The sequence below is a fragment of the Rosa rugosa genome, chromosome 4 (assembly GCF_958449725.1).
Source record: "Rosa rugosa chromosome 4, drRosRugo1.1, whole genome shotgun sequence".
Lineage (NCBI taxonomy): Eukaryota > Viridiplantae > Streptophyta > Magnoliopsida > Rosales > Rosaceae > Rosa > Rosa rugosa.
Window position 1 is genome coordinate 7,297,669 of NC_084823.1, and position 55,359 is coordinate 7,353,027.

At 41.0% G+C, this 55,359-nt stretch overlaps 2 protein-coding genes across 2 annotated transcripts; both read left to right on the forward strand.

The window, feature by feature from the left end:
- The first annotated feature begins 13,296 nt into the window (after nucleotides 1–13,296).
- On the forward strand, nucleotides 13,297–19,166 carry LOC133744246 (uncharacterized). The gene is made up of 3 exons (XM_062172383.1): nucleotides 13,297–15,109; nucleotides 15,172–17,606; nucleotides 17,829–19,166. Exons 1-3 carry the CDS (start codon nucleotides 13,297–13,299, stop codon nucleotides 18,777–18,779), a joined length of 5,199 nt encoding a protein of 1,732 aa, XP_062028367.1. The 3' UTR covers nucleotides 18,780–19,166.
- A 17,593-nt stretch (nucleotides 19,167–36,759) lies between these two features.
- Nucleotides 36,760–38,340, forward strand: LOC133744247 (extensin-like). Its single transcript, XM_062172384.1, has one exon. It carries the CDS (start codon nucleotides 36,760–36,762, stop codon nucleotides 38,338–38,340), a length of 1,581 nt encoding a protein of 526 aa, XP_062028368.1.
- Nucleotides 38,341–55,359: the final 17,019 nt, after the last annotated feature.

Sequence of the window (55,359 nt, forward strand, 5' to 3'; positions counted from 1 at the left end):
AGATTAGATTTTATCTGAAGTTAGACTATAGTGGGTAGTTTTAAAGCTTGAAATCCCTTGAATTGGTTCATTTGAAACTTTGAGTTGCTTGCTTTTACTAAAACTTGGGGCATTACAAATAAGTGGCTCATTTGAAGAAATTTTTGCAGGGCTGTACCAATGCAGGGCTGCTGGCAGATTCTAACTGTGAGCCTCAATGTCGTCAATGATACCAAGTCTGAATGGAAGACAATATGCCTAATTAGATAAACTCATAGAAATTGTATTAATAATTTGCTTTCGTTCTAAGTTGTAAATTGGGACATTTTGTATTCTTTCTTTTTATTTCAGTACATTAAAACGGGCGTGGGGATGAGCCTCCTAGTTCGGCTAGGTTCCAAACCCCTTAAAACTTTAAAAGGAAAAAAATAGCATCCTTAATATGACCTGTGAGATGATCTAGATTCTAGAAGCAAGATATAGGATATCCATTTTAGCCCAAGACCTTATCAATTAGTTGTTGTGGATGATGCTAAATATTGCACAATAAAACTCGCATTATAGAAAAGCCCGGCCCGGCCCGTAAAAAGGTGGGCTACCCGGCCCGGCCCGTAAAAGCCCGCAAAGCCCGCCTTATATGGACGGGCTTGGATCCGTTGATTTACAATGAAGCCCGGCCCGGCCCGGCCCGGCCCGCCACTATTTAAAAATTTGATTAGGCCCGGCCCGGGCCCGCTATGAATAGGCAACCACCCTCTCTTTCTGCGGAGCAGGAGCAGCGGACCCCTTCTTCCCGCCCTCCACAGTGGCACCAGCCTGAACAACTGGCAGGCCGTCTGCGCCAAGGTGGGAGTGGTGCGGCATGGGCAACACCACCGGAACCTCGGATGGGCTCAGCTCCAATGTCTCCGGGTTTACAGTCGTCTCCTGGGCCGCCTGCCCTGAGGCGTACATGGCCTCCAAGAAATTGTTAATCTCAGCACGGTCCATGGCCTTCTCGAAAGCGTCGCGGCTAGCTTTGTTCCCTGGCGGAGTCTCTACAACAAAAACAAAATGCGAACACGTCAGCCTCGAACAACCTAGCAAAAGGTACTGTCTGGCGGAGGTGTCTTACCAACGGCGCGAGTCAGTTGTTGATCGACCAACAACTCCCAACCGGTCAGCAGGCGGAAGTCCAGCAAATTGCGATTCCGCCAACAGCCTCTGATGCGCGCCACGCGGCACTCTTCCTCACGAGTCAGGGTATACCGCAAGCCCGCTACAAAACAAGAATAATGGTTAGCATACGGTACAAAGGCTGTACATAACGTAAAACCAGACGTGTTCAGCGGAGACCGCCAGACAACCTCGGATAGGCTGAAACTCCGACTTAATCCTAAACGTCGGCTCCCCCTTGTTGGACTCCGCTTGGTACTCCCAACCCGCCGTGGCAACGCAGAAGGTCCCCCGCCAGTAGGACATCGAATCCCTCAAGTTCTCAATCAGCTTGGGCGCTCCCTGGCGGCGACTCAAATTCACCTGCCCTCTGCAACCTTGGCGCTTCACGTACACCAGTTCGTAGAAATGAAGTACCTCCGCCACAGTTGGCCCCTCGCAGCCGGACAGCCGCCACAGTGAGTTCATCGCCAACATCAACCGCCACATGTTGGGGCAGATTTGCCCAAAAGCAAGGCCGAACTCGCACACCAAGATCTGTAGATTGGGCACGAGCGGGAAGGTCACCCCTTGACGAAATATTGCCTCATGCACAGCGGCAAACCCCGCTGGAAGAATGGAAGCCTTCTCATCCACCGTCGGCGGACGCAGTTTCACCACGCCAGGCAACCGGTACACCCGCTTCAACCGATTGACGGGGACGGCATTCATCCTCCCTCCAGCCTCATCAACGGGGGTCCCATCCTGGAGAACCCATGCCGACTCGGTATCCTCACCCATCACATCTCCCCCTTCAGCGGAACCACTGGCGGCGCTGTTACTTGCCAGCCGCTCCTCACGTCTATTCTGCGCAGCGGCAGCCTCCCCCGCCCTAAAACTCTCCGGAGGCGAACCACGACCCATGGCTACTTCCCAAGGAATGGTTTGTAGCGGCTCAACCTCTAGCGGTTCTGGCAGTGAGGTTCCTGCACGGGCAGACGGACGCAACGAGTCAATAAAAATTCTATCCGCCGCGCTGAACGACACATCAGACCCGGAGTCCTCACTGCTCGAAATCTCTACGACGTTAACCATCCCAAACCCTAAAACCCAAATCAGATAGCTCAAAAACGGATCTAACCCATCCCCACACCAGTTATAGCCAAGAACACCAAGAACAGCTACCCAGAAAAATACCAAAACACGAACACACACTCAACCCAGATTCGACCATCTAGTAAAACCCTATATACCAACTCTCTGTCAAACACCATAACCCACCCCCAAATCACACTCTACACCCTCCCAGAACAGCAAAGAAGACACCAATCCCAGAAATAGCAAATAACCCAGAAATCGACAAAACAAATGAAACAGGACAGAGAACCAGAATGCTAACCTCAGCGCTTCACTTTGTGAGGTCGTGGTGCGCGTTGGTCTCCGACGACAGAAGCTTTCGTCTTTCCGAGCACGAGAACTCCACAAAAACACAGCAGCCTCTTTCTTGAATCTCAGACGCGAAGAGCTTGAAGACGAGTAGGGTTTGAAGTTTTGCCAAACTGACAAAATTTCGCTACGTTCCCCCCCTTTTATGTCCCCTTCAGGGGATTCTGGACCGTCGAGTAAAAAACGACATCACCTACCGACCGTACACGTGTCCCACGTCTGCAGTAAACTCTCCGGATTAACCGAAGCGACGCCTCGGTTCCGCAATCCATCATTACTCGCATTAATGGCGAGAAGACGGCCGGACTGAAGAGACCAAGCCTCCGGACGCTAACCCTCTCGCAGTTTGCCACGTGTCAGCCACCATCAGACGAAGCGTCTAATGGAAGCAACCACTTGGGCCAACTTCAACAAGTAACGAAGTCTCCGCTGAGCGAAACTCCGCCAGCGGAACTTCTCATTTTTCATCTCGTGACGAAGTCTCCGCTGCGCGAAACTCCGCCAGCGGAACTTCTCACTTTTCATCTCGTGACGAAGTCTCCGCTGAGCGAAACTCCGCCAGCGGAACTTCTTACTTTTCATCTCGTGACGAAGTCTTCGCTGAGCGAAACTCCGCCAGCGGAACTTCTCACTTTTCATCTCGTGACGAAGTCTCCGCTGAGCGAAACTCCGCCAGCGGAACTTCTCACTTTTCATCTCGTGACGAAGTCTCTGCTGAGCGAAACTCCGCCAGCGGAACTTCTCATTTTTCATCTCGTGACGAAGTCTCCGCTGAGCGAAACTCCGCCAGCGGAACTTCTCACTTTTCATCTCTTGACGAAGTCTCCGATGAGCGAAACTCCGCCAGCGGAACTTCTCATTTTTCATCTCGTGACGAAGTCTCCGCTGAGCGAAACTCAGCCAGTGGAACTTCTCATTTTTCATCCCTTGACGAACTCTCCGCTGGGCGAAGCCCCGCCAGTCTCGTCACCATCAAAGTCTCCAACAGTGGAGCTTCTCCCTTGTCAGCCTGCAAACGAGGCATCTTCCGCTACACCACACACCGCTAGCGGAACCCTCTTTCATCTGGCATGTCGCGTACTTTATTCAGCGCGGTACCGCTCAATAAAATACCGCCAAGCACGTCTACTGGACGCTGTTTCCTGCTTCAACCAGCGGGGGGATATCCGCCAGCGGCGGATCCCGAGGCCACGCCTCATTCTGCCAAAACGTCCGCCACGCGGCGTTACGATCAGATTGTCCCTACGGGACACGGGGACTAGTCAACAGTCTACGACGGCCCTGATCAGGTACGTTGACCCCCGTCACTTGGGTACTAAGATTGGGCTCGCTACCCAACACCCTCTGCTCCGTGCAGCTCCCCCTCAACAAACAATTTACCGACCTTCCGGAGGTCCATCTTAGCCGGGGAGTGGGGGACTCCCTGGGGGGCCTTGCAGGGGCCCACCCGAAAGGGTATAAAGCATTTGCTCAATAAATCCATGGTTGACAACGCATTGACGCTAATTATGCTTTTGCAAAGTCTAGCGGAAGAAACGCTTCAAACCGCCGATCAACTCCCCAACCAAGATTGCCCTCCTTGACTGGGGACTTGGGGGACTTGTACCTACATGTACATTTGCAAGCATAATTAGCTATAATGAGCTACGCTCATTGTACCGCCAGAAGTACCAACTCCCACCAAAGTAATGTCCTACGGATAGACAGCCAGGCGGGCTACGGCCTAAGCACAGGATCGTCCCCAGATCACCGCCGACGCGCCGCCACGCGCTGCGCCAAGACAGCGTCAGAAGCTACTGAAACTAAGAACTGAAGCATATCAGTCCCACATCGAAAACAGAGAGAAGATCAGACCTCTCCTCACCTATACATAGGTCCTCTCTTCTCTCTTCATTATTACGCATTTACTACTCATTTATTGTTATGCTGCCTATATGTATTGACTGACTTAGGCATCGGAGAAGTGAAGACCGCCCAACGCGGTCTCCCTCTGACGCCCTGTCTTTCATTTGGCAGCCAGCGAAGATCACCGAGTATACAGAGTAGCGGTCCGCCCACCAGACCTGCGTTAAACGAAGGTTTGGCTACCGCCAGACTTTGAGCATTAACAGAGATACTTGATTATATGAGTATTTTAACAAGAGTTTTGAGACAGTTTTCGAGATGATTTACAACTTGAGTTAATTTACTGTTTATTTTGAGATTTCAGCACAAAGGAGGATTAAGAGTAATTTCAAGAGTCTTGCACTATTTTTGAGATGCTCATTTCCGTAGTATTTAAAAGTATTTTCTCGAATCATTATTACATACTTGGGTCTTTAGAGAATAAATTTGGGAAAGCATTAAATATTCGTTCTTCTTCATTTACAATTACTTATTTTCGTCCACTCACTCTAACGATTTTTAAATGCTTTTCCCTAGGCTTTTAGGTTTTACATGCCCAGTCTACAGACTAGTTAAGGTCGAGCGTTTCGTAGGCGTCGAGGCATAGGGCTCGTCACCTTCATCATCACTGTAGGTTATTGTTTAACCTACGCATGTTGTATATCAGTTTTATACTCGTAGAATTGCTCTGATTACCAAATTGTTTAAGTCTGTTTTTAAGTGGTGTACTTGGAATGTATATATTTGGAATGTAGAAGTAGTTGGTGGTATGTTGATTTAAGGCTTTATGTCCAGGTTTTTGTTATTTTTGGTTGTTTACTTTTAGGGGAAGTTCTATTATCGAATTTTTGGTAAAACTTTACCTAAGGGTGGGCTCTTCAGGCCCGGTTCAAGTTTCAGGGTGAAATCCAGTTCGGATTCTGTTACTGAATCGTGTGATTTTAGGATCTCCTGAACTAATTTCTATGCAGGGATTACTGATTTTACTTTGTTTAAATTGTGAGCACTTTGATACTTTGAGATTTGCATTGCTTCGCAAAATTGTTATTGTGTTTTAAAATGATTTAAAATGTCACGAGGGCAACAAATGTTTTGTTTTCTGAGAATGGGTCATGATTTAGGTGACGTTATATTGTGATTTCATCTTTAATGTTAAATGATGTGAACTTGAAGTTGGTTGTATTATATGTTATTGATTTTGTTAGGTTGTGATAATCTAAGCATGTGTTCCTGTTTTGTTAGTTGATTTCACTCATACGAGCTTCAAAAGCTTACCGGGTTTGTTTGTTACAACTCGGTAAACTATTCGATGGTGTAGGGTTAATCTTGCAGCTCAGGGTATTCATGGCTGAAGTCGAAGTCTCGCGATCGTAGCGGTTGGCGTCTAAAACTAATTTTGTTACTTTGCTTTTATTAAACATCCATTATGTAGTAAGCTCTGAGGGAGTGTTAACTTATTGAATGGTTAACGCAACTTAATTCGTAAACTTTATGTAATGTAATATATGACTCTATAGAACGAGTCTATATTGACATTGTGAGTTTCAGAAACTCGCCATATGTTTGTTTTAAAAGAAAAAACTTCCTAACATTGTGTAATTTGTCATTCTTATTTGTTTGTTAATTGTGTTCGAAAATCGTGGCGTTACACATTACACAAGTTTATATCAGAGATCAAGGACTGGCATCATGCAAGTACAACATGTGATTGAAACACATACTTGATACCTTTGGTAAGGAAAATACTTGGCTGCCCAGCTATGGGCAGCGCTTCCTAACCAAGTGCCGCGTGGCCCACTCTGGGTCCAACACCTGTTTTTTGTTTTCGTTTTTTGGGCCCCTCCTTCAGTTCTTCCTCTCCTTCTTTGTCTTCTCCAGTCCCATGGCTGCCCATCGACTCCTGCAGTTAACCATTTCCCCAATAACACAAATCAAATCCATTTTCCATAGCAAAAACTACAAAGAAACAGAACTTCAATCCAATTAACAACGAAGAGTTCAATCTTAATAGCATATGCAGAGGGACCTTGGGCTCTTCGGCGACGGTGGAGATGAGATCGAAGCAGAGGTGTGGCTCCGGTGGCTTCTGGGCGGCGGAGGCGACTATGGACTCCATTGCGCTACCAAGACGCCGAACTGAGAGAGCGGCAAGGGGTTATCTTTGACGTGCTTCTTCGCCATTAGAGTGTGATTTTGAAGCACAAGGCGCCACCGACGGGCACCGTGATCGAGCGCGTGAGAAGAAGGCGTTTAGGAGGACACATGTCATCCAATCAATGGATATGGTCAGCTTTGGCTGACCATACCTGGTCAGCGAAGTATAGTCCCTTTGGTAATATTTCAAGCTTCATGCAGCATTCATTTGGGCCCATGTGTAGAAGAGCCCTCCCTTCAACGGGAGCCACCTCAACCACAGCACTATTCCCTGAGCCATAGAAGGCAGTCTCTTCTCCAACTAATATGCCTTCATCTTCAAGATCAACACTTTCATCAATATGCCTCCCAAATCACTAACCAACCTTGTAGAATCTGATATTTGGGTTTAAGCCAACAGCAACCTCCCTTCCAATTTTGATGTCAGAAAACAATTTACTGAGCCCAGAATTCCATATTGAGTCAGCAAGAACAGAATCATTCACAGAGATTCTATCATAGTCTTTATAAGCTTCGCCTTTGAATCTGCTACCTTAACGAAAGCCTTTGATTCTACAAATGTGAAGAAATCATCCCCAAATGTCTTCGTGTTTTACCCCAACATCTGCTATACCAAAATCCTCGCAAATCCACCTAACCCCATGACTCATTCCTCGACCCATTTTCTGAATTGCTCCTCCGTTTCATTGTCCTTCAATCCAAGAAAAGCCCAATTCTCTATTCAAGCCGAAAGAGATAAATTCCCCGATGAATTTCGACTCCAATCCCAACTCCTCCATGAGCTACTTAACACCTACCAAGATGACTTCGACGCGGAAAGACCTCGAACAAGTATGTGGTGACATATCCCTGGCGACTGGATGCTAACTTAATCGGAGCCATGAACAAAGATCAATGTACTACATTCCAGGTGCTTGATCAAGGGCCATCACAGAATCGACCTTTGAAGCAAAAAATAAGGGGTGGGGGAGTGAGTGATTCAAATTGAGGAAAACGGATAGGGTTAAAGGACAAGAAATGAAAGTTCAAAAGAACCCTTTAAGTTCTTTAAATTAACTAACGTCGTTACGTAGTTAACGACTCCAGTACTTATGTTAGTGTTTGAACCCAAAATGAGCATTTTGGCCTGACAAGGCGTGTCTTGGAGAAATTGAGCCAATATCAGTGGCTCAAGCTATATATTGTCGACAAGTTCGAGATATATTATTTAGAGGCTAAATAAAGCCTACCTGCATAATTATGGAAGATTATGTGAGCTGCAAGAAAAGGAAATGATGGAAGCATGGAAATGAAAAGTCAACTTTAGCACATTTTCCTACTTCGGCTAGGAGAAACCGAGCTAAACAAGGAAGGAGGGGCGGAAGACTAACCAAACGAAATCCAAATTAGCTAAAACTTTCCAGATTCATTCTAGACATCCCAATGATCATTTCTTATGAAGAGTTCCAGAGCTAGTTTTGAGTGGAAAGCCTTCAAACAATCAGTCCAATTTTCTGCAGAAGCAAAACTGGAAAACTGGACCTGTAAGGAGTCCAGCAGCGTTTCCGGTCCAACCACATGGAAGTAAGCTCTGAAATTTTGCCAGAATGATCTACACTCATGGTGGATCATTTGATATGAAGAAGTCGAAGGCCCATTCTGAGTTCTTGGTGGAGATATAATTGAAGGAATAAAGGAGCAGAAAGTGACTCAAACCTAACAATTCCATTAGTGTTTAAGTGCTTAAACCTAACAATTCCATTAGTGTTTAAGTGCTTAACCCATCATAATTTGTTTAAGGCCAACCAGTATGGCTTGGTAGCCTATATATAGAGGCTACAACAAGTAACAAGAGTCAATTCGTCTCTACGACTACTCAAGTCTCTCCGGAGAACCCCTCTCTTGCTTTTACCGGTGATCACACTCCAGTCCTAGTCTTCTCAGGAGCCGACTGTCAGTGCCACCAAACCCTCTGTCAACGTGCTTCGGTCCTAGTCTCCTCGGGAGCCGACTGTAGTACCGCGACCACAACGGTTACGGAACCAGCCAAGCAAGGGTAACGCCCTCGCAAACCAGCCAATTAAGCTAAAGTCACGCTTTAGCAAGTTCTCCCCACTTCCCAGTGATTTTCGCTCTGCTCGATCTACGACGTCGAGTATCGATTGTGTGATTTTAAAGAAGATTAGCAAAAGTCCTCACCACGAGGCACAGAGAATCCCGCGACGAGGTTGGTGCTCTCCTCGTCCACAATAACTCAAAAGAAGTCAGGTCAAGGGACACCCCCGACGACCGCACCCGAACGGTGCTGGCACGCCCACGCAAGAAAAGAGATTGTTGACCAGCTCAAGAAAAACTGGAGCCAAACAGTTAGGTTAGAGTGAGTGATTCCAATTGGGGAAAACGGATAGGGTTAAAAACAAGAAAGGAAAGTTCAAAAGTACCCTTCAAGTTATTTCAATTGGCTAACGCCGTTATGTAGTTTTTTTTTTTTTTTTTGAATGAGAGAGGAAAATTCCCCCCAAATTTATTAATAAAAGAAGAAAGAAAAAAAGACTAACTAGATATGGGGGGGACATGAACCTAACCCCTCCAGTAAGAAAGTTGAAAGACATCTGACCAAACAACCAAGCAAAAAACTACCGAAAGCTAAAATTAGGAAGCCCCATAAAATCTCTATTGCAAAAAGAAGCAACAAAATCCGGGAGCGAGTCCCACCAAACCATAGTATCTGAAGAGAGACCAAAGTTTGCAAGAGTATCTGCAACTTGATTCCCTTCCCGAAATATATGAGAGCACCGGAATTGCATCTGAGAGATGCGGTGTAAGCAATTACCCCATTACACTCGAATTTGCCAAGGCACCAAATTGGGTGATTTAAGAAAATGAAGAACTAGAGTTGAGTCAACCTCCAACCACACATGTTTCCAATCTCGAATCCAAGCTAGCTCAATTGCTTTAATAACCGTTGTTACGTAGTTAACAACTCCAGTATTTATGTTAGGTTAGAGTGAGTGATTCAAATTGGGAAAACGAATAGGGTTAAAGACAAGAAAGGAAAGTTCAAAAGTACGTACCCTTCAAGTTATTTCAATTGGCTAACGGCGTTACGTAGTTAACAACTCCAGTACTTATGTTAGGTCGGGGCAAAATCTCAGGTATCAATGTGATATTTTTAAAACTTAACGTACCAAAGTTTATACCGGGCTGAAGGTCAGGTACTATTTCCACGATGTTTTTTTTCTTAGTTTTGGTATTATAATAAATTTACCCATTAGAGATTTTGGCGGGGAATAGATTGGTGCATGCACCTGACTGAAATTTGATTATTGTAAACAAAATAGCTAGTTGCATGATGATCAGAAACCTTTGTACGTTTTACTTGTTTCTTAATTGTACTAAATAATAAATATTGTTGTTGGTTTCGAGTTGTAATAACAGAATCTCTATTTCTAATTAGCCGTGGGACCTTCAATTTTTAATCAAGACCACTAAGCAGCAAAGTCCAAATAATAACAGATTTTAGGTTTTATTCTATATAAGGGAAGTAGTGTACATTTATTGTTTGTACGTGGTTCATGGTAGAATTTAACACTACTGTTTCCCAATATATCAACAGACATTTACAACAATAGTAATAGTTATATAAGAATTTAGTTTAAGATAGTGACCAATTATTCTAGATACTCTTGATACACTACATGCAACGGCGCTACTAAATTTGGTTGTATATATATACTGGATTGTAGCGCCATAGTCATAACGGAAGGCACTGACTAGTAATTTTTATTTTTATTTTTTAAAATTTTAATTATTTTTTGTGTGTTTTTGTTTTTTTTTTTTTTAAAAGGGTTTGGAACCCAGCCTAGCTGGGAGGCTCAGCCCCACGCCCGGTTCCATTTATTATATTAATAGTAAAATTTATTTATTTATTGCAAATTAGCTCTCATGTTATGAACTAAATCCACCCCCTACCAAATTCATATCTCAAGATAAGTAATATGAATTCTTATAGCTAATCATACAACAGTTTGTTGGATATAAGCCCAGAATTCAAAATGAAAACTGGAACGATAGCGACTAATAGCCGAAGGTTTGGTCTTTAATTAATAATTACCAAGAGTACGTCGATCATCTCCATCATTCCAAGTTCCTGGAACTTCCTAGTGGTGATAAGTGATAACAGAATGATCTTATTTGCTTTTGGAGTGTGAATCTTACTTGGTCATGGTTGTTGCATGTACGTGTTAAAGTCTGGTTGACAAAGACTTTTTATGTCGTCTCCTAGCACGTCCTCATTTTCAAAACATTGAGTTGCTTGCTTTAATAAAGCAGAGAATGATTGTAGTAAATAAACATATCCCTTGCTATCTTTCTGCTAAAGAGAATGAAGTAGGTGTTACTAAAATACTAGGGAGCACTATTCTGACCCCAGCGAATAGCTGGGCTTCCAATGGTCTAAAGCTTAAACGTGAAACACGCCTGATGCTGGGGTCCTTTTATCAAGAATATTATCATCATTGCATAATTGTGATACGTCAGATAAGCTACGCTGATAAAATGATTAGAAAAACGTCATATTTCGAATTTTGTTAGAATTTAATCATTTACAAATCCTTTGTTGGGCGAGTGAAAGTGACACCTATTTTGTTACAAATTTATACCCTCTTCTATCCTTTTTCATGTGTATTTATACAATATATTAGTGCATAACATAAAAAATAAAAAAAGAAGGTGAGGTTTGTAAAAAAAAAGGTGAAATTCAGAGTGCCAGTTTCACCTCATTGTTTGACAATATGAAAGTAGTAAATAAAACCAGTCATGGAGATTCTCATCTAGTTAGAGTGTATTACTAATTTTCTGTTTGCTCCTGTGCGAATGAGATTTTTAACGACACCACTTATAATCTCTACTGTATTTTTATTTTAACTCAATCATGAACGAAATTGGAAAGCAAAATATCAAAATTTATGATTTTGTGCTTCAAAATTACAACGTAGATCTTAATTAGATTACAACGTACATAAGTTAATTGGAAAGACTTATAGAGTGCAAAATTCTATTCGTAATATATACACAATACACAAAAGTAGACAAATACTTACAACTGAAATATATAAATATATGTATATATGTTATATAATTATCTAATATTATTATCTTATCCACGTTGAATTATTGTGCTTGGGAATAATCTATGGATGATCACACAGCCAAAGAAGAAAGAACGACTGCTTTGATCAATTCCTATCATTTTCACTTTTTCTTTTTAGAAAGGGAAAACAAAAACTTATGGGTCTGCATCAAACCTCAGCCGCCGGTCCAATAAGTTAAACAAGCTTTGTTTTTTTTTTTTTTTTTTTAATCCCCACCCCAACCCACCCATAGTGGGGCTCGAACTCCTGACCTCCCAAATGAGAGTTCAGAGCCTTACCACCCCACCAACACACACACAGTTAAACAAGCTTTGTGACTTCTGAGAAACTCATTTACCTCCTTTATTGTTTTCTTTTCCTGATCGAAAGAGACCCCATCGACATTACATAATGTTTTTCTTCTTGGACTGATCGATTATACACTGATACCCCTTCATTCCTGGAACCCCATCCGCTCCGTTGGCACATGCATTAAGCTGTTTTTGTTGACTCGTGTCTACTATTGGCTAAGCATACGTACTCATTGTGGGGACATGTTTTTAAGGCATAAATTGACTTGAAATAGTCTCTGTTATATTGAATATTTGAAAATATAGTTTGTTTTTCATTCGTTTAAGTCTGATTCTGAAAATAATGAAACCAAATCCTTTTGTTATGCTCTGCTCGTAAATCTCATGTATAACTCCTGTTGACTCACGAGACAACTGACTTCAGGAGTAATCTAATAAAACTTAACTCATTTGCTTTAGCTGGTTCATATATTAGAGGCTTAGACTCACCGGGCTGTTCTCAATAGAATCTCTCTCTCTCTCTCGCTCCCCCCCCGGGCGCTTAATTAACACAATGCATTCCACTGTCCACTGTTTGTTGGAAAAAAGTGAGAATAGGATGCGTTTGTTGAGGACTCGATGAGGATGATGTGTTTTAGTGCAAGTTCACCCGTAGTCAAGAAATGTCAAGGTCGAGAAGTCAAGAATTCGACCAGTCAAGATACTGTTCACTGCCACTGGACATGGGTTTACACCCGTTTTTTTTCTTGACCGGTCAAGATTGTTCATCTTTCACTGTTCATCAGATCTTTAATTGAAATGGAAGGCTAGGATTGCATGACCGTTACCCAGCTTTTTACTGTTCATCTGACGCCTCCTACTGTGCAGCCACGTTCTGCTTTCTTCTCCATTCCTTCTTTCTGGCAGCATCTCTACCCGGTCAAGAATTTAGTCAGCAGCTTGCCTTTTTTTCTGCCCTCTGTCATCAAAAGCCAACTTATGGCTGGGCAAACTTTCACCCGTGGAAGTTATTTTTTCTCCATGGCTGGTCACCAGCTCACATATCCTTCATTTACCCCGGTCAAGCAATGACCGCTGCACTTGCTCTTATGATCAAAGTTAAGGGATTTTTTCTATGGTTTTTGGCTGATTGGTGTGGCCCATCAAAAGATATCCTTGGGTCATTGGGTGTGTAGGTCAGGCTCGCAATCATGCATGCATTAGATTATTTAAATAGAACCTGCCACTACCAAATTATCTCATCACTAGCAATTGCTAGCTAGTAGCTGGTACGCACGATGGCCGGTTATCCATACCATTCCCCACCACCACCGCCTTCACCACCTTGTAATAGCACAACTTCTCCAATACTTCCCCCTCCACCTCCACCTCCACCGCCTTCACCACCGTGTAATACTACTACTACTCCAAAGCTCCAACCTCCACCACCACCAGCATGCACATGTAACAATCTCCCACCCCCAACTTTGCCATCACCACCGCCACCATCTCACTACTATCCACCAATACATTCACCGCCGCCCCCATCCCCATCACATCCGTCACCCCTATCACCACCACCACCACCCTTTAATTATTCCCCACCAGTACTTCCACCGCCTTCATCACCATCACCACCACCAGCATCACCCCCTTCATCTTACTTTCCCTCACCACAACCTACACCATCACCTCCTTCGCCTGACTACTCACCACCACCACCATCACAATCACCATCTCCTTGGGCAATCCCTCCTAATCATTATAATTCAATTTCTCCGAATTATTATGATTCAATTGCACCAGGACCCCAGTTTTCGTCACCTAGCAATGGCCAACGCACAGCTATTGTTACCACCTTTGTCTCCCTAGGTGGTGTATTTTTTGTTGCTTTCATTGTAATTGGGCTCCTTTCCATGGCCATGAAGAAGAGAATGTCGAGAAATGGGACGGGTCAACTTGGTTCTAGTGAAGACAGACACAATCTGGAGAGCAACCCTGCAGGCAAACCCACTGACTACAGTGATATTGAAAACGGTCCTGATCCAGACACGAACCTGGTTGAAAGTTCAAAGGTACAAACGGCTCCTCCAGATCAACGTATTGTGCAACAAGCACAAGATTTACAAACCAGTATCTCAAGTGGGGCCAACAATACAAGTGCTGATCCAAACGTGGGCCAAGATTCTTTTAATGATAATCAAGGAAAAGTAGATGGCTCGGATACAATCGAGTCGAGCAAGCCTTCCGGTGAACAAAGTGTTCCTGATGAAGATGCAGGTGAAGGAAAATTAGACGAGGGCAACAGCAAACCTCATGATGACCACACAGATGCATCTCCAGATGTGGAGAAAGAATCCAACGCAGTTGAAGAAGAATCAAATGAGTCCAAAAAGAAACCGCGCCTACCAAAGAACAAAAAATCTCAGCGTAAGAGCGGTGCGAAGAAGGGAAAAGAAAACCCTTCTGGAATCCTGCAATTTGCAAAAGCTGCAGATATTATTGGTGCAGAAGAATTAGAAGATGGTGACAACGATGAAGACGAAGTGCCTGAATCGAATCCGGAGGATGACGGCGATGAAAAAGTAGAACATTCTAATGCAGACGAACAAGAACCAGACGAGCGCCATGGCGAGCCTCTCAGTCACCAAAGTGAGACAAAAAACAATGATTCTGCTCAACATGTGGAGGAAGAATCCAACGCAGCTGAACAAGAATCAAAGGACTCCAAAAGTAAATTGAGTCTACCTAAGAAGGAAAGATCTCCGAGTACCAACGGTGTGAACAAGGGAAAAGAAAAGCCTTCATCGAGTAGTGGTGCGAAGAAGGGAAAAGAAAACCCTTCTGGAATCCTGCAATTTGCAAAAGCTGCAGATATTATTGGTGCAGAAGAATTAGAAGATGGTGACAACGATGGAGACCAAGTGCCTGAATCGAATCCTGAGGATGACGGCGATGAAAAAGTAGAACATTCTAATGCAGACGAACAAGAACCAGACGAGCACCGTGGCGAGCCTCTCAGTCACCAAATTGAGACAAAAAACACTGATTCTGCTCAACATGTGGATGAAGATCCCAACGCAGCTGAACAAGAATCAAAGGACTCCAAAAGTAAATTGAGCCTACCGAAGAAGGAAAGATCTCCAAGTAGCAGTGGTGTGAAGAATGGAAAGAAAAACCTTCTTTGAGTAGTGGTGCGAAGAAGGGAAAAGAAAATCCTTCTGGAATCCTGCAATTTGCAAAAGCTGCAGATATTATTGGTGCAGAAGAATTAGAAGATGGTGACAACGATGAAGACCAAGTGCCTGAATTGAATCCTAAGCATGACGGCGAAGAATTGATTTCGGGTGGTTCAAATAATGCAGATGAAAAAGTAGAACATTCTAATGCAGATGAACAAGAACCAGACGAGCGCCATGGCGAGCCTCTCAGTCACCAAATTGAGACAAAAAACACAGATTCTGCTCAACATGTGGAGGAAGAATCCAACGCAGCTGAACAAGAATCAAAGGACTCCAAAAGTAAATTGAGCTTACCTAAGAAGGAAAGATCTCCGAGTACCAGCGGTGTGAACAAGGGAAAAGAAAAGCCCTCTTCAAATAGTGGTGCGAAGAGGGGAAAAGAAAACCTTACTGGAATCCTGCAATTTGCGAAAGCTGCAGATATTATTGGTGCAGAAGAATTAGAAGATGGTGACAATGATGAAGACCATGTGCTTGAATCGAATCCTGAGGTTCGATTGATTTCGGGTGGTTCAAATAATGCTGATGAAAAAGTAGAACATTCTAATGCAAATGAACAAGAACCAAACGAGAGCCTTGGCGAGCCTCTGTTCAATCACCAAAGTGAGACAAAAAACACAGATTCTGCTCAATATGTGAAGGAAGAATCCAACGCAGCTGAACAAGAACCAAAGGACTCCAAAAGTAAATTGAGCATGCCTAAGAAGGAAAGATCTCCGAGTACCAGTGGTGTGAAGAAGAGAAAAGAAAAGCCTTCTTGGAATAGTGGTACGAAGATGGGAAAAGAAAACCCTTCTGGAATCCTGCAATTTGCAAAAGCTACAGATATTTTTAGTCTAGACGAGGCAGAAGAATTAAAAGATGGTGACAACGATGAAGAGCAAGCGCCTGAATCGAATCCTGAGGACAACGGAGAAGAATTGATTTCAAGTGGTTTAAATCATGCAGATGAAAACGTAGAACATTCTATTGCAGATGAAAAAGAACCAGACGACTGCCACGGCGAGCCTCTCTGTCACCAAAGTGAGACAAAAAACACAGATTCTGCTCAACATGTGGAGGAAGAATCTAACGCAGTTGAAGAAGAATCAAATGAGTGCAGCCACAAGCCTCTCAGTAACCAAAGTGAGACTAAGAATACAGATGTTACTCAAGACGTGGACAAAGTACATGCAGCTGAAAAGGATTCAAATGATTCCAAAAGAAACTTGCGCCCCCCTAAGAAGGACAAAGCTTCGAGTAGTCGTCGTCATCCGCAAGGAAAATTACAACATTCCAGATTTGATCAAGTCTTGAATGCCACAGATAATATTTGTCAACATGGGGGAGTACAATCTCAAGAAGATGACAACGACGAAGCAGAAGTGCATGAGTTGGGATCTCACAATGATGGTGAAGAATTTGATTTAAGTGGTTCAAATAATGTAGATGAAGGAGTAGAGCGTCAATCTAATGAACATGAAGAAGAATCAGATGAGCGTCATTGCAAGCCTCTCATTAATCAAAGCGAGTCTGATAACATAGAAGCTACTCAGTATCAGGAGAAAGAACCATATGAAGGTGAAAAAAAACCATATGGTTTAGAAGAAAAATCATATGAATCGGAAAAAAGATCGTTGCAGATGAAAAATCCTTCTGGTCATCGGAGTGGAAAACAGAAGCCTTTCAAATTCGGTGAAGCTTTGAATATCACAAGTAATGTTGATCTAGATGGAGCTATAAAATCTCAAGAGGATGACGACCGCAAAGCAGAAGTACAAGAATCAAAACCACAAGAAGATGGCGGAGATTTGAATTTGGGTGGTCCAAACAATGCAAATGAAGATGTCGAGCTTCCATCTAAGGTTGATGAAGAAATATCAAATGAGCCCCTTTGTAACAAAATTGAGACTGGCGACATAGAGGTTACTCAAGATGTGGAGCAACAATCTGATGAAAAACAAAAATTAATCAATTCGAAAGAGACATTCTTCCAGAAGAAAAAGCATTCTAGTCACCTTACTAGAAAACAAAAGGCTTCCATAGTTGGTCAAGTTTCGGATGTCGTAAGTAATTTTGATCTAGATGGGGCAATGCAATCTCAAGACATTGATGCGGATGAAGTGGAGGTGCATGAATCAGAATCCCAAAACCATTTTGAAAAATTGGAAGTAGCTAGTTCAAAAAAGGACCAGCGTGGGCAACAAGCTCATACCCGAGCAAGAAGTAGAGAAGAGCCTTTGAATCTTGAGCGACTTATAAGTACCGCTAGTGGTACTGATTCAAGCAGGGCAATGGTTTCTTTGGTCGATGAAGAAGGCAAAGTTGAAGAACTAAATCCATTTGCCAGTGCTCGAGGAGGTAAACAGGCTCTGAGTAAAGCTACGGTATGTTAACATTTTTTTATACATGTTCTATTTCATGTAAAATTTATTATCTTTTATGACTCATATTACAACTCATATAACTCAAGTAGTAACTAAAAGAAAGTTGTCTTTTAGGTAAATAAAATCCTCGCTAGAGTAAATTAGGTTATTATTTAAGTAAATAAGTTCTGAAATTAATTTTATGTATGTCATATGTTAACATATTGTAGAAATTTTTAACAGGTTCCTCCGGATCTTATCCAAATCACTGCCACAAATGTTGATGATTCAAGTGAGGAATTAAAGTCTGTTGGTGCTGACAATTATAAAGATAACAAAGCAAAGGCACATGAAGTGAAATTTGGCGGTTCGAAGAAAGATTTGCGAGGGCGCCAACATCATACTCAAGAACAAGAGGAACTAAAGCTTTTCAATCTTGAAAAAGTCGTGACTACCGCAAGCAGTAGTGATTCGGGCAAGGCACTGGTTTCTTTTGACGATGAAGATGAGAAAATACAAGAGTCAGAACTAATTGCCTCAAATGTAGATTCATACTTCCAGCAACCGCTTTCTAGTGCTCAAGGAATTGATCAGAATGTGGAATTGACGTCTCTTGGAGATGGCGATTACAAAGACAGAAAAGCAGAAGTATATCAGTTAAGCAAAGACTCGCGCAAAATCAAAGGTCATACTATGGGTGCTCGAACAAGAATAGAGCCTCCTAATCTCGACCAAATTGTTACAGCCAGAATTGGTGGTGATCTAGGCGACGGATTGGAGTCTCTAGGAGGTAACCATGAAGGAGAATCAGACAAAGATGGCTCAAATAAAGATTTGCCCGGCTCCGGTCAGACTAGTAGAGGAACACAACAGCTTCCCAATCTGGTCCAAATTCTGACTGCCACAAATGAAGGTGATCCAAATCCAGAACTGAAATTTTGTGAAGATGACAAAGAATTGGAATTAGAATACTCAATGAGAGATTTGAGCCTCCAAGAACCTTCTCCAGATGAAATAGAGCCTTCAACAGATGATCAAAGCGTGTTTGCGACTGTTGATGATGATCCAGACGTGGTACAATTTCATTACAATGAGTATGACGAAGAACCAGCTGAATCAAATAAAGATGGTCGCACTGGAAAGCCTCTTTCTCGTCCTCCTACCACTAGTCTCAGAGGAAAAAGAAGAGCCTGATTCAAGTCTCTGCTAAATGCTGTTGTCGCTGCCCAATCTTTCATCAAGTGGTTCACAAGCTCAAAAGGCATCATTTCGTGTGATTCAGGTTCGTCTTTAACCTCGTTTTACTTCTATTTCAACTCCTTTAATATATCAATAATGTTGTTCTCACTGGTAGATGGTCTGCAATAGCCTCTTGCCTAATCTCTCAGTTCTCTTTGTTGGGTTGTCGGCTTGGGGCCTTGTTCAAGTTAGTGTTCTGTATTTGTTGGGCTTGGTCTGTGTAATTAATTTCATGACTTGATTTTCAGTCGAGTGTTATCCTAAATCATGATATGTGTACTTAATTTCATAACTTGATTTTCAATGTGTTACCCTAAATCATGATATGCGTACTTAATTTCATAACTTGATTTTCAATATGTGTTACCCTAAATCTTGATATGCGTACTTAATTTCATAACTTGATTTTCAATATGAGTGATAAAAACAAAAAATCACAAATTTACAAGTGTGATAGTGTACTCCACGGGAAGGGCTAATTACTTTACTACGAACTTCTTTTCAAATTGAGGCTTAAGCAGCTACTTGCTTGAGTATTAGGAGTTACTAGTAAATCTCACTAGTCTTGTGTTCTTCGCATCATTAGCAAAATAAGCAACACACACAGATTTTAAACATATTAACTTTCATATTAATAAAAATCAATGAGTTTTAATTTGTAGATACAGACATCCGTGTGAATTAAATGATTGGGTCCTACATAAGAACATGCTCATACTATTAATCACTGAAATCAGTATGGCAAGATTTTCTCTTAGATTTTCATGTGTCAGCATTTAGTCTATATTGATATCTGTGTAAATTATTTATACACAGATATCCGTCAGTGATAACTAAATTATAATTACAAAGTAGTTTTATTCACACAGCCACTTGTAACAATAAATTTTCACATGTCCTTCTTTTGAATGTGGAAATAGCACTGATATCTGTATGAATTATGAAGTTTTACACAGTTATTTGTAGCAATTGCTACTTTCCAACAAACAATCATGACAATTTTTGATTGATAGATAGGCGTGACAATTGATACTGGCCAGCATAGCAAATTTAGATGAGTGAAATTGACAATCGATCTCCATTTTACAATCTCCACTCTGTGTTTCTTTTCTTAGCAACTTAAATATTGTTTTTAGTGACTTGAACTTTGTGCTTTTATAAGAATTTCAACACAAAGAAAATTGTAGATGGAATTCACTCCTCCAGATTTAAGAGCCCTAATTAGTCCTATAAACTACCCCAGGAATTAGTCCTGATATGATAATAAATTTACCAGTTAATGATTTTGGCGGCAAATAGATTGATGCATTCACCCTTAAATTTGATTAGAGTAACCAAAATATTATTCACAACAATAATTCACAACTGCATTTGAAGAATCACTAGCAAGAAAAAAGTAAAAAGAAAAAAAAAACCAAAAAAAAAAAGACAATACTGTTATAAAATGAGATAACTTGCTTGCTAGAAAGTAAAGTATGAAGAGAGAATAATGGATGGGGGGGGGGGGGGAGAGGTGTGTCTTCTCATTCTCATTAGTTCCCTTTAAATAGGGTAGAGTTACTTGATGATCACTCATATGGTAACTTGATGATCACTTATGAGATGACTTGATGATCACTCCCAAGGCTACTTGGTGACCACTCTTATGGTTTCTTGGTGATCAATCTCAAGTTTCCACAATTTACATAATGGACTCTAACTAATGAGTATTACATGTTGTCCCGAAATAATTACGTGGACAGCCACATAATTGTAGTATTTACAACACTCCCCCTTGGATGTCCACCAATTAATTTTGGTGTTGGACGCGCTTAATGTTGCCTCGTTAAAACCTTGCCAGGTAACAAAAACTCAGTGGAAAAAAATAACCCTAGTTGAAGGAAAAAGAGTACAACGCGCATATGTCATATTGAGAATGATTTTGGGTGCTCCCCCTGATTGGAATCTCCCCCTCATGGTTGCAAACTTCAATGATATTGTTGATGAAGCACATTGATATTATAGACCATCTTCCAAAAGTGTAGACTTTGACTTGATATGGATGATGAGCGTTTTCTCCTTGAACTTCAACCTCAGAGGATGCAAAACCTTCATGCATGGCGGTTTTGATGTTTCCCACTGAAGGGTGACTTGTATGCTATGTATAAGTGATTATCACTTATTTTTGTACCTGTAAGGTTAGAGCAACACCGGAGGAAACTAGGCTATATCTAAAGCCTTTTACCACATATTAGTAATAAATCTATATGCTCTTGATTGTGAGAAATAATCATAACATGCATATAGATAAATTTTCACGTTTACCTTTTGTGAATACGCATGAAGCATAAATGGATTTATAAGTTAGTAGACTCTCCAGGAGCTCTAACTACGCCCATAACTTTTTCTAGAGTATGTTGCAAAAAATTTCGAGTTCGAAAGCTTTCGTTTATTGAAGTACTCAATAAGGCAACTTAGGGCACATTTTGCAGTGATTGAATTGAGTACTCACTATGAGCATGAGGCTCTTTAACACTTTACTATGAGCGTGAGGCTCTTTAACACCATAATTGAGATTATGAATCTCTGATTTCTTTATGGACTACTTTTTGGGCAATCTAAGTCCTTCAGAGATTAGCATTAATAAATATGTTTTATGGCACTATAACTTTAGAGATAGTGATACGCCCTTAAATCCATGAGTAATCTCCTTTGGCGATACACTTCAAGCATTCCTCTGCTTGGATGGATTTTTACACAAAAAGCGTTAGGGTATATGAAACCTCCATAACACCAACTTGCCATAACAACTATATATGGCATTGTACTGATACAAAGGTAATTGTATATATAAAAGGAGATTATATTGATAACCATAACCCTTATCTCAATTGAGAAACCTTGTGCCATAACTAGCGATCTAATTTCTCATTATCTCAAACACCGATCTTTAACCTTCCAGGTTAAGAAAATATTTGGTTTGGTGTTTGAACTATAGGTTCAACTATTTCACGTTCATCGTTATACAGGAAATGCCCTTTTCCTGTTTGGCCAATAATCATGTCAACTTTTGTATGAGAACGTGATTCAATGTCATCATAGCCCTTGATAATTTTGGTAGCTACCATAGATAATATCAATCATCGATGATCATCAATTTTGTGATCCCACTATTCTCATATGCATGCATTAGCTATCCATATAGCTTATTAATATTGGGTACTCATGCCTCTTCTGGGGCTTTCATCCTTTCTCGATAGACTTGTATCTCTTACAAGACAGTCATATCGCATGGATGAACTTATTTAGAGAATGTGGATCGTTTACTCATAACCTCATCTAGAGCGTTAGAGCGATATAGGGCTTTATGACCTCTACTTCACAGTAGTCAAAACTTTGGAACCTATAGATATGTCACGCTTCAGGCAATTGACATATTTGATGAAATGTCCAACCATGACATTATTTATAATAGCTTTTGCAAGCTTTATTTGTGCAGCCTCGTTAGGAGCGCTAACATTTTAGTATGGCAGTCTTATCAGGAGAATCATGCCATTTGGACCAACACGTTTTCTATAATTCAAGTGTGGTCTAGACTGCTTGTACAATCTTTTCATGCATTAGGGAATTTTTTATCCCTACTATGAGGATTGTATGTAGCACATGATTTTGTCACTTGTAAACCAATTCACTTCAGAACTAGTGATTAATAAATCCTTCGTACTTTAGGTATGAGGCTCAATTTGAGACATGATGAATTTACTGATTCATGCTCAGGCGTGAATGATAAATTTTCTCAGTATGAATTAACCGTCGTACTTCAGGTACGAGGCCCAATATGAGACATGATTAATTCATGCCGTTCATCAAAGACACTCTTTTCTCCCCCTAACGGCAGGAATATTGTCTCATTGAAGTGACAAATCATATGTGCAATACTGCTCCTTGACAAAATTCCGCAAGAGCAAATTTTGCAATCACTATTGTTTAACACAACAATATTTGAACTCGACAATGAATCTCATTGGAGCTTGTTGGTAATCTTACACAACATGAATGACCAATTTGGTCATGCCAAATTAATGTATTTGGCTTGGTGAACTTCTGGTTCATAACCATATATGCCTCGTATTGTTGTGTAATATGATCCAAATGAGAGAGCGGATGTTTTTTTCTAACATACACCACGCACTTTAAGTACTGAAGGTACCAAACACAAAGATATCTCTCATTTTGGTAACATAAATGTGGGCTCTAGTATTGTTGGTAGGACTCGATGTTGCATCTGTCTTGTAATCTTTATCGAGTCCAGTTACTGTTCATCCTTTTATTTGTTTATTGAATTTGAACGAGTATTGCCACCCAAAGCTCCTCCACAGTGCACAGACCGCGACAAAGATTACGTGGGCCCAGTATGAGGTAAAAGTAACAAGGAAAAGGTACGTGAACGACAAACTTTGAGTCCCCATAAGAAAAGTTGTTGTTTGGACATGGAAATTGTCTTATGAAATTTTAGGGTTGTAAAATCTGAAAGCATGGATTCGGCGAGTGGTACCATATAAGGCGTTGCTCTGGGGTAGCTGAGGAAACTACGCGATTAGCAAACTTATAGGTTTGACTAAGGTCACCCTATGATATACCTGGTAGCGTTTAGACCTCCTCGGGAATGGTTCAGCAAGGTAATGCGTATTCAGCATGGGCCAGAAGCGTATCATAAGAGAAGAAGGAAAAGAGGTGTGTGTCCACGGTGCGACCTCTATGGCGACTCCTCGAATTATGTTTCTTCGACTCACTCATGTGTGAGGTGAAAACACCGAGTCAATTATGGCTACAGTTGACTCGAGTTTTGGACGTCAAGTTTCGCGTGCGTACGAGGGAACAAGGCTACTTTGTTCCGTGGACCAAGTGGTTCGACTCTAGGTATCGACAAATTTGGTAGACATCGACGTGTTTTGACTCTTGCATGGTTGAGCTCGTTCGACGCTCGACCATTTTCCGAAGTGAATAACGAAAGGTCATCGAGTAATACGTCTATCAAGGAAGGGCAGGCGACTCTCTGGGATTCTGGCCGTCTACAACAATACGTATTACCGGTAAGACATCCCTTGAGGACTGCAAGTATTCCTTCCTTGCTAATAGTTCCGTTGGCTTTTATTTCCCTTGTTTGGTGGATGTTGTCCTACCGCTTTCTTACATTATTGAGGTTTAGGTTGTGATTGAGATCATGCTAGTTCAACATTGAAACTTCTCCATTTGTGTTGTTTCCAAGGTTTAGAAAAATATTGTGCTCTAAGGACACTTTTCAAGTCGTAGAGGTATTTATATTAAAGTGATTTCAAAATGATTTTCGAAATTGTTTTCAGTTCCAACAAATTTCACCCAAAAGTGATCGAGAACATTTTAACCCTCGAATTCAGTCTAAAAGCTGAGATTTTTAATCTCAATGTTATGATGATTTCCCGTTGCAACAACTTTGGAATCAATTTCTAATGACTTCCAGAGCTCCGAAACTTTGAAATTTTAACATAACAATGTTCAGCCTTTTGGCTAGTGATCTAGAAAATTTTACATCGTTTCGACTGAAATTGAAGCAGTGGTGAGTTTTCTAAATCTGCCTTGCAAGGATGGAAATTTGAAAACTTTTGCTGCAAATTGTTTGGGCAAAATTTTCAGTTCTTTTCTCTTCCTTTTTCCGAGAGTTTACATCCAGTGTTGAAAAATCATTTGACGTTCCCTAGAGCTTAATTTCCTTCCCTTGGGAATTTCCAAAGAAGTTTTGTTATTACTTTGGTTGCCTATTCATAAAAGTCAAGTTCAACGTACACTATAGTAAGAGAAGAATACTCTCTACACTATATTAATGTGTAAACCAACTAGGAAATTCGTATTCTAAATTTTGGTGGTTTGAACTTGGGGTTCAAACACTTAGCACTCGAAACTTCGGGTTCGAGATAGACCAATTAGAAATTTCCGGTTATAAATTTTGGTGGTTTGAACTTGAGGTTCAAACTCTTAGCACTCGAAACTTCGGGTTCGAGATAGAACAACCGGTTCCGTTAAATGAATAAGGATATGAATATAGATTACACAACGATGGTAATAAATCAAGATGATAATGAATGTGTACTTACCTTATTGATATGTGTGTCTAGCAAGATGCCTAGAACAACTTGAATATTGATGCCCACTCGCACAATGAATGTTGTAGATGCGATTGCATTATTCGATTGTGCATATCCTCGTGAATTGGCATAAGAAACAATGGAGAATACCATATGAACAAAGAACAAGCAAGTTAAACTCTAGATTAAGAGTATTACCCGGAATGAAGTTGCACCATATGACTCTTGAAACTCCGGGAGCTTATACGAGAGACTATCGTGCTGATAACGTGTTATAAAATGAGATAACTTGCTTGCTAGAAAGTAAAGTATGAAGAGAGAATAATGGATGGGGGGGGAAGAGGTGTGTCTTCTCATTCTCATTAGTTCCCTTTAAATAGGGTAGAGTTACTTGATGATCACACTAACTTGGTGATCACTCATATGGTAACTTGATGATGACTTATGAGATGACTTGATGATCACTCCCAAGGCTACTTGGTGACCACTCTTATGGTTCTTGGTGATCAATCTCAAGTTTCCACAATTTACATAATTGACTCTAACTAATGAGTATTACATGTTGTCCCGAAATAATTACGTGGACAGCCACATAATTGTAGTATTTACAACAAATACGTCTGAAGAATCTGAGTTTTAGGCTTTTAGCCCAACCCAAGAAAAAAGTTTCTTTAATTCTACCTTTACAAAATCCACCCTGGATTAAGCCAACAACACTACATTGAAGAAAAGGAGTTTAATTAATCAACTATTAACTAGGAGATCTGTTTAATTAAGTTTAACTTTAGTCCCTGCCTTGTGATTCACATTCTTGGCGAAACCCTAGTTTTGGGGAAATGAGAATGCATGGATGCCAAGGACAACCTAGGCTTACCCAGAGGCCAAAACTACATGCATCCCATGACACAGGAGAAGTCTCGTCCGCAGATGGAGTCCCAGTGTAAACCAGATGGCATTTCATACATGAGAGTTGAGTTTGCGTATAAATGTTTAGAGTTTGTGGAATGTCTCTTTTTTATTTTTGTATCGTAACTATATGTGAACAATGCGTCCTTTACGTTAATTTAACTGGAGGATTCTACGAGAGCCTCTTCGATCTCCTCTGACATTTCAAGTTGTGGCAGTGCGGCGCAACTCCGGCCTAATCTCTCCTGACTGCCTAGCTAATTCTTTTGTAACTACTGTGTGAACAAAGCATCCTTTGTGTTAATTTAATTATTTAGAGGATTCTACGAGAGAATCACATACCCAAACTTTGCGCGCGGCATACAATCTGTTACACAAGAAGTGATGCACAGAAGAAAGGACGCCGGCTACTCTCTCCATTAATTCCAGAACATTGAATTCCCCCTCTTGCCAGGCTACTAGGGCATGAATGTATAATATTTTTGAACAATAGCGATCGGGGATAAAAGAAAAGACGCTCGGGATGTCTGTAGCTACTTAGGCATGAAAGTAGTTATATATCAGCCAGCCTCTCCCTATTCTTTCCCAAAGGAAAACCAACAATAGATGCTAAGACAAGGATTCTTCTTTCATGATATATTGACAGTAATTGCTTTCTTTGTGTGGATCAATATAGAATTTGAAATCCGGTGTTCTATGCATGATCTAGGTGTACCTAATAGTCAATTGATACCTACTTAATCTGGGAGTGTAAAATTTTGGAATAAGAAATGATGGGTTCGTAATTAAGAAATGGGCTGCAGGAGAAGCAGCCGACGGGAGTAGGGCTGGGATTGGGCCCGACTCGTGTAAAATTTATATAGCCCAGACCCGGACCGGAATTTCGGGAAGGGCCTAAATAATTTTTTTTCAGTTTTAGGACCGAGTTGGGCCCGGACCATTTTTTTGGGGCCGGATTTTTGGGCTTTACGGGCTCAAAAGGCTAAAAAAGAAAAAAAAAACAACAGATCTGTTCTCAGATCTTTCTCCAAACCCATTCCTGTGCCCTCCAAAGCAACTCAGATTCGTCCTCCAATCGGCATAGCTACAGAAAAAGTGAAAAACTAGAGAGAGACCGAGAGAGAGAAATTTTGGGGATGAGTAAAGACAAAGGAGAATTAGGAATTCTCTCATTAATTCATTATCTACAATTGATCTGATGGGGAAGGAGGACTAGGGAGAGAAGGGAAAAGAAAAGAAAAAAAGACAATAGAGGCGTTTGGGGAGAAGAATAAGAAGATAAGAAGAGAGAAGAAAAAAAAAATAGAGGGGAGGGAGAAACCAGAAGAGACGGGAAAAGAAAGAAGAAAGAAGAAAGAAGAGAGAGTGTCCGGAAAAAGAGGAAAAAGAGAAGAATAAAAAACTAAACAACTCAGAAGAGAGAGAAGAAGAGAGTCCAGAAAAAGAGGAAGCGAGAAGAATAAAAAACTAAACAAATGTATAGTTACTCATATCAGTTCGGGCCTTCGGGCTATTTTTTTGTTTTACTTTTAAGGACCGAGCCCGGTCCGTTATATTATGTTTTCGGGCCGGGTCTTATAAAACTGTCAAATTTTGTTAAAGGGATTGGATCGTTCGGGCGGTCTCGGGCCGGGTTTCAGGTTTTTGGGCTAAATGCCTAGCCCTATCTGGGAGAGTCCTCGAGGCAAAATTCCCTCAAGACGGATCTAGATGAAATCCCCATTTCATGGTCTAGGCCAGTGAGGTGAAATCCTCTCAAGGCAGATCTAGGAGAAATAAAATCATATTCTAATCAGGAGACTCGGCCGAAAGAGACGGCTCAATCTATTTGGGGAACTCTGAGAATGTCGGATCCCCTCGAGGTGAAATCATTTCGAGGTGGATCTGAATAAGGGGGAACCGATCAACATAATAGTTAGCTTGGTCGAATCTGTAGCAAGCGAGAAGCACTTCCCCCACATTGTCTTGAGAGTGACATAATGGATCAAATAACGCATGATTTGCGAAGTTTACACACCACTACACGCACTATTCGAGATATTCGCTCAAACTTACCTATAAATACCTAGTTAGGTGAACATTCGGGGTAAGCAAACACTTACTATAACTTAAACACTCAATGACCTAAGCATCAGAGTATTTTTTGCATGTACCCCCTCCAATTTGACTTGCCTAAACCGAAAGGCATGAAGACATTGACCGTGAAACTTTCACTCTCACTCCCATCAGAAAAGTAGAGGAGGAGATTTTCTTTTAAGGACTAATTTTAGTTTACCCCCCTGAACTTTGGGGTCGACATCATATTAGTCCCTGCAGTTTCAATTTAATCAGTAACACCCTCATACTTTTCAATTTCATCAACCGTGTCCAATTACTTGAGTTCCGTCTAAATTGGACATTATGTTGGGGGCCCACTATAAGGGCAAACGTGGTCATTTCAAGACAAAAAAAATATCATAACAAAAAAACCCACTTTAGGGGCTAATCCGACGTCGTTTGGCCTCTTGGCCTCTGCTCCACCATCTCCATCATTCTCTTCACAGCCCAACTCCTTTTCCTCATCCTTCAGTATTCCTCCATTCATGTTTTCAGTTCTATTAACCCAAAAAAAGCATGGCTCTATATATCTTCCGAATTTGAACCGGAGAAGACAAAAGAGAAATCACACATCTAATGAATCCCCTGAAAACACAGGAAGACCTCTTCCAGCACCATCACCACCTCCATAACCATGATCTGAACCCACCGTAGCCACCCCCGATCGTCCAATCTCCTCCCGGAAAAATACGTCGTCTTCGTCGACCCCTTGTTCACTCCTCAAGGCTGATATATTCGATCTCTCTCTTCCCCCTCCTCCTCCTCCTCCTCCTCCTTCATCTTCCTTTTCTATAGCTTCAGATAACCACATGCCTAAATCAACACATTAAATTCCACCCCCTACACTCCGTCACCATCATCCACCACCAACCCTAATCCATCTCCATCTCTGCGACGAACAAGAAGACGAGACAGAGTGCAGAAGCATGAAACAGCTACACAAGCAATCGAGCCTCCTCTTCATCCTCGTCGGCATTCTCATCGGCTCCACCTTCTTCATCCTCCAGCCCACTCTCTCCTGCCTCTCCCCTTCTGAGCCCAATCCCTCCATCCCCTGATCCTTCTCCTCCTTCCACAACCGAATCATCACCGCCTCCTTCTCCATTGAACTCCGCAACAACACCGGCAAGGTTCCCGCCAACCTCAGCAAGGCATGTGATTATCTGAATAAGAAGAAGAAAAAGAACCGGGTCAAGTTCTGGAAGACTTGGGTCGAGGCATCGAAGAGGCTTGAAGGGAGGCTGAGGGCGGTCGGGTAGGTGAATTTGGACCACAGCTGGTGTGCTGCCATGGTCGATTGGCCGACTTCCTTGAACCGGGTCACGATTCCGATAGACATTGTGAAATGGGTGATTCCAAATATTTGATTTTGGGGGTGAGGAATGTGAAAATTGAGAACAAATCAGAGATGGGTCTTTGGTTTCTATGTTACTGCTATGAGAAGAAGAAGAAGATCAGAAAAAGAAGAAGGAGATGAAGAAGAAGAGAGAGAGGAACGGAGGGGGAGGTTTTGTGTTTTCTTTCTTCTTCTTCTTCTTTTTTTTGTAATTTTTTTTATGAAATGACTATTTTAGCCTCTAAAGTATCAGAGTTAACGTCCAAATTGGACGGAGAATGAGACATTGGACACGGTTGATGAAATTGAAAAGTATGAGGGTGTTACTGATTAAATTGAAACTGCAGGGACTAATATGATGTCGACCTCAAACTTCAGGGGGGTAAACTGAAATTAGTCATTCTTTTAAATTTTTCCGCACCAATACCTAATCAACGATGGATTCAGGATGTCGAATTCCCATGCACCTGAGGACCGAAGTTAAGTGATTAATTTCCAAGCATATATATGTTGCTAGCTTGCATTAGCCAAGTACTTTTCAATTCGTTTTCAATGTTATCTTGCCATTGATAGGACACTACCTAAATCAGCCATTATTAGTTTGGTAGTTCTATTCAGGGGAAACATAAAATGGTCTTGTTCAGGTCCTATCAATGATTTGTCTGAGATAGAGGCCAATATGGTATTAATTTTTTCTGTATTTGAAGATCTTTTAATTTTTTTTTCCTTTAATATTTTAAGTTGAGTCAACGGCTATGGCTATGATTGGTTGTTAACTTGTTACTATATGAACATGATAGTCATACAAAATAAAGAATGGAAAAAAAAAAAAACATGTAAAATTATGAGACTAAGTTCATTTTGCACATGAATTCTCGAAGTGGTATCATGATTTCGGGGGCCAATATTGGTTGTTAACTTGTTACTGAGGACATTTATCTTAACGATGACTTTTTATCACATGAATTCTTGAAGTGGTATCATGAATCCTCAGAGTGGTAAATATTTCATAAAATATGACATGTATGAGAAATATTATCATACCATGAGTTGTCGAAGTGGTAACATGATTCCTTAAAATAATAAATATTATATGAAATAAAAAATGTACAAGAAATATTACCAAACCATGTAGGCTATGTCCTTTAAATGTTCTTTACCTTTTCTTTTGTAGAGGATATAATTGCACTTAAGAAATAAAAAAATTACTCAGGCAGGATAACTTATACTCCATTGCATTACTCTTACATTCCGGAAGTAGGCTCCTAGCACCCCAAATAAACAAGCCTGCAAATGAGCTAAACGGGGACATGTATATTGATACAGTAACCGTAACTGAACTTTAAAGGCCGATCAAATTAACGTGAAGGACCAAAGATTCATTCTATATTCTGTCCATATATATGATGGGTGTGTGTAGAGTCTTTCTACTAAGAGATCTCTTTTTTTGGTCATTTTAAGGGATTTATTATGGGATCCATTTTCGATCGCATTTTGGTATCTCGACCGCTCAGTTTTTAAGTCCTAATATATAGATCACTTTTGTTAATTTTCAGCAAAATTGATGACAGTTAAAATATCGAACTAGATTAAGCCAATAGACGAACCGAATCTGTCCAACCTGAACAGTTCATGCTTATAATTATAAATCACAATTATAAATGCCTTAACGATTATCAATTTGGCTTAATGGTCTATAATTTTCAGAAGTAATCCACTCATTTAAACCTAAAAACTGAACGGTCGAGATCCTAATATGTAATCGAAAAGTGGGTAAGTGATCCCTTAAAATGACTAAAAAAAAGGGAAATTTTATTCTCACATCCCTAAATACTTAATACACACCTCTTGCTTAATACAACACCCTTTTGATTTCTTATTCTATCATTTTATTAAATACACCACTCAAACTACCTGAATTATCCTCAAATCTCAAAATTCTATATGAAATCACTATATATAAATTCATATGAAAATCATCATGCCAATCTTTATCATAATCACAACATTCTATATATATCATAAAGAATTTAAATGCGTTTAATTATCAAAATCATCATAATAATTTTAATTTTCTTTCAATTATTATCATGATAACTGTACAATCTTAACAATTTTGTTATTCAAAATTGCTGGTAGTCAAGATTGTTGAAAATAATCAAGAACACATGATGAGGATCCAAACTAGGTTTATAACTACATTGTTGTTATTTTCTGTCCATTAGTTATCATGAAACCCTATACACACAGTCTTTCTATGCTAAGGACCTCCTTAGATTTTAAAATCTAAGAATTTCCTTTAACAGACTCACTTTTTTAATCGCATATCCACATCTTAACCGTTCAGTTTTTAGGTATATATGAGTAGATCATCTTTGCAATTTTTCAGCCAAATTGATAATCATTAAGGCATTCAAAACTGCGATTTACAATTATGAACGCGAACGGTTCAGGTTGGACAGATTCGGTTCGCTCATTGATTTAATCTAGTTCAAAACCTTAACGATCATCATCAAATTGGCTGAAAATTTGCATAAGTGATCTATACGTTAGGACCTAAAAACTGAACGGTCGAGATGTGGATATGCGATCGAAAAGTGAGTCTATTCAAGGAAATCCTTAGATTTTAAAATCTAAGGAGGTCCTTATAATTAGCATATAAAGACTGTCTGTGTGTGTGTGTCTATATATATATATATATGCCCTTCCACTAAGGGCTCCATTTTTTTTGTCTTTTCTAGGGATAGGGCATTAGACCAACTTTTCGATTACATTTCGGTATCTCAACCATTTAGTTTTAGTCCTGATGTGTAAATCATTTCTCCAAATTTTCAGCCAAATCGGTGATCATTAAGGTATCAAATTAGATTAAATCAATGTACGAACCAAATCTGTCAAACTTGAACCGTTCATACTTATAATCTTAAATTGCCATTTTAAATTCCTTAACGATAATCAATTTAGCTGAAAATTTGCAGAAGTGATCTACACGTTAGAACCTAAAAACTGAATAGTTGAGATGCCAAAATATGATTGAAAAGTTAGTCTAAGCCCTATCCCAAGAAAAGACAAAAAAAGGGATCCCTCTCTAGAAGGGCCTTATATATATACACATACACGGGCCCTTCTAGTGAGGGATCCTTTTTTTTCTTGACCATTTTAAGGGATCCCTCATTATACCAACTTTTCGATCATATATTCACATCTTAATCGTTTAGTTTTTAGGTATATATGAGTAGATCATCTCTGCAAATTCAGCAAAATTGATAATTATTAAGGTATTCATAACTGTGATTTATAATTATGAACACGAACGGTTCAGATTGGACAGATTCGGTTCGTCCATTGATTTAATCTAGTTCGATACCTTAACGATTATCAATTTAATTGGCTGAAAATTTACATAAATGATCTATTTATTAAGACCTAAAAACTGCACGGTCGAAATGTCGAAATATGATAAAAAAAAAGTGTGGGATCCATTAAAATTGTCAAAAAAAAATGATCCTATAGTGCAAGGGCCCTATATATATATATATAAGTTTGCTTAGGTGCGGATATCTGCACCGAAGAAAAAGGTGCGGATTTCCAGTTTTGACCCACTTTCCGATCACATTTTTACATCTTAGCCGTTCAGTTTTTAGATCCTAATGTAGAGATCATCTCTGCAAAATTTTAGCCAATTTGATGATCGTTAAGGCATCCAAAATTGCAATTTAAACAAACGAACCGAATCTGTCGAACCGGAACCGTTCGTGTTAATTGTTGTAAATTGCAGTTTTGAATGCCTTAACGATCATCAATTTGGCTGAAATTTTGAAGAGATGATCTATACATTATGACCTAAAAACTGAACGGCTAAGATGTGAAAATGTGATCGGAAAGTGGGTCAAAACCAGAAATCCGCACCTAAGCAAAAAGTGCGGACGTCCACACCGAAGAAGCGCTGATATATAAGTTTGCTCAGGTGCGGTGCGGACGTCCGCACCGGAGAAGCGCTGTGTGTGTGTATATATATATATATATACATATTTTATCCAGAGCGGAGCTCCGCTTTGAATTTAACGTGTGAAGTTCGAGTTTTTGGTCACTTTTCGGTCGCATATCCACATCTCGACCGTTCAGTTTTTAGGTGCTAGTGTATAGATCATCTCTGCAAATTTTCAGCCAAATTGATGATCGTTAAGGTATCCAACTCGCTTAAACCAATGGACGGACTGAATCTGTCAACCTGAACCGTACTAGCTTTAAGGCAGTTATCAATGCCTTAACGATCATCATTTTGGCTGAAAATTTGCAGAGACGATCTATACACTAGTACCTAAAAACTGAACGGTCGAGATGTGGATGTGCGACCGAAAAGTGACCCAAAACTCGAACTTCACACGTTAATTTTCAAAGCGGAGCTCCGCTCTGGATAGGATCTGTATATATATATTTTATCCAGAGCGGAGCTCCGCTTTGAAATTAACTTGTGAAGTTCGAGTTTTGGGTCACTTTTCTGTCGCATATCCACATCTTGACCGTTCAGTTTTTAGGTACTAGTGTATAGATCATCTCTGCAAATTTTCAGCCAAATTGATGATTGTTAAGGTATCTAACTCGCTTAAACTAATGGATTGACTGAATCTGTCAACTTGAACCGTACTAGCTTTAAGGCAGTTATCAAAGCCTTAACGATCATCATTTTGGCTGAAAATTTGCAGAGATGATCTATACACTAGTACCTAAAAACTGAACGGTCGAGATGTAGATATGCGACCGAAAACTGACCCAAAACTCGAACTTCACAAGTTAATTTCAAAGCGGAGCTCCGCTCTAGATAGGAACTGTATATATATATATATATATAGTCCTTCTCAGGTAAGGATATCCTTACCTTAGCTAAGGAACCGATTTTCATATTTTGGCCACTTTTCGATCACATATTCACATCTTAACCGTTCAGTTTTTAGGTCCTAATGTATAGATCACTTATGCAAATTTTCAGCTAAATTGATGATCGTTAAGATATCGAACTCGATTAAATCAATGAACGAACCGAATCTGTTCAACCGGAATCGTTCGTGTTCATAATTGTAAATTGCAGTTTTGAATGCCTTAACGATCATCAATTTAGCTGAAAATTTGCAGATGTTATCTATACATTAGGACCTAAAAACTGAACGGTTAAGATGTGAATATGTGATCGAAAAGTTGTCAAAATATGAAAATCTATTCTATATGCTAAGATAAGGATATCCTTAACAAAGAAGGCCTATATATATATATATATATATATATATATATATATATATATATTGAGTCAATTGGCGTGTTGAGGGATATAGAGTGCATTCAAAGCCATCGTCTAAAGAGGGCCTCAATATTCATGAACAGCAAACCGTAGAAGGAAAATTCAAATATCAAGTAGATAATTATATGTAATTTATTTGAAGCAGGTCCCAAAAGTCGCTGTTGAGTAGCATAACTTGGTTATTCCCGTACATACATAATGTCCAAAACCTCCTACTTGGAGTTATATATTAGTGGTATAAGTATATGTCTCTGTCATTCCCTGGAAAAGTAAACTCCAATGATGATGATGGTAATGTGATCGATGATAAATATGTACACACTTTCCATATGCAGCCACGTTGATCGAGCAATTAACTAGCATATCATCTATGAACACAGCATTATGCTTGGATTGGGATCAAGAAACATTGCGTTAAGTATTAGGGTTTCGGGGTCCAATGATGCATATACTTGTTGACTCATTGAAGCTTAGCTGCTTAATCTTTTGAGTAAGTATGGAGCTAAGAACTTCTAATTATATATAGAAGGGACTATTTTAATATAATTATAGGTGGAATGCGTGAATTAGGGTTTATATATATTAAGTTTACTCCAAAGGTAGTATAAGCTTAAATATATACGGTCTATTATTTTTTTTTCTAATTTTCAAGTTACATATATAGGCTAGAGACTATGTAAGTTTTTAAGAGGTTGCACTATTAATTTTGAGGTTTAACAAAAATATAGTGAAGATGTTTCTAGCATGTTGTTCAACACGGGTGATGAGCGCATCTCTAACTATTCTATTTTGCATCAATCTACACGGTTGACTCTCAATCTTATAAATGTACGTAAATATGTTCAAAACTCAAGATATGGTATCAAAAACTTATAATTTCGTCTTTTTCTTACATTTAGTATGTCTTCAACTCAAGAAGCAAGTTGAAAATAAAACGAAAGAGTAGTAAAAACCAATTCGGGTTCGATTTTCTTCATCTCCTTAAATTAAAAATGATCTACAAGACTATACTCCTAATAAAATATTTGGAAACCATAGTAGAAATAAGATGAGGACAAACCTTGTCATTACAATATATAGATACCTAACACAGCCGATTGCTCCGATCCTTTGTCCTCTTTACCTTCCCTTCAATGTTGATCAGCAGTTGACTTTACTACTTGTAAGGAATATCTACAAGACTACATCGCACCACACAGTATGCCTAAATCTAGCTAAGATTTAGTAGCAACTTTGGTGAGTGATCTTCATTTTTATCATCCCAAATTTATGACACAATAGGAAACCACATCGATGTTTTGGGTTTCCAATATAAACTCTTCATGAAGTTAATTACACAAGTGTGTATGATGAAGAATTTGGAATGTAAGAATTACATGATGAGGATCAACACCTCCTTAAACCTCACATGGGGTTGTTAAGTAAGATGAATGTGTATGCCAAGATATGATGCGATAGCGTCAAAAGATGACAAATGTTGTCGAAACAATCCAATTTTTTTTATATTATAGAAAAGTATAAAGGACGGTTTGCTAGCCACTACTTGTTATTACATATATATTCAATTCAATTTTTCAACAATTTGACTTTTTTTTTTTTTGCATGTGTTATTCATCAAAAAGTATGTGTGCTCGCGTCTCTATATATATATATATATATATATAGAGAGAGAGAGAGAGAGAGAGAGAGAGAGAACAGCAGTAGAGCACTAAAAATGAAAATTAAATCCCGATTATGAGCTTGCAAAAGTGGATAATGCAGCTCATTTTCACCACGTGAGTATTTTAAAAAGTTGCTAACGGCTTGGCTGCCCAAATATATAAAAGAATGAATTACCAACCCAATGATGGTCCTTGGAGTTGAGCATTCCAGTGTGGACTAAACCCTAAAGAAATAGAGAAACAAAGAACAAAGACTTTGCATGCTTCGGTGTCTGCGGCCTTTGCATTCGAAAAGTCACTTCTCAATATCAAATCTCGATTAAGTATTAATGACAACTCAATCTTGCTTAATCTCAATTATTATGTCACTGCCAAAAAAAAACTTGATAAAAATATGTGGGTAAGTACGACTCGGAAGCTTTCTCTAGCTTCTCCAGTTCATTCACCTAAATTTCTAGTACTACAAATATAGAGTCTGTCCATTCATTCTATCCATCTTTCTAAGTTTGAGCAACATTGAGGAGAGGGAGATTGGTTCATGGCCAAGGGTAAATTTCAACCTAAAGAACTCCCTGTAGCAACCATGAGCTATCCCTACTACTCTCCTCCACCACCTTCACCACCTCTCCCTTGTGCTCCGCCACCCCCGTCTCCACCGCCCCCATGTAACCCTGTAACTGCATCACCACCTCCACCTCCACCACCTCATCGCCATGGCCATCATCACCATCATCATCCAAAATCACCCCCGAAACAGTACAATGCGCAACCACCTCCTCCTCCATCACCATCACCACCACCTCCCCATCACCATGACTATCCCAAGCCACCGCCTCTGTCATCTCCTCCTCCACCACCTCATCACCATGACTATCCTAAGCCACCATCTCCATCACCTCCACCGCCACCACATCATCATCATCATCATCATCACTACCCTAAACCATCACCACCTCCTCCATCACCATCTCCTCCGCCACCGCATCACCATGACTATCCTAAACCTCCGCCACCTTCTCCTTCACCACCTCACCACCATGATTACCCTAAACCTCCGCCACCCACTGCTTCACCACCACACCACCACGACTACCCTAAACCTCCACCACCCACTGCTTCACCACCACACCACCATGACTACCCAAAGCCTCCACCACCTACTGCATCACCACCACATCACCATGACTGTCCACCGCCAACCTGGGCTACTCCTCCAGCTTCACCACCATCAGTTCCAGCACTGCCACCACCTCACGGCTCGGCTCCACCACCACATGGTTATCATCACACCCCACCTACTGCCCTCCCACCACCACATTACCCTCCAAAATCATCACCACCAAAACCCAGCTATGAGGCGCCGCCTCCAAAGTCCGTATACCCACCAAAACCCAGTGAAGGTGCTCCACCACCCAAACCAGTATATCCACCAAAGCCAAGTAAGGGCGCACCACCCCCCAAGTCGTACCCACCAAAGCCAAGTAAGGGCGCGCCGCCACCAAAGTCCGTATACCCACCAAAACCCAGTGAAGGTGCACCACCACCCAAGTCCGTTTACCCACCAAAGCCCAGTAAGGGAGCTCCACCACCGAAATCTTCATATCCACCAAAGCCAAGCAAGGGAGCTCCTCCACCGAAGTCAGTAATATATCCACCAAAGCCAAGTAAGGGTGCGCCACCTCCAGGGTACAATGGACATTTTCCTCCACCTCCCACATACTACGGTGCTCCTCCTCCACCTTTCGGAGGCATCCCACCGTCCTCCAATGAACTGGCCCCACCTCCCGGCGGGAAAAATCACACCACTGTCATCGCCGTGTGTGTCTCACTAGGCGGTGCATTCTTCCTCGCATTCCTTCTGGTCGGTCTCTTTTGCTTCGCCAAGAAGAAGAAGAAGAGAGTGATGGTTCCCGCAGCCGTTCCTTGCGAACCCGAAGAAGAAGTCCATGAAACAGTCATAGCAACAGGTGTTTACGGCGGCGGCGAAGCAAGTGCTGCTGCAGCCGGAGGAGGAGCAGGTTACGGGGGAGAAGGAGGGGGCCCACCACCTCATGAACCCGAGATAGTCGGGGCTGGTGGTGCCGGTGGTGCTGGTTATGGTCATCATCCAAGTTATTAATTGATTGATCAATGCATGCATTTTTCATAAACGTGTGATCGAGTTCGTTGCATTCATTAGGTTTGTAATAAAGGTTGGTCGACATTAAGGTTTCAATGTCTTGATTTATTCTTTGAATTTTATTTATTCATGTGTAATTGTGTGGATCAAAGAGAAGAGAAATGATGCATGGAAAATGGCCAGCTAATAAAGAAGGTTGTACTATATATGAATCAAAGACCAAATTTGTGCATTGTGTATGTAAAGTACTCTTGTGAATTATAATAAGATGTATCAAATTATTACAGTGGCTCTGCCAAGAGTGGATGTTCTATGAGTTCAAAAATGTTTAGTGTCACATATTATATGATTTCAATCCGTGATTATCTGCATTGCGGATACCCAATTTGCTAGATTCACGTCATATACATGTTGAAGCAGTTTTAAGTTGTTAGTCTAGTTGAGTTGTGATCCAGAAATTAGGGTTCAGCTACTTTCAAATCTAACAAAAAATTTTAACATGTAATAGAAACAAGTTGTATTGCAATTAAAATGCAAAACTGAATTAAAATTGAATGTTAAATTTTTGTCGATAAAATATGTGCTATAATTGTGACTCGAGCCTTTGACTGTACTCAAATTTTGAGCCTTTAAATCTTTTCTAGTTATATTTGCAATTCACACAATCTCTTCATTAGAGATAACTATTCAGTTTGAGCGTCTGCCTCAGTTTGGTAGCTTTACCCGGTGCAGTTAACCACTCGATAATTGAAAATTCAACTTAAGGGTACACATCATACATTCGATCAAAAAGAAAAACAGGGTTACAATCACACTTTACACACAATTTATATATGTGACATTTAATTAGGATTAAATAAGATTAAAAGTAACTACATAGAAGAAGCCTACTAACTAAACAAACTCAGGCTGGAGGTTTATGTTTTCTGTACTTAGAGATATAGACAAGAGCAGTTTCAATGATAAATTGACCTACTTTATCGCTGTAATTCATTAGGGTAGAGACAAATTAGTGGTTCAAAAGAGCATGTAGGTACTAGACCCGAGAGAAAAAAAATTATATTCAACGGATCACACCGATATTGACACTGGTTTGCGTGGAAGATTATATGGAGTTTTATATGTAAATTGTGTTGCAATTATGTCATTTAGGGTTAAAAAAACCAATGTGGTGGGGCAGTTAGGCGGGGTTAATTGCGATCAGCTAAATAAAAATAGGATCGATGATGCTAACAAGTTCTGCAACAGCTAGATGGACATGTATAAGTATAATATGTAAAAAGGATAGATTAGGTAGATGTGATGAGAGATCTTGCATGTTATAATCTCTTTGTAATATTGATTTTTCAACTCTCTCATCACATTAATTTGACGTCCTACATACGTGCATTGACTTTCTTCTCAGGGAAGGAAAAAAGATCGAAGAAGATGAAGTAGAGAAAATTGATTAATCAACCTCTGATTCTAAACTCAAATAGTGTGCTCCCTGAAATATTTTGCACGCAACAAATACTGGACCCTATTTCTTAAAGGTGCGTATATATTTGTTATGTCCCCAGTCTCCATGAATGTATCTAATCGTCAACAACTAATATGGCAGCTTTAGAAAGAGGATCATATAGGGAGAAAATCCGGAGGCTCATCATTCCACATAACAGAACTACTAGTAAGAATGATAAAACACGTCAGACTATGGACAGTACATTGACGTACGTCTGAAAAATCAAACTATTTGAGATATCGTCATGCACATGTCCCAAATTTGAGGTATGTGAAACGACAGAGGTGAACCCAAAAGCATGCATGGAGTCAGTCTCGCCCGGTGACATCTGACAAGCGACAAGGCTTCCGTAACAAGGTCACAAACAAAACCTCGGCAAGGAATTCAAATATGTTCCGGGCTAGTAACATGACGGAAAAGCTTACATACAAATTTGATTTAGGTTGCTAGTGTCATCCGCAGGGACGTAGCCAGGAATCCTCGGAGAGTTGGGCTAATTTTAGCCATACAAAAATTTTGCGCAGAACTCTTTTCATAGTGCTCTCATCCAAAGGGCCTTTGGCAAAGGCTGATGAGTTTTGACGGTTTCTGGCTCGGCATTGCCTCCTTGGTGATGCTGAGACTGGTGTGTAGTAGAAGAATCTTCGAGAGCTTCAATGGCGGCCTTGGCCTTGTGAATGAGCTAGTCAATGGCCTTGCTTGGTCTATCAAAGCCAAGACGGTCTTGAACATCATAGAACTCTATGGCAGACTGAGCTGAAAGCCGGACCTCCTGTCTCTTGGGCCCTTGGACGTGTAGATCTTGTTGTGCCTGTCTTTTCTCGCAATTGATCTAATAACGTGGCCTCTGTTTGGACCCAAAATGAGCATTTTTGGTTTGACAAAGCGTGTCTTGGAGAAATTGAGCCAATATCAGTGGCTCACATATATATTTTCGAACTTGTCGACAATATATAGCTTGAGCCACTGACTTTGGCTCAATTTCTCCAAGACGTGCCTTGTCAGGCAAAAATGCTCATTTTGGGTCCAAACATTGCCCCCCAGACCTCGAAGTCAAAGGTCTTCATCTTGACTGAAGAGGTCTTGAATTAGCACTGCTCTTATAACATCGTTGCTCCAAAGCCACTTTTATTGGCTTGATTGAAATTACTTGAACAGTGGCCTCTCTCCCTCTTAATTATATATATATGAATAGTGAGCATACATATATTAATCGCCAGTCTTCCTTCGCGAGGCCATGTAATTAAAGCCACTTCGCTGCCAACAATTAGCAACCCAGCTTTCGCCATAATTATTGGCAAAAATATTGATTTGACCTCCTCCACTGCTAATACCATACTAGGCATATTAAATGCCTCTTGTATATGTGCCCAGACCAAAACCAATGGCCTCTTAAGTATATTAGCAAGTTCAAGCCACTGTTAGGCAAGAATACAATTTTTTGCATCCTCCGCGACGCACAAATTTGAAACTCTTTTTGTATTTTATTTTATTATTATTTTTTTTTTTTGATAAGTAGCTGAATTCAATAAGACAATGTGAATCAAGGTTTAGACATGCGGCCCAAGTATAGTCGCCTAGACACAAATTTTCTTTCAAATCCTTTGGGCAACCTTACTGAAATGGCCAGGAGGGGGAGGGCGAACAAGAGAGGCAGAATCCATTTTGGCATGAGCTACTCCCACATAGTGGTTTAGGCCCATTTGCACGCACTTCTAGATTCAAGAACCTGTCATGAACGTTGTCCCCTTTCTAGACACCATTTCACATAGGCTATACTTACTAAGATGAGAAATGTCATAAGTGTGAAGACAGTTCAACAAGTGTTAATAAAAGCCTCCCTTAACCTTAAGGGACCTGAATTAGGCACCAATAAGGAGTTTAGGCCAATATTAACAAAAGAGACTTTACCTATTCCGTTATGATTCACAAATGACGAAAATAAAAGTGAAAACTGAAAATTGACAGGAAATTTAAAACAAAGAAAGAAGTTAGCAATACTATGTTTGGCTAACCTCCAGAAGGCCACGGGGGAGGCCATCTATGCTTCACTCCAAGCTCAGATGCGTAAAAATTTATAGCATGAAAACCCCCCTTGTGAGAGCTTGAAGGAAAGCAACAAAGATACTTCGCGTGCCAAAATTGGAAGAAATTTAGCTTGTAGGAGGAGTAATCTTGCCCCCCAAGTATCTTTGTTGGTTGGCGAAACATGATCTTCAATTGCACTTTTGGAGATGAAGATTGTTAATGCTTTGATCCGTTGGGGATCTAATTAACGATAAGTAAAGAGAGAGAGAGAGAGAAACACAAGAAGTATAGTGGTTCGCCTCCGCATGAGCGGGAGACTACGTCCACTTGAAAGCTATACTAGTGTGTCGAGCCTTGCGGCCTAACAAGATTACAAAGTATGTAATGGAATGTCCTAATTGTGGGAGGGGGGCATTCCTCTTATAGATGAAGGAATGCCCTTCCTATACTTATTCTTCGATGTGGGATAAGTTTTCACATAATTCTTAGTATAGAAAGCTTAGAAGCATGTAGAAAGCTATTTTGTGGTGACATCTTGGCAAGGGCGGGAAGGTGGCTTCCCGGTGGCGGATTTGTGACTTCCGGATACCGTCGCGTAGCCTGAACATAGGGCTACATGATGCATGTCTCGGTTGGGCCTTGTCATGCCTTGTGGATGTCCCAAAGTGGGTGTTACTTATGCTTGGTGATGTAGTAAATACTCCATATTGTTGGAGGTATGTACAAGTCCCCGAAGTCCCCAAGTAAGAGTAGCTTCTTGGTTGGGGAGTTATAACCACGAAGTCGTCAAGCATAAGTAACCGGGCGGCACGGGGCCCCTACAAGTCCCCGAACTCCGTAAGCAAGAAGGGACTCGTTAACCTGCACAAAAAAAAAAAAAAAAAAAAAAACAAAAAAGCAGGCATACGTAGAATGCGCGTTGCATGGAGCAACAAATGTGAATTGTATGGATATGCGTTGGCATATATAAACGTATGAGGTGCGTGATACATGTTGATGTATACACGCGAATGGCGTCGAGGACGATCGATTATGACGTACAAGCCCGAGAGCGCGGATGGTCGTGTGAGCATATGGATTGCATATGAGAAATGCACGTTGTATGAGCGCTGCGAAGGTAAGCGTTTGTTTGGTTGTCGCTTGTATTAATGGAACGCGAAAAGAATTCAATTTGTCGGGAGCGACAAATGGTAGAAGAATTCCATGTTCCATTAACGTGTGGTGTGTCGAGTAGAATGCCGGGAAGGCGTGAGCGGGAAGCTCAAGGGGGATGAGCGGAAGCTCAATGGGATGCCGGGAAGGCATGAGCGGGAAGCTCGTGAGCGGAAGCTCAAGGGGTGCCGGGAAGGCATGAGCGGGAAGCTCGTGAGCGGAAGCTCAAGGGGGTGCCGGGAAGGCATGAGCGGGAAGCTCGTGAGCGGAAGCTCAAGGGGGTGCCGGGAAGGCATGAGCGGGAAGCTCGTGAGCGGAAGCTCAAGGGTTGGGCCCCTGCTAGGCCCGCTAGAGAGTCCCCGACTCCCCAGCCATGTTTGTTGAGGGGGAGCTGCACGGAGCAGAGGGTGTTGGGAAGCGATCCCAATCTTTGGTACCCAAGCGTCGGGGTTAACTGCCGGATCAATGGCTGCCGTAGGCTGTGTTAACTAGTCCCTTGCTGCCGGATCAATGGCTATTATGAGGCGTTGCCTGACCGCATGGCGGTTTTGGTCGTAGACCGTGGATGTGTACAGTATGTATTTGCATGAAAAAATGACAAACACATAGAGCAAGCATGTACAAGTAGTAAAGTGGCCAAGAACATGTCGTAGACATGCTTAAGGGTCATGGAGACATGTATAGACATGGCAATAGCTCTAATTGAAAGAGCGTAAGAGATAAGATGTAGTTTACTTATCGTATGCCGATTTGGAGGCGAGCGGAGTTGGCCGAGCATGACGGTCCAATGCTCCGGCGAAGCATCTTAATAGGGGGTTGATGATTTCGTCACTTGAGGTGGTGATCGGTGATTACGCCCCTTTAACATAAGATGAAATAAATAATTAGTAATTAATATATATTGTAAGATGCCAAGTGTGGTCACACCATGCATAAAATGCGTTCACTTACTTTGTACACATGCCCCAGTTAAATATGTACGAATTTGCAACATATTTAGCTAACCGAGCCGGATGGGCCGGTTTGCTCCAGGCAGTTTGAAAAGTGCACACATGTATATGTTTTAGAACGTCACTAAGCAGAAGGTATTGCGGCATGACATGTGCTAGTCAAAGAGTATGTTATCTCAGCATTAATGGATGATGAGAGCATATATACCATGAAGTTTTAAACATGCTTTTGAGATAAGGGACGTTGTGTAGACATAAGTACAGATGCCTATGAATATAGTTACAAGTACTAGAAAGGCATGTGCAGCAAAGTTACTATAGTTGGGACATAATTGTTTGCATAGCACCTAGGCGGCACCTCAAGATAAGCCAAGCGAGCTACACATGCATTAAGGACATCCATGTATGTTTGTGTGTCAATGAGCTAATTAATTTGCCACAAAGTAGCTACCGACATATAATTAGATGAACTAAGATGATTATGTATGGAGATATACATGGTATTGAATATAATATATAACTTTGTTCGATAAAGCAGCATATATATATATATTATTACCATGAGTCATTTTAAACTCTGTGGCGCATCATATCAATGTATAAAGAGTGTGTAGTGATGTGCATAGCAGACAAGGATAGGCGTGAGATTGAATTTTAGGTGTCTCTGCTGGCTTCTACTGCAATTATATGCAAGTAGTAGGCACGTGTCGTGCATATTGAATAACACAAGACTTATCTTATTTCGCTGGTTTCTGCTGCAAGTGGAATCGACGAAGAACCCAGCACTCAGAGCGAGAGCTGCAAGTGATTTCTCCTTGTTCTTATAAATACAGAATGACCAGAAGAAGTGAGCGTTGGGTGCGACAGGTGACCAGAGGCGGGAGGATGGGCGGTCAGTTGGGGGTCCAAATCAAATTTGGATGTTGCTTTACGCCGGTGACAGCTGCAACTGCAGATTGCAGATTGGCGGAGGGTGAGGGTGCTACTCAGCGGAGCTGTGGCCGTCGATGGCGGGTAGCGGAGGATGCTAGCGGTGGAAGCTCGGCGGAGGCCTGGCCAGCGGTGTAGGGCGCTCGACCGAGAGCAGAGCAGTCCACTGGTTGCAGGTTGGCGGAGCAATCTCCAGCGGAGCGGGTTTCATCAGCGGAGCGGAGCTTTTGGCCGGCGGATGCTTTTCCGGCGGATGAGGACTCGGTCAGCGGAGAATCCTTGTGGCTAGCTGTGGAGGTAGCCTCTGCTGGTGCCTAGCGGAGGTTGGAGCTAGTGGTGGCTGGCGGAGCGGTTGCCGGTGAGCTGGGCGGTGGTGTGCCGCCGGTGATTCCCAGCGGGGGAGTGCGGCGGAGCATGGTGGAGAGCTAGCTCAGCGGAGCGAAGTGCAGCGGAGATCGCAGTCCGGCGGAAGATCTCAGTCCGGCGGAAACAGCAATGTTGTGTGCTAGCGGCGGAGGCTCAGTGCCGGCGGAGATGGGTAGCGGCGGTCCTGGAACTCAACGAAGGCCGGCGGAGCCTAGCCTAGCGGTTTCTCCTTGTGGGGCTGCAGCAGGGCGGAGCGGAGCTGTGGTGCGCCTGCGAAGTGCGCGCTGCGAAGTCTGCGTTGCGGAGTGCGCGTGTGCAGCGGAGTGCATCAAGCATGGCAGGCCAGCGGAGCTGCAGTTGCAGCGGAGGAGAAGCCTTTGGCGCGCATGACATGGGTGCCCAGAGAAGATTTCTGGGTGTCCAAAGAAAATTTTGGCCGCCCAGATTTTTTTTGTAGCCAGCGTTGACTTTTATGGGTTGGGCGTTGACCGACCTTGACTGGCGTTGACCAGACGTTGACCGGACCCTGACGGGCGTTTGACCGACTCCGCCGGGCGTTGACCGACCCCGTCGGGCGTTGACCAAGCATTGACCGCCCCACATGCTGGTGTTTTGAGCAGTTTCTGCAAGTTGACCACTTCTTGGGCGTTGACTAACGCCGCTGGGCGTTGACCACGTGTTGACCAGCCTGCAAGGTGCAAATTTCTGCACACTCTGCTCTAGTTGCCGCCAAGAAACATTAATTCAAACATAAACTCAAAGAAGGAAGGAATTTCTTCAAGCTCCGCTAAGCAGACTTAGCTCATGGAAGGTGACGAAGCCAATTGTTGGCTTCCCACAGACGGCGCCAATGTTAATGCTTTGATCCGTTGGGGATCTAATTAACGATAAGTAAAGAGAGAGAGAGAGAGAAACACAAGAAGTATAGTGGTTCGCCTCCGCATGAGCGGGAGACTACGTCCACTTGAAAGCTATACTAGTGTGTCGAGCCTTGCGGCCTAACAAGATTACAAAGTATGTAATGGAATGTCCTAATTGTGGGAGGGGGGCATTCCTCTTATAGATGAAGGAATGCCCTTCCTATACTTATTCTTCGATGTGGGATAAGTTTTCACATAATTCTTAGTATAGAAAGCTTAGAAGCATGTAGAAAGCTATTTTGTGGTGACATCTTGGCAAGGGCGGGAAGGTGGCTTCCCGGTGGCGGATTTGTGACTTCCGGATACCGCCGCGTAGCCTGAACATAGGGCTACATGATGCATGTCTCGGTTGGGCCTTGCCATGCCTTGTGGATGTCCCAAAGTGGGTGTTACTTATGCTTGGTGATGTAGTAAATACTCCATATTGTTGGAGGTATGTACAAAGATGTTCCAAGATCGGCTTTGTCGCCAACTACCATGTCATAGAACATGGTGTCTTCAGGATTAGCCACAGATTGGCCATTATAGACGACCACTTGCTGGCCACAGAACATGGTGTGACGTGTAGCAGAGTCACAATTAAAATGATCATGAACTTGCTTCTTTTGATCAAAGGGATGATCATGGGCCATATCTTGCCCCCCATGCATCTGATCAGTAGCCATGTATTTGGCTTGATCAGTGGAGAAATCAGATATTTGTTCAGAGACAATTGTATTGTCTGAAGAACAATCTTGTTGATGACCTTTTCCATGCACAGCCTCTGTGTAAGGCTGTGACTCACCAGTGAGACCCTTAGGTTGATTGCCACCTATAGGCAAGTTAGTCTCATAAACGACCTCTTCGCGAGCAGGTTCTTGACGTTCCAATTCGCCTTGTGTTTGTGAACCGACTTGGGTAGCCAAGATGGAACCCTCCTTGCGCAAGGTTGTGAACTCAGATGTTATGTTTGAGGCAGGTTGGGCAGTCTGTTTGTCTCTGCTCGAGAAAAGCTTTTGTGACTGCTCTTTAGCTTTCTGAGCATTCTGATTCATTCGCTGCTCCAACTCGCGAATTCGTTGTTCCCTTTTCGCGATCGAAGCTGCCAGATGCTTCCCATAATTTTCACTATGCACTGTAAGGATGCGAAGCCTCTCATCTAGGCTAGCATCTGGTGGAATGATGAGTGGTTCGAACTCGTCATCAATGTCAATATTGCCAATGGTGGCAACATTGGCCATCTTGTCACTTTAGGAATTTCTTTTGGTAAAGATTTTCCCCTGGCATCCCAATGATGGCGAACACAAAAAGACTCTAGTGTGGTCCCACTGGGCGTGCCAAATGTTTGTTTTGAAGCCCGGTGGTTGAATGTGCTTCAAGAGAAAAACTTCTGATGTAGTCCCACTGGGTGTGCCAAAATGTTTGTTTTGAAGCCCGGTGGTTGAATGTGCTTCAAGAGAAAAGACTCTTCTGATGTTGTCCCACTGGGCGTGCCAAAATGTTTGGCTCCAGTTTTTCTTGAGCTGGTCAACAGTCTCTTTTCTTGCGTGGGCGTGCCAGCACCGTTCGGGTGCGGTCGTTGGGGGTGTCCCTTGACCTGACTTCTTTTGAGCGACTGTAGACGAGGAGAGCACCAACCTCGTCGCAGGATTCTTTGTGCCTCGTGCTGGAGGACTTTGTCTTGTGTCACCAAGTCGATACTCAACGTTGTAGGTTAAGCAGAGCGAAATCACCGGGAAGTAGAGAGAAGTACTTGCTAAAGCGTGACTTTAGCTTGGCTGGGTTGCTAGGGCGTTACCCTTGCTTGGCTGGTTCCGTAACCGTTGTGGTCGCGGTACTACAGTCGGCTCCCGAGGAGACTAGGACCGAAGCGCTTTGACAGAGGGTTTGGTGGCACTGATAGTCGGCTCTTGAGGAGACTAGGACTTAGAGTGTGATCACCTATAAGAGAAAGAGAAGGAAAGGAGTTGCTCTTAGAGAGGTTTGCTCTAGAGAGAACTTAGATCATCTTAGAGATGTTTTGATGTATGAATGAGTGTCTTGTTCTATGTTGTAGCCTCTATTTATAGGCTACCAAGCAACACTATTTGGCCTTAAAAACAAATCATAATGGGTTAGGTTTGAGCACTTAAACACTTAATGGAATGTTAGGTTTGAGCACTTAAACACTTAATGGAATGTTAGGTTTGAGTCATTTTCTGCTCCCTTATCCTTCAATTTTTATCTCCATCAAGCACTCAGTTTTTGACCATGACTTCTTCATAAGAAATGTTCCACTATGAGTGTAGATCACCCTGATAAATTTTCAGAGCTTTTCATATTGTGGTTGGGCCGAAAACGCTGCTGGACCTCTTACAGGTCCAGTTTCCAAGCCTTTCTAGACAAGGAAATTCCTTCAATTTTATCTCCATCAAGCACTCCGTTTTTGACCATGACGTCTTCATAAGAAATGTTCCACTATGAGTGTAGATCACCCTGATAAATTTTCAGAGCTTTTCATATAGTGGTTGGGCCGAAAAAACTGCTGGACCTCTTACAGGTCCAGTTTCCAAGTTTTGCTTCTGCAGCAAAATTGGAACCAAACACCTCCACGCGGAGGTTCGCCGCAATAGCACTAGCTTCGGCCTGAGTGGCCCGTTCTCTGAGACGGGCCAGGTTGCGGCCCATTTCTTCAGAAGCAGCCAGAGGTTCATCGAGTTGGGCTTCTTCTGCAACAATCACATTCTCAACAGAGAGCCAGCGAACAAGGCAGATACTTGTTGCTATACACATGGCGAAGCTACCACTAAGGAAGAGAAGGATCCCCATTCGCGATCAAAAGCAGTCTCCTTCGCATGGGGGGTACGCTAAAGTTCTGATCTCCTACAACCTGCTCAAGTTTCGCCAGATCCATGGGGGGCAATAAAGTTGGCAAAGGAAGCGTCAGTTCATGACAAAGGCAATTCAGTAGTGGCATTCAAGCTTTATGGCCTATTTAGAGGCCTATATGGAAAACAGTCAAGCCAATACAAGTGGCTTTGGAGCGACAACATTATGTAGTGCTGATTCAAGACCTCTTCAGTCAAGACGAAGACCTTTGACTTCGAGGTCTGGGGGGCAATGTTTGGACCCAAAATGAGCATTTTGACCTGACAAGGCACGTCTTGGAGAAATTGAGCCAATGTCAGTGGCTCAAGCTATATATTGTCGACAAGTTCGAAATATATATATATATTTAGAGGCCTATATGGAATCAGTCAAGCCAATACCAGTGGCTTTTGGAGCAACAACATTATAAGAGCAGTGCTGATTCAAGACCTCTTCAGTCAAGACGAAGACCTTTGACTTCGAGGTCTGGGGGGCAATGTTTGGACCCAAAATGAGCATTTTTGGTTTGACAAAGCGTGTCTTGGAGAAATTGAGCCAATATCAATGGCTCACATATATATTTTCGAACTTGTCGACAATATATAGCTTGAGCCACTGACTTTGGCTCAATTTCTCCAAGACGTGCCTTGTCAGGCAAAAATGCTCATTTTGGGTCCAAACAGCCTCCTTGAACCTTCACAATCCTCATGACACCACCAATCTTGGGATCAATCACATTCAGCAGAAGAATAGTTTCATCTCATCTTGTCCTATAATAGCAGCAAATGGATACACTGGCCTCTGACTTTCCTTGGCAGCAAGCCTCGGTGCCTAAAATATGACCAGTATGACTAGAATTAACAACACATAAACTGAAAGACCTAATCTTTATATACCATTTCTAGTTCTAAACTTAAAAACTATTTCTTGAAACTCATCAAACACAATGTTTCTCCAAAATGGACATAATGAACAAAACCCATCAAAATAAACAGAATTTTCATCTCAAATCAGACCAAGGCAAGCCAATTACAATTGCATAAAGGTCATCAATTATCACGGACAAACAATTATCATTTATCAAACAATCCCAATTATCATTTATCAAACATGATGAACATCATCAACAATCCTTGCCAAAAAAAAAAAAAACCATCATGAGGTTTCGAGTTTTGACCTCACGGGCAAACACCAAAGTGACCAAACCAGGACCAAACAACACAATCTGGACAACCCATTCCCTGCCCATTCCCAATTATCAAACAAACATCATCACTTTATCAGCAATTCAGTAAATTACGACCTCACCCAGTCACATTAAACACCAAACATCACGAATTCACGATTCAAAGTTTCAATTTTCAAACATCATCAACATGGTAGTGGAGGTACCTGAGAATCTGAGATTCAGGGATTGGAGGTGGCTCGATGGACTGAAACTCTGAGAATCTGAGATGCTCTGTCGCAGACTCGCAGAGATGCAGACTGTGGCGGAGGAGGTAGCTCAGGCAGGCGGACTGAAACTCTGAAAGGGGAGGTGGCTCGGTGGCTGGAGCCTGGAACTCTGGAAGGCGGAACCGATATGAAGTTCTGAACGGGGAGACGGCCGACGGGTTTGGTGTTTGAGAGTCGGGACGGACTCGGGACCGACAGCAGCAACCCAGCAACTCTTCGAAGCATTAGTATTTTGGGCCAAATCGACTGATCGAGTATTGGGACCAAATGCCATAAATGAATTCCTAGATTGATTCACATATATCGTAAAAATCAACCCTGGAAATTAACAATCAAGCTTAGACCCCGAAAACCGCCATGAAGCTGTTCAAAGCTCTGGGGTTTTTCTTGGTTGGATGGAGGGTACAAGCCCAAACAACAAAACAGAATAGTCAATAATCTTCAAAACTTATGATAATGGGCTCAAATTCAGTTGGACCATGCTTGCTCTATCCCCTCCAGGATTACATTATGTTAGAAATAGATTACCTGAATGGTCTCTTCAACCCGGAAGATACTTTGGATAGTTGGATTATAGGGATTGGGAAATAGATGATCTAACCCAAACCCAAACCCAACATATTAATTACTTTAACTTAATGTCATTAATTTTACTGTGGACGACAAAAAACGGCATGTTGTCTTGAAGGAGGGAGCATGGGTATGAACCTAGTGGTGACTCTAGTCGTCTAGGGCCGTCAGGATTAGTTTCTGAATTCAACTTTTGGCTGTGGCATCTTGGATCTAAGGGATCCAATGTCTCTGCGTGTTTAGTTGTGAAATAATAGCAGCCTTCGTGGGGATCGAGGCTTCGTTTCTTATTTGGTTTCTTGTGTACGAGGTACTTTTCTTCGAAATACTTGCAATCTGGCCGAATTGGATGTCTCAACATTATCTACTTGCATGCTAGCTTAGGCCTTTTTGGGATCTATTGATTCAAAAGAGCTGGGCTTATGTAAGACATACGCTTTGAAGTTTGCTAGCTTATATTTTACGTGTTGTGGTCTTGTACTCTTGTTCATGTTTTTACTTTTTTTTTTTTTTTGGTGTATGTTTGAGTAAAAGGTTACGGACCAAAAAAGAATAAAAGGTTAGAACTTCAGGGTTTGTACTTTTTGGTTTTGCTTTGGTCTACAACCAATAAAGTGTGTGCAGTTGTTACTTAACAAGTCATTATGTCATATTCTATACATGAATTGATATGTGTAATTTCGCTATTTAAGAATTTAAATGAATGGTGCTAAAAAAAAAAGTGAAAAACAAACAGGCCACTGAAAATTTCTTTTCCAATGGTATTGCACATCAATCAGTATCCCAAATGAGATCATGTATATATATATATATATATATATATATATATATATATATATATATATATATATATATTGTTGAGAATATTATACATCCCACATGGAAAAAATGGGACATTGCTAGTGAGTTTATAAGGGTTTGGGCCACTCTATCCATTGCCAATTGATTTTGGATGTGAACCCCAGATTACTTTATCATGGTATCAGAGCGGGTTACCCACGTGTGCATGCCTAACGGCCACACGGGCTCCACGTCACCCAAAGTTGTCCACGTGTATGGCTTGAAAATTCGCCACACGTGCGGGGGCGTGTTGAGAATATTATACATCCCACATGGAAAAAATGGGACATTGCTAGTGAGTTTATAAGGGTTTGGGCCACTCTATCAATTGCCAATTGATTTTGGATCTGTATATATATATATATATATATATATATATATATATATATATAAAGATAAAAGAAAAAAAAACTTTTATCCCACCCCACCCTTACATATGTCAGTGAAAATTGAATCCATGACCTTTACAATATTGGAATTATAATTTACCAACAAGTCACAGCCCACTAACTTATAAAGAATATCTTGACAAAACTAGAGGATCCATGCCTCACCGCATCCATAGGGGTGTAAATGAGCCGAGTCGGAGCGAATACCAATGTGATCATGTTCGGCTCATTTGCTTTTTATCGAGCTCGAGCCGGGCTAAAGCTTGAATTTTCTTTTCCATGCTCAAGCTCGGCTCGGCTTGAATATTTTTCTTAGGCCCGAGCTAGGCTCGGCTCGGCTTGATTTATTGGACGAGCTCGAGCTTGAATAGGCTCGGCTTGGCTCATTTGGCTTTAAATTTTAAAAATAAAAAAGATAGAAAGAAAATTTAAAATAATAATCCAAATTTGATGTCTAACCATCATACAAATCCCTTTTATTGTCTAGAATAAACTCAAAATGATGATCCAACTCAAAATTGCACTTAAACTAATTAAATAAGAATGGGGCCTTTGACATATCGATTCAAAGGTGGTTATTTGTATCTTTAATTTTCCTTCCATGCAAACTCCCAGCGAATCTTCACCATCTATAAAAACAAAGGAAAAAAAAATATATATATATATATATATATTAATAACTTTAAATAAGTTTGTTCAATATGATTTTATGAAAGTAAGAAGATTGTTCAGTACGTGTCTATACCTTTATTCCAAGCAGATTTCTTCCATTGAATCCTCATCACCCTATATATTATAGTGGTTGCTAGGGTTTGATTTAATTGTTGCACAAGTATTGTTATTTATTGTAATATATTTTTATTTAAATTTTCAGATTCTCTTCCAATTGAAAAGGAATGTAGTAAAAAGAATTGAAGAATTGAGATTAGAAAAATTATATTTTTATAGTATAAATTTTCATTAGTCGAGCTTTAACAAACGAGCCGAGTTTTAACAAGCTCGAGCTACTCATGGAAAATACGAGCTACTCATGAGCTAGACGAGCCGAATATATCATTGCTCAAGCTCGGCTCGTTTTTTTGTCGAGCTTAATATTAAGCTCAAGCTCAGCTCATTTATCTTACGAGCACGAGCCGAACGAGCTAAAATCGAGCCGAATACGAGTCGAACACGAGCTGTATCGAGCCTACTTACAGCCCTACGCATCCATGTTGAGAGGCTAATTTTTCGCCCGTGCAGCTCTTTTATGTTCTCTTAATTTCTCTGTTCAGAAGTTTGTCTTCGTATGCTAATTGTAGTTTGTACATCTTAAAGACAACATAGCTAATTCAGGTTATCGCAATCTAGAGCTTGAAAATGAGTCACTTGATGATTCGTATGGAGTCATAAATATTGGTAAGTTCTTGTCTATTAGTTATTTGAAATAAACAATATTGTGGATGACACACGTTCAAATTTCACTTGCATCATGAGATAGGTGGAGTGGGAAAAAAATTTCATTTTTAGTTAAAAAAATAAAGAAGTCATAGAACCTCCAAAAGATTCTTCATTTTTCATGAATAACTCATTACATGTGATATGGATGTCCCAAAACTTGTTGTCAAATCACTTTATGGTCGATTTCCCTTTTAGATAGATAGATTACTTACATGATTTTATAACCAGGTGAAGAATCCCAATTAATTATGACTTCCTTTGTGCTTAATTACTAACGCAAATGAGTTCTGATTCTCGGTGCATATGATCCACATAAAACAAAAAAGTTTTTTTTCACTCTTTAGGGATTTGATAACTTGGTAGATGATAGATTATCTAATCTGAATATGTAAATATTCTCATCCATTGGAGTGACAACACCAATCAATCACCATATGTTACCAAGCAGTCACTTTCCAAGATGGTTAAAATTAAATCTTTGCGTTATCAGAAGTAAAAACAAATATGAACTTTAACTGCATTTGATAAGAGACATAGTACGTCTTGTTCTAATTTGGTGTGGTGGGATGATCATCCACCTTTTATAGTATCTTATTGTAATAGTGACATTAGAGGTCTGCCTCAATTTCGTTTTAGTTAGTCTGTTGTTTGTTTTTTCTTTTTAGGAGGTTTTGGTTTTGGTCCCCCTCCTTCGCTCTTCTTATTTGATTAATAAAATGGTGTGATAGGGAGGCTATCTCATCTCTCCACGATCTTTTAGCAAAAAAAAAATAAAAAATATAAAAGATAAGAGAAATAGAAAACAATAACAAAAGCCATAGAGGTTACTAATATAATGTTCATTTCCATGCATCATGACTTTTGTCGATTGATAACTGATAGGTAATTGTCGTCTTCCATCTTGGATTGTCTGGCCATTTGCAATCAAATGACCATATATAATTTCTCGACCATTTGCATATACATAGCATTTCAAAACTATTCAAGTAAAAAAAAAAAATTCAAACCATGTTATAGTAGAGTAGTACTGCATGTCAAAATCATCTTTACACATTAATATATAGCCAATAAAGGGGGAATCTCATAGGTGGAAACAGATGAAAACAAGAGAAAAGGGTTGAAGCATATTTTAAGAGATTCCTCATCAAAAATTAGAATCTAACAATATTTATATGCAATAATCATATCATATCATATTAGCTAGCTAATCGATTTAACAACGCACTCATAAGAAACCGTGTGTAACCACTCATATACATAGGATCGATGACACTATTTGCTTTCTGGAAGATAAGCATTACATTACCATTCGTTGCGTGATTCACTAATAGGGGCCTGGGACCATTCATATATCTTTCAATTGAGATTTTCTTATCTTTCAAATTTAAAGCACGAACAGCCGGTCAGATTTCAGAAAACCCAGTTCATCATTATCACTCTATAGTTGGACTTGTAGAATGGACTATGAAGTGTTGAAAGGTAGCTATATATATATATATATATATATATATATATAGGGTGGTGCTATTCACACACTCATTTTCCCTATTCACAAACCCCCTCTTTTTTTCTATTACTTTAATTCAATTTGTATTTACAAATTACCCTAACTACCATCCCTTGCAATTCTGATGATTTTTTTTTTTCTATTTGGC

Coding starts and splice junctions, on each gene's coding strand:
- LOC133744246 (XM_062172383.1), top strand. CDS start 13,297: ATGGCCGGTTATCCATACCATTCCCCACCACCACCGCCTTCACCACCT. Junction 15,110..15,171: donor AGAATCAAAGGACTCCAAAA/GTAAATTGAGCC, acceptor AAGAATGGAAAG/AAAAACCTTCTTTGAGTAGT. Junction 17,607..17,828: donor AGGCTCTGAGTAAAGCTACG/GTATGTTAACAT, acceptor AATTTTTAACAG/GTTCCTCCGGATCTTATCCA.
- LOC133744247 (XM_062172384.1), top strand. CDS start 36,760: ATGGCCAAGGGTAAATTTCAACCTAAAGAACTCCCTGTAGCAACCATG.